The following is a 72,089-nucleotide window of genomic DNA, read 5'->3' on the forward strand; positions in this document are numbered from 1 at the left end:
AGAAGCACGTAAAACAAATTACCAGGGACACTCGATCGAGTACCTGACGTACTCGATCGAGTACCCCCCTACTCGATCGAGTACCAAGGCTACTCGATCGAGTACCTACGCATTTCTCAGCACTGTCCAGTTTTCGTAAAACAGCCATAACTCACTCATTTCTTGGTCGCTTTGGGCGTGTGACCTATCGTTAGAATCGTAAAAGAACAAGCTATCACCTCCAATTGGAATCACATTAAAATCATTTACGCATCTCAAGTTATAACAGTTTAAAGACAACTTTGCTGTAATCAGACGACATAACTATTCGATTTTCTCTTTCAAACAACTTAAACATCAACAAAGCGAATAAAAGCGACTCAATACTTGTAAAACCACTATCCCTAACCACATGTTACGACCTACAAAAAGCCAAACAATAACATTTATCATGCACATAATTCATTTAACTTGCCAATCATGGCTTCCCACATGCTTTTATTCTATCACTTTTCGTAAACAAAATCACAAATACATGACATCAAGTCCCCTATTCACATGTTACTAGCATAATAACATTATAAAATAACTTTCATTATATAACATGCTTAATCATAAATCATATTATCATACAACGATTATTCATCTTTTTCCACTAATTCATCCATCATGCCACATATTTATCCACCACATTCGTTCAACATATTCACCCAACACATGTTCAATTCACACTCCCAACCTTCCGTACTTTTACTCAACACGACAACAACAACATGTATACTTACACATCGCTTTATATATATATATATATATATATATATATATATATATATATATATATATATATATATATATATATATATATATATATATATATATATATATATAGACAAAACACTTTTCCCTTACATAACTATAATATGCCAAATTACATGTATCAATCATTATACTTTCATGCTTTACAATCAACCAACATACAATTCACGTCATCATCATCAATTCATGCAACATACTACTACATAGATACACACAAAGACACAATATGCACATAACGATCCCGACACATATCCCATGGTGACCGGTTCAAAATTGTGGGGCGAGTTCGCGACTTTAGGACGTCTCCCAAGTCTTTGCATTAGCTCCTACAACCTTTACCCCGGGTTCATTTTAATTGACTCCCTATATTCATTGGATTTATTGGTTACGAGTTTCGGATCGTCGCTCGATACCATTTGTAACACCCCCATACTCCAAGTGCCTTACCAGGACCACTCAGGTATAAGGATGCTACCATCTCGGTTACCCGAGGCATGATAATCATAAGACAATGAAGAAACATACTTTATTAAATAAGTTTTAGCGATTACATAACAAAACCAACTGTAAGCAAAATACAACTGTTCTCAAACTATAAACCAACTTAAAGGAACTGTCCTAACAAACACAGCGGAAGACTAAAGACTCTGATATGTGATGACTCCATCCCCAGCTAGATCCCACGCGTATCCAAGATATACATGCCAAGTAACTGCTCACCACCCCCGAATGGATCACCACCGTTTTTAAAACATTTAAACGGGGTCAGTACTAATCACACAATTCACTATAAATAACAACAATAAGACAAACAGACAGCTGAACTGTCACACACACACACACCACCAATTTCCATCATCTCAATCCTGACTGTCCACTGGACCAGCCCTGCCAGTGGGGGACCGCAGCCGTTCCCACCTAAGCCCCGCTCATCATACCGAGCGATAACCCTGTCCATTAATGTGCACATCCCCTTTCGTGGCGGGTTCCACGAAGGGCGAAACTAGGGCGTGAGATCACTCCCGCAAGTGACCCCACTCAGCCGAGAACGCATCTCGAGAACCATCAACAAACACAACCACAATCACAAACACAATCACAATCATCATATCAAACAACTAACTACAGCACATCACCAATATCCCATTATGGGACTAATACTGAGTAGAAAATCCTACCTGGAAAGCAACACAATCATCAGACGATCTAGCAGCTGTCTCAAAACCTCTCCTTTACAAATCCTTCTCCTATCACATAATCACATAATCACAATCTAACCTTAACAAATCATAAAAACCCCCAATCCCAAAATTAGGGTTTAAACAAAGTCAACCAAACGCTATAAAATTGGTATGTAGGACTTACCCTTGACGCAAGGAACACTATGATGCAAAGAACAATGAAATCCGACACCTCTAGCTCCGGGATTTGTCAACAATGCGATTAGGATGATGAATGAACTTGCTTTCTCTCTTTAACAGTAAATTAGGTTTTTGTAAAAGTGTTTAGAATGATGACGGAAAGATTATATATCTTAATCGCATAATTAACAAAACCCGAGAAAAACTCCCCGTAAACCGGCTACTCGATCGAGTACCCAAGGCTACTCGATCGAGTACCCCCCTACTCGATCGAGTATCCTAGTTACTCGATCGAGTACCCAACAGGTCAGAAACTTTTCTAAAACGCAACTTACCCTTACTCGACAGAGTAAGGCCTACTCGATAGAGTACCCGGAGACTTATAAATACGGAGTATTACAAAATATGGCTCGCTATAGTTCTAATTCCTTGTAAAGTAAGGTTAAATACTTGGCTTCCATTATTAGGGAGATGATGATGGGGAACAAGCAACACGTGAAAGCTTGTAATATTTGGTCATCATCAAGTGAGCATGTTACCAAGAGATGATCTCTTATGCAAGAGGAGACCACCGAGGAAGTGAACGCGGCAGGTGTTTTTGGTCAACCACATAAGAGGACTGAATCTGAATATAATCCTATGCGCAGAAATCATCCAAGTTTCCAATATGGAATCCACAAAGAGGTTTGCAACATCAAGGCCAACAGTTTCAAGGTCCATCATTTACTTAACAAGTTTCATCTTCACCATTTGGACAACTATTTGCTCAATTTAGACCACGCTTTGTGTAACACTTTTATTTATACAAGAGTCTTAACTAGACCTTTCCAGATAAATAAGGGTGTTAGCATCTCGGTAAATCGAGACAGTGAACATCATAACTAATAGTAAAAAAACATTCAAGTACTTTATTAAATAAGTGTTAAGGTAACTTATAACCTTACCAAAGTACTCAACTACTAAATAAAACAACGAAAGTCTAAATACACTTGATAAAATGTAGAGTATATATGAATGTAAGGCTATTGAGCCGTGTCTTTCATTGATAGTTAGCAGGGTACAAACTATGCTATATATAACTAATTACATAGGTAACAAACCCTAGTCAAACTACCTTAACATAAGCCTACAAATAAGATAGTCAAAGATACATCTAACCACCTAAATATTTACACAATATATGAATATAGGAAAAGTAGGAAATATATCATACGGATATATATTTCCATACTCCCCCTTAAGTTGGAGCAGTCGGAACTCGAATGCCCAACTTACGTTGAAGATAATTGAAGGCCTCATTACCACGGGCTTTAGTAAAGAGGTCCGCAATTTGTTCCTTGCTTCGAACATGACTGGTTGCAATGTTGTTGGTGACTAAATGTTGTCGCACAAAGTGGCAATCTATCTCAATATGTTTTGTGCGATCATGGAAAACCGGATTCTTTGCAATATGTAAAGCCGCTTGATTATCGCATAGAACTCGCATAGGTTGATCATGATTAATGCCGAGTGAATTGAGTAATGACTTAAGCTAAAGCAGCTCCCGTGTCACAGCTGCGAGTGCCCTATACTCCGCTTCTGCAGACGATGATGCGACTGTATGTTGCTTCTTAACTTTCCACGAGATGAGAGTTGGACCCAAGGAAACAAAGTACCCCGTTAAAGATCTCCTTGTCAGCGGGCACCGAGCATGATCGGAATCGGAATAACCATACAACTGAAGTGGCGCATTTCGACTCATTACTATGCCTTTCCCGGGACTCCCTTTTAGGTAGCGAATGACTCGAAGGGCCGCGTCCCAATGCTCCTTGCGGGGTTCATGAACAAATTGTGACAACGTGTGAACAACGTATGTCAAGTCTGGACGGGTTATAGTTAAGTACACCAATCGTCCGACAAGTCGTCGATAGGTCATCGGGTCTCGCAAGACATACCCACTGGCAAGAGCTAATTGGTGATTTTGCACAATAGGAGTGCCAACTGGCTTGGCCCCTTCCATTTTCGCTTCTTTGATAATTTCCATGGCATAGTTTCGTTGGCTTAAAAACAATCCCGGTGTTCCGTGAGCAACCTCGATTCCCAAGAAATACTTGAGTTTCCCGAGGTCTTTGATTCCAAACTTCTTATGAAGAAAACATTTCAATTTGTCACAAGCTGCTTGGTTATCACTTACGACAATCATGTCGTCGACGTAAACTAAAACACCAAGAAATACGCCATTGGAGTGCATCGTAAACAAAGAGTAATCGGCCATGGATTGAACAAAACCGTATCCTTTCAATGCCTCCGTCAATTTGGCAAACCATTGCCTCGATGCTTGTTTTAAACCGTACAAGGATTTTAAAAGGCGACATACCTTATTGGATCCGCTTGCTTCGAAACGTTGGGGTAATTTCATGTATACTTCTTCACTCAAATCACCGTGAAGAAAAGCATTATTTACGTCTAATTGAGCAATGTTCCAATTTTTCGAAACAGCTACTGCTAGCAAGGCTCGAACACTTGTCATTTTTGCGACGGGTGCAAATGTTTCGTGATAATCCACACCTTCAACTTGGGTAAACCCTTGAGCGACTAGTCGTGCTTTATATCGTTCAATTGTCCCGTCTGCTTTGAATTTAATTTTGTAAATCCATTTGCAGCCAATTGGCCTTTTTCCTTGAGGTAATTCGACAATGTTCCAGGTACGGTTGTTTTCAAGAGCTTGTATTTCGTTTTTCATGGCAATTCTCCACTCCTCGTGTTTAACTGCCTCATGATAATATTTTGGCTCCTTAATAGCAGCAATGGCTGCAATAAAATTCCTGTGACAAAGCGAGAAACAATTGTTTGTGACATAATTAACTATTGGATAACGAGTACCTTTCGAAGAGGACGGAGTTTGTGACGGTTGAGCCGTGTTGGTGGAGATGACACGAGTGGACTTGCATATGTAATCCTTTCGCCATGCCGGTTCGAACTTTTGTCGCTCTCCTCTGCCAAGTCTAGGCTCCTCATTAACATCACTATTTTCCCCTTCAACATTATTCACATCGTTATTCTCCCCCTCAACTTCTGGCTCGGCTGTTTCGACACCATTCCCTTCGACATCCTCTTCATTTTCTTCCTCGGTTGGGTTTATGGCTGCTGGTTCAGGTAACGTCGAACAGGGGAAGGAAAAGCTACGGGGTCATGTTTGAAAATGGGTATTTGTTCATCGTTCTCGCTAAACTCTTGACCATCGATTTGTTTCACAATTCGGTTTGTGTCATCATACGGAAAAATATGTTCATAGAAAACAACATCTCGCGAGACAATGATTTTTCGTGTTTTTAAATCGAACAACCTCCATCCCTTTTGGCTCTTTGGATAACCCACGAATATGCGCCGGGTGCCCCTTTCTTTGAATTTGTCTTTCGGTCTTTGTTTGTTGTGGGCATAAGCTAAACAACCTAAAACACGTAGGTTGTCGAGGTTTGGTGGTTGACCGTGTATAAGCTCATAAGGTGTCCGTCCTTGTAAGAGTTGAGTTGGGGTTCGATTAATTAGATACGCTGCGGTTAATATGCATTCTCCCCAAAATTCAATGGGTAAGTTGGCTTGGAACCGTAATGCCCTCGCCTTTTCCAAAATATGTCGGTGTTTACGCTCAACCCTCCCGTTTTGTTGTGGGGTGTCAATAGCACTGGTTTGAAAAATCATACCATTTTCATTATAGAATTGCTTTAATGGTCCCGAAAGAAATTCGGTCCCATTATCGCTTTGAACAATTTTTACTTGTTTTCCAAACTGAACTTGTACCATTTTGACAAAATTTTTAATTAAGTCTGACACTTCTCCCTTATCTTTCATGAGGTGAACCCAAACACTACGACTGTGGTCATCGACAACAGTAAGAAAATAATGCGCACCCGATAAAATCTTAGCTTGATACGGGCCCCATATATCACAGTGAATTAGACCGAAAAGAATAGCATGACGTTTATGATTAATCTTAAAACTTGACCGAGTATGTTTGGCTAGTAAGACAAGTGCTACATTTATTAACTCGTTATTTTGCCCATCTCATTCACACATCCACACAGCAACTAGCATCAACACAATTTACCTGCAACATACATTGCTCCCCATTTGATTGTAAGGACCATCACATCTATGGCCTGCTTATCTCACCCCTCGCTCAAAACAGGAAAAAAATCTCTTTATTATATACTAAGAGCATAGCATTTGATCGGAGCTTAGTCGACATGCTTAATCAAACACATTTATATATCCAACTAACAGCTAGCAAGTGGTGAGTCAGAGTCGATCTATGGGACGGTGTACTCTGGGACCTAAGTTTATATATCTCAATATGTGTCAATATTACGATTATTTGGAGTTTTAAGGATTATAATGCTAAAGTAATGAAATGTAAATTAATGCAAATATTGAAAGTAAAAGATATACACAATTGATTAAAAGCACTAGGGTGTCATGGGTTCATAGAGGTAATCAAAGGAGTTTACACATGTGAGTCTAAATTAGGTCAAGGTTGTAATCGGATTAGAACCGAGCCTCTCGATCTTATGGACCCAGCTAGGTTGAGTCGGGTTAGCTCTCACGTACACCCGCTCTCCCTACCAACATCATGCAAGGTCTAAATACTCCTAAGGCTCTCGATCTTATAGGAGAAGTTGAATAGATACAGATTCATGTAAGGTTGTCAATCAAGCATTTTATCAAACATAACATGTGCACTAGTTGAAACCACAACAATCAATCCATTTTGATAGACTCAACAAGAATAGATTCAGCCTTTAATAATTCCCCTAATCTCCCACTAACCCTAGCAAGATCATACTCACTAATCATAGCAAGTAGGATGTAAAAAATAACAAACAAATAATTTAAACTAAGCATGATGAGAAAACAAGTAATGAACAACTTAATGAAAGATGAACAATAAATGTCCGTCTACCCATCTTGGCATTATCCCTTCGCTCTTTTTGATAATTTGACTCTCTCATCTTGGAATCTTTGCTAAGAGGTAGGAGGAGCGGTATCTCTTGGAGTTCCTTTGTTGGGCGCACCTCCTCATTGTTCCTATTGAGCGACTTTATTCTTCCTTGACTACCAATGATGATAGAATCTTGCTCTATCAACCCTTCATGGGGAGGAAGATAGACCACACTTCCTTGATGAGGGAATGGTTAAAGTATAAGAGGTGGAGGGGTCAACTTCTCACCATTGAGGTCTTTCATGCTTCCATTTTCGCCACTTTCTTCTTGAACCCCCTTAGAACTCAAACCATTTCCAAAGAAGAGAGCTTCAATTTCTTCCAAACCATGATCAAAGGTATCGACATTATAGTTTTCCTCTTGGCCTCTCAATTCTTTGAAGATATCAAGCTCAATTTCATTAACCTCCACTTTCCAATGGTTCCCAACAGTCCCACAAGTGTCAAAGGCACACACTTTCTCTACATGGATCATAGAAGAAAAGTGTGGTGGGAGGTCTTCCTTATCATCATCATCATCATCATCATCATCATCATCATCATCATCATCATCATCATAGGTATCCCAAATAGGAGGAGCAAGGCTAGTGAGTGAGCTAGATACATGAGGCAATTTAGACATTGTGGTTGTTTCACAATTGGCCTCCAACTCTTATTCTTCATTGCTCTCCTCCCAAACTACATCATATATATATATATATATATATATATATATATATATATATATATATATATATATATATATATATATATATATATATATATATATCCAGTTCATCATCAACTTTTGGTCTACAACTAATCAAACACTCCCTATCTTCAAAAGTCACTCCTTCATATTCACATTCATCGAGAATATTGGTAAAGTTGGGTACACGTTGGAATATGGGGTGTTCACTGCATAGAATTCGGCGAGGTGGTGAGATAGTTGTATAGGTTGCTTCATAGTGGCCTCCAAACTCTTCCTCACCCTTTCTATCTTCTTCAATTACACCGTGTTCTTCTTCTTCATTGAGCTTTTGGGTGACTTCCATTTGGGCAATTTGATTTGCCAACTCCTCACCATGGGTAACAATGTTCTTGAGAACATTGTCCCTAGCTTGTCTCTCTTCTAACATTTGTGTGGGAAAATTTTGTTAGTCTCTTAGCATTTGGAGAACCATATTTTGCATGTCAAAGTTATGCTCATCTTTCTATTGTGGGTGGATGAGATATTGTTTATGTTATGGTTGTTGATTGTAGGATGACATTTGGCCTTGGTTGTAAGACGTGTTTTAGGAGGGTGGTTCTTGTGGATTTTGGATGTGGGGGCATTTATAAGAGAAGTTTGTCGGATAATTTAGGGTTTTATTGTAGAAATTATGGATAGGGGTGTGTCTTCTTACTCAACGAACCCTTTCCATTCATACAAGTCATACCCATTTGTTTCACTTTGCCCACATACTCCTTGTTAAAAGCCTTGTGCCATCATCATTGCTAAAACAAGAAAACAACTACAAACAAGGAAATTACAAGAAAATGGTAAGAACGACCTTGAGGAACAAGTTTCCCAAGCTACGAGCACAATTAAAATAGACAAACAAACAAGAACTTAATCACATAACACCGTCCCCATCAACGACGGCATTTTGATCGAAGCTTAGTCGTCACGCTTAATTAAACACATTTATATATCCAACTAACAACCAAAAAGTGCTAAGTCGGAGTCGATCCATGAGACGGTGTGTTTTGGATCCTAAGTCTATCTATCTAAAAATTCTCAATATGTGCCAATGTCATGATTATTTGGGGTTTTTGGGTTTATAATGCTAAACTAATGAAATGTAAATTAATGCAAATATTGAAATTAGGAGATGTAAACAATTGATTAAAAGCACTAGAGTGTCATGGGTTCAAAGAGGTAATCAAAGGAATTTACACATCTGAGTCTAAGTTGGGTCAAGGTTGTAGTCGGATTAAGACCGAGGCTCTCGATCTTACGGACCTACTTAGGTTGAGTCGGGTTAGCTCTCGCGTACACCCCCTCTCTTTACCAACATCATGCAAGGTCTAACTACTCTTAAGGGTCTCGATCTTATAGGAGAAGTTGAATAGATAGAGATTCATGTAAGTTTGTCAATCAAGCATTTAATCAAACATAACATGTGCACTAGTTGAAACCACAACAATCAATCCATTTTGATAGACTCAGCAAGTATAGATTCACCCTTTAACAATCCCCCTAATCCCCTCACTAACCCTAGCAAGATTATACTCACTAATCATACCAAGTAGGATGTAAACAACAACAAACAAATAATCTAAACTAAGCATGATGAGAAAACAAGTAATGAACAACTGAATGAAAGATTAAGAAGAAATTAAAGGGAGATTGAGAAGCAATACCAACTAATTGAACAATAAAAAGGAAGGAAATCTTGAATAGAGATGAAGACTTGTCACTAATGTTCAATACAAAACCCAAAGAAATTCAAGACAAGTGTTAGATCACTACGCCAAATCTGACCATCAATAAGGAGCGTATCACAACGGTTTAAATCATATAATAACGACACTTAGATTACTGTTTTCAAAATATTGGCGGAAACCTAGACGCGCTAACAAGAATAACGATTTACCTCGAAAATCGTTGTTATTATAATGTGACAACGGTTGTTTAACAAACCGTTATCAAAAACTTTTAACGGTTTCCAAAAACTCGTTATAGTATCACCCTTATCAACGGTTGTTAGACAACCATTACCAGTTTAAGAAAACGGCATTTCGAAAACCGTTATTAAACTAACACCAGCAACGGTTTGTGGTACTCGTTGTTATGTTATAGATACGAGTTTCTTGTAATTGTTATCATTTTCTATTATGAAAAAACGGTCCTCTGTACCCGTTGTTATTTATCATTTACGGGTTAAAAATAACCGTTATAAAAGTTTTTTCAATGTTTGATATTCAACCAATGCATGTATGATAAATAATGAACCGTTGCATGCATTGTTTTGTTTGATCATTATTTCTATCCGTCCATTATTATATTCACACATGCATACATATTTTCCTATAAATATCACTTATAATGTGATCAATTAATCATATTCACCAGTTCAAAGTTCAATTAATCATAGCCTATAATTTAATTAAAAATATTACACTTCGATCACCATGTCGTCGTCTTCTACACCCGCCGAATCACAATTAAATACCCGCTATGTCCATCCTATTACATGTATTATACACAACCTTCTAATCAAATATGATGACAATGGTAAGGCTTTTTCGAGAAGTTTTACTTGGATGAGAGATATGCTTCGTCAATGTGGTTATACGAAGGTTAAAAAGGTCCACCCAGCTTGGACTAAAGTTCGTGGTTTTCTTGGTTACGCAATGATCGAGTTTGAAGATTTTCGGAAGAAGCTAAAATCTTTTCGTCAAGCGAGAAAACTCTAGGCAAGATACGAGGATCATGATGCTTGGAAGAAAAATTATTATACGGATGATGTGTTACAAGCGCAATATTTATGGATTGCAACCGATTGTGACATTAATCTATTAAGAACATATCGGCACTATATTGACACTGTGCCTCGTTCATGGGAGGCGGAACAAGTGCCTCTTAATAATCCACATATTGAATTCCCAATATTTATCTCAATCGCAGGGGAATTACAAGATGGTTATGTTGATTAATTATTATTATTCTAATTGATGTTTTTGAAACCGTGCGTCTTTTAATTTATTGTTATGACAGTGTTTTTCTTCAATATATGCATGGTAGAGTATTTTCTTTTCTAATTAATTATTGCAAGTTACATAGTTTTAAAATATTTGTTAATAAGTCAACTTTTACATTAATTAGGTAATTAATGTTTAGGAATTAATTACCAACGATTTTGAAAAAAATTATAAAAAATATGACTATAAATGTTAAAGCATCCTTTACTAACATCCATTAATCAAATCACAATATTTCATCCCCATTACACAAATTTAAAACAACATGGCAATGAACCCTAATTTTATCAACAACGAAGAATGACTTACACAAACGATTGCAGATGATGGGAAGGTTCTCACCAGGCTTCCCGCCAAGCAACACCCATTAATCAAAGCATACCTTGCACATCAACGGAATTATTGGATTAAAAGGCATGAAGCAGTCCTGCTTGTCAACCAAGCCTCATCATCATCATCATCATCATCATCTTCATACCCTCGTCGGCCTATTACTCGCAACTTGGCTGCAGCAAGAAATATGTTGAGTTCTACTCTTCCAACCTTATCTCCACATGGAAGTCGTATCCTTGCATATATTCAATCTGTTATTGCAAAAATATGAAGCCAATGACCCGGAAGTTAGCGGTATACCAAAGTGGCGTAGTTGGCGGCAGGTTGAGAAGCAGTTTTTACTCTTAACCGGAGTTATTCCGGCTTATTATACATCTTTTGATTTCTGATAAATGTTGAAATGTATTTGGTTTAAAATTAAATGAAATGATCATTTTAAAAGTGTTGAGTTATGTTTGTTTGATTTGCTTCCATTTTTTGAACTCCATAGATCAATCAGTAATCAAGGTTGCTGCTATATAATACTCATTAACAACGGTTCACTTACAATCGTTGTAAATTCGTTCATTAACAACGGTTCACCTACAACCGTTGTAAATTTGTTCATTAAAAACGGTTCACCTACAACCGTTCAATCCTGACGTTCTAACTTCAATGTGGACCGTTTATTAATTGTTTGACCATACGACTCAATATATTAAAAAAATAAATACATGTAAGATATGACCATACGACTCAATATATTAAAAAAGATAAGTACATGACATGACAACGGGATTTTTTAAGCCGCGGTGAATATTTCTCATTATTCTTGATTTGACCAATGCACGGACTGTTCAGTTATTTTTTATTGAATCAACGTTGCATTATTGGTGGGTTTGAATCAACGGTGCATTATTGGTGGGCGATTCTATAATTTTAATTTTGTTCCAAAATTATGGCCATTAACCAAGGTACAAATTAATTTGTAGAAAAAACCCCTATCGTGTGACACCCTTAAATAATCCGATAATTAAACGCGTAAATTCTACAGAAAAACTGACAGGATATGTTTGTAATTGGTTCAACTAGACAAAACCTGTAATTTTTAAAACTTTCCTAAACCAACCACAAACATTTCCAACATTCCCAAGAGGAGGGTGCCAAAACCTGCAATGCTAACGAACTAATTTACATGCCACAGCTAACGATAAGATGATATAATGATACAAACCAAAATAGAAAAGGGAGACATATGTCCCTTCAAATTATATACAAAACCAAAAGTTAAAAGGTTTACTATAAGAATAGCCAAACTAGGTCCAAGGTTCCTTATGCTCACTAGCTCGCCTCCTCGTGACCCCAACAAAGCATCAACAACTCACAATCGCATTTTATACAAACACGAAAGCCACAATTCAGTGGGGAGTAACTTCGAGTCCTCCCAGCCACGAATCGTCAAAATTAATGTAACATGTAGTAAAACATGTAAACAATATGACAATTAATCTAATTTCCAAGTATTATAACATATGAATACTAATTTGACCAATTTAAACTATCATGTGAAACATATAACAAATTGTAATCCAAACTTTATCAATTGTAACCGGCTTACATCTCACCTATTACAATTCATAAAATCACAATACAAGAAAGGGCAATATATCAAAGACAGGCATAAGTTCTTAGTACCGTCAATAGTCACTCTGTAACTCGAGTCTATACCACGAGGTAGGGAAGGTAATCGAACCGGTATCTTGGCTCAGCGGTTAATATTAATAAAACATGGCCAAGACACAACACAACCCTAGCCTAAAACCTGCGCAGACCTAGACATGCGGATACACACCACCGCACCCAAGACCCACAATTTTTCTAAAACAAAGTGAGTACCCTAAGGAGTCCACCAAAGGGTTGGCTAGTACTTACGCTGACCACTTACTATCAAAATAAGTAACGAGGTCATGCCCCAACTTGGATATAAATCCACTAGTCAGGAACACAAAGGCTATTAAGCAGTGAACATATACTCGTCAGAGACTATAAAGACCTATCTATGACAAACACAACAACCTGCAAGAGATATTCAATACCCATTTCAATTCTAGCAAATTTTAACAATATTAAAGGCTTTAGGGGAAACTAGGGCCATTTTTTACAATATAAGTAGCTACTCAAATCAACTAACTACACATGTGAAACATAAATATAATAAATGGCCTAAAACAAGAAAAAGGCTGATTATCCAATTCATATAAAACTTCATCCAACCGAATTTTTACCCGCAACCCCAGCCCTGCGACAGGTACGGGTTAAATTGTGGCTGACCAATCACTCAATTAATCGACATCGAATCGATCAAAGGGACTAAGGCTCGGTTTTCTAAGACAATCATCAAAACATTACAATTATAGCTATATAATTCATTTTGAGCCTATTAATTACAATTTCACTTTGTAAACTATCCTAACATGTGATAACTATCAATATAACATAATTTTTTTTACCATTAACATAATTTTTAACTACTATTATGATTCATTTCCTAAGTTTAACCATATGTTACTTAGTCTAATTATATCATTAATGAACCTAAAATGACGAACAAGCATGGAAAACCGCGAAACAAGTAACGGGCCGACCCGGGCCAGCCGTGGGCCTGCCGGCCTGCTGCCGGGCCTGCTGCCGCCACCCCCACACCTCCATTTTTCCATTTTTGTTCAGTATAAGACCGTCTGAAACATAATTAATCGTTCCCAATACTAACATGTTAACTAAAACTAACAAAAATACATGGATTAAACATGCATGCAATCATTTTAACATGTGAATTTAACTACTTAATTAAAAATAACAAAAACATACAAAAAAATCAAAGCATGTGACGATTTTTCGTCGAGTAACTCGAAATATGTTACCTTAAGCTAGAAAATGAGCAATTAGCACCTTAAAACCCAAACCCTAACAACAACTAGCCACTATCCTCGACAATATACGAGTCCCCAAACTCGTCTTCCAAATCTTCACCTAAATAAACAATAAAAACACAATAAATAAGTATAAATACCGAATTTACCGAAATTCGTCTTAAAACAACTTCAAGAAAACTGAAATTAAAACATACTAGGTTATAGATCTCGACGAGGGGATTCCGGAAATGTAAATTTCGTGAAAATCCGATAAGAAACGAGAAAGATGTGATGATTTTTAGCTTGAAATGTATAAAAATGGTGTTTGATGATGGAATATTAGAGAAGGTAGAGGAAGATGAAGAAAAGAACAAAAAAAAACAGAAAAAGAAAGGAAGGGGGAGGGGTGTCCGCGGGAAAGGGAGAAAGGAAAGGAAGAGAGCGGGTTTGAGTCGGGATTTTACGAGTCGGTTCCGGCTCGTTTCGATAATAATTAGAACCGCTTGTCAAACGCAAATTCCGACAAGACCAAAGTTCTTAAACACGAGATTACAAGAAAATTGAATACTCATACGACCCATTTCCAAATTCGTTTACCCAATGTTCAAAAGAATTGTCATTTTCCCCCCGATATGTCCTTATTTCGAAATAAAAAGTTTTTACACGGTTTAAACTATTTTTAAACATTTCAAAACTATCAAAATAAACACTTTACTACAAAATATAATAAAATTATATTTCTTTGAATTATTATTACTTGAAATACATTAATATCAAATTTTACTTGTTTAATTAATTATTTCCGAAATATATTAACGGTCCGAAATTACGGGGCGTTACAATCACCCCTCCTTTTAAAAAGTTTCGTCCTCGAAACTTAGAAGGAGAAATTATAGTTATAAGAAAATATAGGTATCTTTTCAATGAAACGGTGATACTCTCGTTGATCAGACAAGAACATCCACATTCATATTAAGACATAAAAATATTTCTACACCAATAAATGAGAAAACCCATTATTGGGACGTCTCCAATAACAAGATTTAACATTCACTAATGTTAAAACCATTGAAAATCATAAAAGCATTTTCAAACTTTTAGTTTAAAGTTCTATAATAAGAATACTATCTTTACTAATTATGATTTAAACACGGCTTAGTAACTCGGAAAAAGAGTAAGAAAAGGAATACCTTACGAGAATAATTCAGGATATTTAGCTAACATAGAAGCTTCAGTCTCCCAAGTCTCTTCTTCGACATTTCCACAACGCCAAAGAATACGGACTAGAGGTACAACTTTGCTCCTAAGTTGCTTGTTGGCTTTTTCAAGAATCCGAATTGGCCTTTCTTCAACCACCAAATTAGGCTCCAATTCAAGAATCTCTTCTTGGATGATATGGCTAGGGTCACTAACGTACTTCCTCAATTGAGAAACATGAAAGACATTATGAACCTTGCTCAGATTTGGGGGCAATTCTAAACGATAAGCAGCTGGACCAATCTTTTCAATCACCTGAAAAGGTCCAATATATTTAGGGCTCAGCTTCCCTTTAACGCCAAACCGTTTCACCCCTTTCATAGGTGACACTTTAAGGAATACTTGATCATCAACCTCAAAGGAAAGTGGTCGACGACGGACATCAACATATGATTTTTGACGGTCCTAAGCGGCCTTCATCCGCTCCCGAATGATCTTAACTTGTTCAATGGACTCGGTCACCAAATCAGGTCCTAACATTGGAATATTTTGGGTTTGATCCCAACAGACTGGAGTACGGCATTATCTACCATAAAGAGCCTCATATGGTGCCATTTTAATGGAGGCTTGATAGCTGTTGTTATAAGAGAATTCAACCAAAGGTAAACATTTCTCCCAAGAAGTTTGGAAATCTAAGGCACAGGCACGAAGAAGATCCTCTAAAGTTTGAATTGTTCTCTCAGTTTGACCATCAGTGGCGGCGTGAAAAGCAGTGCTCATCAATAGTTTACTACCCAAGGCCTCTTGTAATGCAGTCCAGAAACGAGAACAAAATCGAGGGTCTCGATCTGAAACTATATCTTTAGGAACCTCATGATAGCGTACTACTTCATTCACATAGGCACCAGCTAGAACTTCTAAACTCCAGGTCTCTTTGATGGGAATAAACCGAGCACACTTAGTCAATCGGTCCACAACCACCCAAATAGCATTCTTCCCAGTGGAAGTCCTGGGTAAAGCCATCACAAAATCCATGGATATAGACTCCCATTTCCAAAGAGGAACATCCAAGGGTTGAAGTAAACCCCCGGGCTTTTGATGCTCTATCTTTACTTTTTGGCAGGTGAGGCATTTACTGACATACTCCATAACTTCAATCTTCATCCTAGGCCACCAGAATTGTAATCTCAAATCTTTGTACATTTTGGTACCTCCCGGATGAATGGAGTAAGGAGAGAGGTGTGCTTCATCAAGAATTCTTTTTCTCAAATCAGCTACACTCGGAACATAGATTCTATTATGATAACGAAGATACCCATCATCATCAATCTTACAATCCTTAGCTTGCCCAAGTTGAATTTTAGCTCGAATGGATTTGAAAGTAGGATCATTGGAAAGGCAAGCACGGATCTCACGGTAGAAGTCAGGTTCAGCTGACATGGCATCAAGATGATGAGAGCCCCTTTTTACAAGGCTTACACCTAGTTTTTGAAGTTCTAAAGCAAGTTCAGGAGGTAAGTCCCGAAAAGAATTCAAAGAATGACAGGATTTTCTGCTAAGAGCATCAGCCACCACATTAGCTTTTCCTTCATGATAAATTAGATCGGCATCATAGTCATTCACCAATTCCAACCATCTTCTTTGTCTCATGTTCAGCTCTTTTTGGGTAAAGAGATATTTCAGGCTTTTGTGGTCGGTGTAGATGTTGCAATGGAATCCAATGAGATAGTGTCTCCAAATCTTTAAAGCATGCACCACCGCAGCTAATTCAAGATCATGAGTCGGGTAGTTAACTTCATGAACTCTAAGCTGTCGAGAGGCATACGCAATAACTTTCCCTTTTTGCATCAAGACACAACCTATACCATGCTTAGAAGCATCACAGTAAACATCAAAGTCCACTCCTTCTTCAGGTAAGGTCAACACCGGAGTGGTAGTCAACCTCTTTTTCAATTCCTGGAAGGCACTTTCACACTCCTCAGACCACACAAACTTAGACTCTTTCTTCAGCAACTGAGTCATCGGCCTAGCAATCTTTGAAAAATCCTTCACAAATCGCCGATAGTAACCCGCCAAGCCAAGGAAACTACGGATTTCAGAAACATTGGTCGGATTTTTCCAATCAACAACGGCTTCAATTTTGGCAGGATCTACCATAACACCCTCTTTTGAAATGACGTGTCCAAGGAAAGTCACTTTAGATAACCAGAACTCACATTTAGAGAATTTAGCATACCATTTTTCACGGCGCAAAATCTCTAAAATAACACGAAGGTGTTGGACATGTTCTTCTTCAGATTTAGAATAGAACAAGATGTCATCAATGAACACCACAACGCATTTGTCGAGGTGTTCTCTGAAAGTACGGTTCATCTGATCCATGAATACTGCTGGAGCATTGGTCAAACCGAATGGCATCACCGTAAACTCGAAATGACCATATCTCGTACTGAAAGCAGTTTTAGGAATGTCAGCTTCTCGGACTGGAATTTGATGATAGCCCGAACGAAGATCAATTTTAGAAAAAGTAGAAGCACCTCGGAGTTGGTCGAAAAGATCATCAATTCTAGGAAGAGGATATTTATTCTTGATAGTAACTCGGTTAAGTTCACGATAATCTATGCATAATCGCATAGATCCATCCTTCTTTCTTACAAAGAGAACAGGAGCACCCCAAGGTGAAGAGCTAGGTTGAATAAAACCTTTGGCAATCAAATCATCCAGCTAAGTCTTCAGCTCTTTCATTTCAGACGGTGCGAGCCTATAAGGAGCTTTAGCAATAGGGCCGGTACCAGGAATAAGATCAATAGCAAATTCAACTTCCCTTTCAGGAGGAATTCCCGGTAGCTCATCAGGAAAAACATCGGGAAATTCACATACCACAGGAATGTTCTCTTTAAGAGGCAGGGAGGAAGAATCTGAAGTAGTCACCATACACAAGAAGGCTTGATGACCCTTTCTCATAGCATTGACAAACTTCATAGCAGAAATTAACTTAGTACCGGTTTGTCTTTTAACCATTTGATAAGACACACGGTGACCTGAAGGGCTTGTAAGAATTATTTCTGGTCTCGACATTCAAATCGAGCATGATAAGTATGTAACCAATCCATGCCCAAAATGACATCAAATTCTTCAAGCGGAAATTGGAAAAGATTTGCTGGAAATATAGATCCCGCAATAGAAATAGGGACTTCCGGATAGATTTTAGAACAGGAAAAGACATCACCAGAGGGTAAGGATATAGATGTGCTTTCTTCTTGTGAGGATTCAAGTGATAATTTATTGGAGAGTTTTATTGAAATAAAAGATAAAGAGGCACCCGTATCAAATAGTACCAAACAAGAAACATCAAAAATAGAAAATGTACCAGTAATGATATCAGGATGTGCCTCAGCTTCAGCTCGGCTCATGACAAAGATACGGCCCTTCGGCCTCACTGGCTTCACTGGGGCGACAGGAGTAGTAGGAGCCGTCACCTTCCTCTCCGGGCAAACATTGGCCTTGTGGCCCGGTTTGTTACAAGAAAAGCATATAATAGGATCAACAAAGCACTTACCAGGGTGTGCTGGTTTCTTGTAGTTATAGCACACTCGGTCTTTAGTACCTTTATTGTCATTAAGAGCTGAAGATTGACCACCCCGGTTAGCTTGCACATTAGAAACAAATCTCCTCTTGTTTGAGTCAGAGGGAGAAGAGATGAACCTAGGTGAAGGAGTAAAGGGCCTAGAAGATGGATATAAAGGGCTCTTGCCAAGACTAGAACTAGTTGCACGAGCTTCATTTTCAATCTCTTTCAATGAATTCTCGGCCCACAAAGCATCTTTGTAAATTGAAACAAAGCTAGTGGAGTCTCGGCGGACCATACTTTTGATCTTAGGAGAGAGCTTTTCAAGATAAAAGAAGGCTTTTTCATTGTCATCCTTCACCAATCTAGTGGCATAATGAGCCAACTCGTTGAATTTATCGGTGAAGGTCTGAACTGGAAGGCTTCCTTGTTTTAACTCCATGAATCCCTTCAACTTCTGTTGTTTAAGTTCTTGCGGATAGAATCGGCCCTCCACTAATCCCTTGAAACTTTCCCAGCCAAATCCCGGTTCAGATGAAACGGTAGGCCCAGTCATGGACCACCATCGATCTGCTTCTCGTACTAGGAAATGAGAGGCTAGCTTCACTTTATGTTCCTCCTTGACATCATACAATATAAAGCTTTTCTCCAACTCCCGAAACCACCCTGTAAGAGCAGCTGGATCAATCTCTCCACCATAAGTGGGAGTGTTGATTCGGGTTAATTGATTAGCCACCCAAGTATAGGTGCAGGTACCCTCGGCGAAAGTGAGGAGGAGGAGCTTGTTGATTCTGCTGATTTTGTTGGTTTTGGAGAATTTGAGTAAGAACTAATAAAATAGCATCATCAATGTCTCTTCTTGGCGGAGCCATCTTAAAAAAAAAAGAAAATTAATTAGTACCTAACAATTAGCAATCACAAACAGACTACCACATAAAATGCTAATTCTACCCATCCTACCCTTCTCTCAAGTTTATTTTTTTAAAGGTCAAGTGATTCTAAGTGGGGTACACAACCGTGCGTCGGGAGCAACAGGCTCTGATACCAACTGTGACACCCTTAAATAATCCGATAATTAAACGCGTAAATTCTACAGAAAAACTGATAGGATATGTTTGTAATTGGTTCAACTAGACAAAACCTGTAATTTTTAAAACTTTCCTAAACCAACCACAAACATTTCCAACATTCCCAAGAGGAGGGTGCCAAAACCTGCAATGCTAACGAACTAATTTACATGCCACAGCTAACGATAAGATGATATAATGATACAAACCAAAATAGAAAAGGGAGACATATGTCCCTTCAAATTATATACAAAACCAAAAGTTAAAAGGTTTACTATAAGAATAGCCAAACTACGTCCAAGGTTCCTTATGCTCACTAGCTCGTCTGTGACCCCAACAAAGCATCAACAACCTGTCAATCGCATTTTAGACAAACACGAAAGCCACAATTCAGTGGGGAGTAACTTCGAGTCCTCCCAGCCACGAATCGTCAAAATTAATGTAACATGTAGTAAAACATGTAAACAATATGACAATTAATCTAATTTCCAAGTATTATAACATATGAATACTAATTTGACCAATTTAAACTATCATGTGAAACATATAACAAATTGTAATCCAAACTTTATCAATTGTTGTAACCGGCTTACATCTCACCTATTACAATTCATAAAATCACCATACAAGAAAAGGCAATATATCAAAGACAGGCATAAGTTCTTAGTACCGTCAATAGTCACTCTGTAACTCGAGTCTATACCACGAGGTAGGGAAGGTAATCGAACCGGTATCTTGGCTCAGTGGTTAATATTAATAAGACATGGCCAAGACACAACACAACCCTAGCCTATAATCTGCGTAGACCTAGACATGCGGATACACACCACCGCACCCAAGACTCACAATTTTTCTAAAACAAAGTGAGTACCCTAGGAGTCCACCAAAGGGTTGGCTAGTACTTAAGCTGACCACTTACTATCAAAATAAGTAACGAGGTCATGCCCCAACTTGGATATAAATCCACTAGTCAGGAACACAAAGGCTATTAAGCAGTGAACATATACTCGTCAGAGACTATAAAGACCTATCTATGACAAACACAACAACCTGCAAGAGATATTCAATACCCATTTCAATTCTAGCAAATTTTAACAATATTAAAGGCTTTAGGGGAAACTAGGGCCATTTTTTACAATATAAGTAGCTACTCAAATCAACTAACTACACATGTGAAACATAAATATAATAAATGGCCTAAAACAAGAAAAAGGCCGATTATCCAATTCATATAAAACTTCATCCAACCGAATTTTTACCCGCAACCCCAGCCCCGTGATGTGTACGGGTTAAATTGCGGTGACGACAATCACTCAATTAATCGACATCGAATCACCAAAGGGACTAAGGCTCAGTTTTCGGCACAATCATCAAAACATTACAATTATAGCTATATAATTCATTTTGAGCCTATTAATTACAATTTCACTTTGTAAACTATCCTAACATGTGATAACTATCAATATAACATAATTTTTTTTACCATTAACATAATTTTTAACTACTATTATGATTCATTTCCTAAGTTTAACCATATGTTACTTAGTCTAATTATATCATTAATGAACCTAAAATGACGAACAAGCATGGAAAACCGCAAACAAGTAACGGGCCGACCGGGCCAGCCGTGCCACCAGCCGTCGCCGCTCGCCGCCACCCACACACCTCCATTTTTCCATTTTTGTTCAGTATAAGACCGTCTGAAACATAATTAATCGTTCCCAATACTAACATGTTAACTAAAACTAACAAAAATACATGGATTAAACATGCATGCAATCATTTTAACATGTGAATTTAACTACTTAATTAAAAATAACAAAAACATACAAAAAAATCAAAGCATGTGACGATTTTTCGTCGAGTAACTCGAAATATGTTACCTTAAGCTAGAAAATGAGCAATTAGCACCTTAAAACCCAAACCCTAACAACAACTAGCCGCTATCCTCGACAATATACGAGTCCCCAAACTCGTCTTCCAATTCTTCACCTAAATAAACAATAAAAACACAATAAATAAGTATAAATACCGAATTTACCGAAATTCGTCTTAAAACAACTTCAAGAAAACTGAAATTAAAACATACTAGGTTATAGATCTCGACGAGGGGATTCCGGAAATGTAAATTTCGTGAAAATCCGATAAGAAACGAGAAAGATGTGATGATTTTTAGCTTGAAATGTATAAAAATGGTGTTTGATGATGGAATATTAGAGAAGGTAGAGGAAGATGAAGAAAAGAACAAAAAAAAAACAGAAAAAGAAAGGAAGGGGGAGGGGTGTCCGCGGGAAAGGGAGAAAGGAAAGGAAGAGAGCGGGTTTGAGTCGGGATTTTACGAGTCGGTTCCGGCTCGTTTCGATAATAATTAGAACCGCTTGTCAAACGCAAATTCCGACAAGACCAAAGTTCTTAAACACGAGATTACAAGAAAATTGAATACTCATACGACCCATTTCCAAATTCGTTTACCCAATGTTCAAAAGAATTGTCATTTTCCTCCCGATATGTCCTTATTTCGAAATAAAAAGTTTTTACACGGTTTAAACTATTTTTAAACATTTCAAAACTATCAAAATAAATACTTTACTACAAAATATAATAAAATTATATTTCTTTGAATTATTATTACTTGAAATACATTAATATCAAATTTTACTTGTTTAATTAATTATTTCCGAAATATATTAACGGTCCGAAATTACGGGGCGTTACATATCGTGTCGCCACTATCGTGGCGGTTCTAATAAATTGGCGGGAGCAAATACAAGAGGTCTATCATGACGGTTTTAATAAAGAACCGTCACAATAGAATAAATTATTTGTGGCGGTTCGAAGTAAAAACCGCCACCATAGATCATTTGTGACGGTTATATGCACAACTGACATTAAAAATGCCACTAAAAATAATGATAAATAGCAACGGTTGTTCACTAAAAACCACCACCATAACGATTTATGACAGTTTTAATTACAATCGACATATTTCGGTCGACATAAGAAAATAGAATTTTGTATCACGTAAACCATAAACTTCTAAAATTACTTCAATTCCCCGTCTCGTCACATACATCTCATAGCCTTAGCGTTCTCCTTCGTCACTGCCAACGCTTTCCCATGGCACTCAATGCTCTCCCTCGATTCAGCGCCTCTAGGTACAACTTACGATCTAGGGTTTTGATTTTTGTAAATAATTAGCATAAAATTGATTTTAATTCTATTAACAGTTTGCCCAGACTGCGCATGCCCAGACACTGGTAAAAATATGGCCATTAACCAAGTTTGCTTGAGTAAAAATAATTGTATTCTCGCCGGTGTTATATTTTAGCTTCAGTTTCTCTTTGAACTGCTTCTATTAGGGGCACCTCAAACTTAAGTGACATCTCTTCATTTACGATCTGCATCAATGTGAAGCTTTAAACTTTTGTATTAACACTCTCGGGAAATTGATAATTTATTGATATAATACTAAGGAGGATTGGAGAAGAATCACATGTGGCTATTGTGACCAGTGTAATTGTGTGTTACATTGTTATCCCATGCTATTTCCCATAAATTTTTACTTCTATCACATGGGATAATACAAAGGTGGTATAATGAGTCGAAGCATTGTGTTTGCTGTCATTATTGTTATTATTGGTAGACTTTTCTCTCTTGAATAAGATGGGAATTGCATCCTTTTATATGCCTTAGTAGTTGAATAATACTATCTGAAATGAACTTGATGCTATTAGATACTCTTCTTGACATATTACTCCAAGAGATATATTACAGCTCTATTTGTTCTCATTATGTTTCTCTATTACTTTTTATTTGTTTGCAGTCCCAGATGAAGCTAAGCTATGACGTATCTCAAGTCATAATGTCATATTCACAAAAAGAGATCGCTAGATTACTGACTTATGGGAGAACAATGTTTTGAATGTTTAGTCATGCAATGTACTCCGTATACGATTCTGTGAAGGATGGTTAAGCTGTAATTAAAAATGTTTGCGGCAGAGCTACATTGTCAAATATATGTACGATACTTTTGTTGGCTATTGATTTTGAATGCGATTCTGCTAAGAGGGAACAATATATGGTTTCGTCATCTACCATTATGAAGGATAATCTTGATTAGCTACTGAAGTTGATCCTTTTGGGGACCTTAACACTAAAACTGAGAAAAACCTTGGTGATTGGTTTGCGGAAGGTTGGTTTTCCCGTTTTTGTATCTGTCTCGTGCTGTAAAATCTTGTCAGCGTTTTTCCTTTATTTACAGGTACGCCTCGGTCGGTCAGCTCATCTTTAATTTCTTTGTGCTCTCGACGCCTCGGTCGTAACTACAACATCAAATTAATGGTACGCCCTAATTTTATTGCAATCGTTATCATTTAGCAAGTTATTGATTGTTTAAACTATCAATTGTTTCGCAATTGACTTAGCATGTTGTAAGATCTTTGCTCTTTTCATTGTTTGCGAATCATATTTCACAATCTGCCATGCCTACTTCTAATTTTACTGAGATAGGATAGATTAATTTCATATTATGTTCCGAATTCGGTATTAAATTGAGATACAGTCACGCCAATTCAGGTTATGTTCTTCTATTTAAGTTAGAGGTGGTTGGAATAACCATGACGAGCTTCAATTCACTATCTTTAATATCGTCCGTAGAGTGTAAACTCATAGGGCTGGTAGTCATTTGTTAGTAGTAAATGAATAGTTTTCTTACACAAAACATACTCCATAGTAATTCACTAATTCATCAAAAGATGACTTCATACATTGAATATTATTATTGTTTCTCAAAGAAAAAATGCTTTCTTGATCATAGTTTAATACTAATGACTTACATGAAATATTATTATTATGCCATTACATTGGTTGTTAGGCCCTCTAGCCGTCACTACACTACATGTATTGTTAAACAAAACTGATCATGTTTTAAGCATCACCGACTTAGATGCTTGTTTAAGATTTACTTCTTAGAACTAAATGTTGAATAGTCCTCAACTTGGTTCTGTCTTGATATATATTCTTATAATAGTTTATTTATTTTCTTTTCAACAATATTTTTCTTATAACTTATTTTGGTAAATGTAGATTATTACACATTCAACCATGTCACTTAAGACATGAACGAAGCTAAAGAGGCGTGGGATACGAAATCTATCGAGGACATGGAGCTTAGATTAGATTACTGTATCTTAATTGTTGCTTGTCTAGCTTGAGGTTGTTGACGAGGATATACACTATGAGTGTTGCTGGTAAACATTGATACTATTGTTGTGTTAGTTGAGATGTAAGGTTGTTTCTATGACATTGTATGAGACATTTTGTTTGGGTAATTGATTGTAATATTATGCCGGTACTGTTGCGTTAATATTTACGTTTGGATATTGTCAAATTTATGAGGTGCTTTCAAAATTCTGCTAGCTAATTTTTAATTTTTTTTTTTTAAAAAAAAAATGTATAGTGGCGGTTCTTTTTTTGGAACTGACACCTTAGGTAACCCTATAGTGGCGGTTCTGCAATTAAAACCAACGCTATAGGTAAACCTATAGTGGCGGTTCTGGAATTACAACCGCCACCGTAGCTTATCTATGGTGGCGGTTTTACAACCGACACGAAAAAAATATGACCCCAGCAATCACGTCGCTAGGGAACCGCCACTGTAGCGTTATTACAACTGCCACCGTAGGGCATAATTCTACTAGTGAATATTGCGAGTCCATGGGGTAGAAGGATCGTAAGTTGTCAGAAGAAGTAGAAAATAAAAGATTAAGGGAATTGCGTCATCAACCGAGCTATATTGAAAACGAGAAGAAAATGGATGCGTTACGAGAAAGGTTAAAGGAACAAAGTCCTTTCCATTTCATTAAAGTTCCCCCCTAAACATATAATTCTTGAAGGTACAGATGAGAATTCATCGGCTTTCGAAATTGGTTCTTTTGAGGATTTGATGGTGGGGTATATATTACCCAGATACGATTGGTATGTATCTACCGTATAAAAGCTTGGCGTCAATGGTGGTTTAGGTCATTGAAAGTGATGTCGGATTTGGAGGAAAAAACCAGACTTGAAATAGACTCCTACACCATTATTAATGGGAAGAGATGTCCATGACGTAGTGTATTTTGGGTCATTTGATTATGTGGACATGGGGCCACGGGGGTGCTTGGAAAACAAGCGTTTGCATTTGTGGAGTCGCCACCAATTTTTATGGGAAATTGGAACCGTTCGAATACCTCGTGTCATGTCAAGACACAAAGTAGTGACATGAACACCAAGAACTCGTTACCCTTAGCATTCTATGTCTAGAATGACTCTCGTGGATGCCAATGAACACGGGTGTTCACAGAGATCTGGAGTTAGGGGTGAGGGTACGTATTAGGAAGCTCTTTTGATCGAACACCTAATCCCGCCCGCCTCGATAGCGGCCTCTACTAATGATTAGGGAAATTGTCTATACTCGATATATTGTCGATTTATATGCATGCAATGCAACATCCAACGTTTTAATCCTAACATGTGAGAATTAACTAAGTCGGTGAACAATTAATTAGCAAACAATTTAGTCAAAGTAGGAATTTATGTTCAATTTCATGTGAAAACATACAAATGATACAAAGAAATATGATAAATACAATAAAGAAAATTACAATAAAAAATTACAATAATTACATTGGGTTGAGCGATTTATGTCGAAAATACCTTTAAAACGGATAATTTAAGAAAAGGAAGAATAAAGGAATGAATTAACGAACAGATTATTAGGCGATAATACGGTTAATAGTAGATTATACGCAAGCTAATAAACTAGGTCAAGGTAGAACGGAAGTTCAGAGACAGAAATCATCCTGGAACAGGCGCAGCAGGACTGCACCCTTTGGAAGAGGCGCAGCAGTTGCTGCGTCTGTTCCAAGGGTGAGTTCTGGCTGTGAAGCCGGAACCGCAAATCGTTAATATTAATTGGTGAATTTAATGGTCGATTAATATATTTAACTCGGATAGAAGTGATTTAGCATATTATTTACATGTGATTAAGGTCATAAAAAGGATAAAACATGAACGAAACTGATTAGAACGAATTATATACAAGATTAATAAGGTTATTAACGGATTAACAAACTAAACAAATTAATTAGGCTAAACAAGTTATTAACAATGAATTAACAATGGTGACGGATGAATAACAGATACAAGTATATCAAAGATAAATTCCAGAGATTCAATACGAGTAAATCGAACCTCTAAAACCCGAATTGATTTTAATGACGAAAACCCGCAAATATGAATTATAAGGGATTTAAGTCGGGATTTTAATGATGAATTATATACTAATGATGATAAATAATATACATGTGAAATTAATATGCTATTGTACCAAAGAATTGACGAAAAGAAATAAGGAAGACGAATTACAGAGGACGAAGGAAGAAGAAAGGAAGCAGGAACTGCGGCTGCCTCACGAAGAGGCGCAGCAGGCACTGTGCTCCTTCGAAGAGGCGCAGCAGTTGCTGCGTCCTTTCTCGACGGTTATCTTCTGGTAATCCGTAAAAAGGTTTTAAAACGAGGTTTTGGAAATCGGTTTTAATAAGTATTTTCGACATAAACCTTACATTAGTGATACAAAAAGTAAAGAACAATAAATAAAGAGAGATTTACACCCTCAGACTTACATGTTTGACGAAACGAGATGAACTAAGTTAACGATTAGTGATGCTCGACTCGAATGTAACGAAAGTGCCCTCATAAGAGGAAAACGATTAGATTAATTAAGTTGATTAGTTGTGGAGTTGGTCAAATTGGTCGGTCATGCAAATGAGGCTGGTACTCAGAAGGATTCGAGCTTACGTGGTCGAAAGTTCAAGCACGTAGACGCCAAAAAGTAAGAACGTGGTCTAGAATGCAAAGGGAGAAGAGAAGGGCGGACACTCGCGTGATAAATATGAGGAGCGAAGGCTCCTATTTATACTAATCACGTGAAGGCATAGGGTTTTCGGAGAGACTTTGGAAGTGAATCTCGAAAAGATATGAAAAAGATACGAAAAATACGCAGAAAAGGACCTGGGAAGAGGCGCAGCAGTCACTGCGTCTCTTGGAAGAGGCGCAACACCTGCTGCGTCTGTTCCCAGGTGGTTTCCTCCTGCGGAAGAAAGATTTCCGTGTTTGGTTTATGGAATAATGGGATAATTCTCTTTTCCTTAATATTTTGTATGAATATTACGGGAAATTGTTTACCAAAGATTAAAAGATTGTGAAATATTTATAAAATATGGAATAGAAATATTCGGAACATTCCAGATCATTCTGACTCGGGATTTAACGGTTATCGAAAAATGAAGACGGTTTTAGGCCCGACTCCAAATGTACTCTAATTATCAAAACGACCGTATCGGCGCGTAGATGACAACTAAGAGGTAGACATTAGTGTTTGAGCAATCACTTGACGATAAACTTACGAACTGTCACAAATCGTTCTGCGTACCAAACATGCGGCCCAATCATCACTGGGTGGTTGGTGGGAGGTGCAGAAATGAGGTGTCTACAGAGCCCCCACTTTGACTGAGGCTTGGATAAGGCGAAAGTCAAAGTATAGCCATCAGGTCAATCGAAGATTACAACCTGACGACTATGGCGACGCGAGGCGGTTCAAGGGGTCTGAACCAAGGACCTGTCGTCGGGAACATTTTAGAGTCTGTCGACTATCAGGGAGGGTCGTTTAAAGTCCATTAGACTACGTAAGGAGGCTCGCCAGCCATAAGAAGAGACCATACCTGAGATACCCCTGGGTGAAACGGGACTGAAGGCGCTTCGGCAAAACTCTTTGGTCTGAAGATAACTTGGTGTCTGAAGGCATTAGGGGTCACAGGGATTCTGAAGAAACCTCTTAACACTTACGAAGGCTAACTCTGAAGGCTATCTCTCACTAAAGGAAAGGCTGAAGGACAACTCTCTCTAAAGGACTGAAAGGGGACTTAACTGAAAAGGGGTTATCTGAAGGTTACTGAAAGGATTATCCTGAAGTGTCTGAAGAAATAAAGGATTATCTGGAGGGAGGCTGAAAGATAGATTATCTTGAAGTGTCTGAAGAAATAAAGGATTATCTGAAGGGAGGAAGGCCGAAGAAAGGATTATCCTGAAGGTTATCCAAAGGGTTGTCTAAAATATTAAGGTAAGTTTTTGAAAGATATGAAGGGTTTATCCTGAAAAAGGGTTGCCTAAAAGATATGAAGGTTTATCCTGAAAAGGGTTACCTAAAGGGATATGAAGGTTTATCCTGAAAAGGGTTACCTAAAGGGATGAAGGATCGCCTGGGGGAATCTGCCTGTCTCTGTCTTCAAGCAAACTCTCGTTGGGTGAATAAATCAGGGGAACTGATCTCCATGTCTCGAGAGGGAATGTCTTTCCGTGTACTCTCGCTGGGGGAACATAATCGGGAACTGATCTCCATGTCTCGAGAGGGAATGTCTATCCGTGTACTCTTGTTGGGGGAATAGAATAGAGAACTGATCTCCATGTCTTGAGAGGGGCGATTGGCTGTCCGTGTACTCTCGCTGGGGGAACAGAATAGAGGTGTGTCGAAACACCTGTCAAAGAATATTCGCTCGTTGTGGCAAGCGAGGTCTTGATAAAGTACTGCTTCTGATACTTACCTGCATGGTTAGTAGCCACACAAGAATGCAATCTAATATATGCACGTAAGCGATTATCACATGGACCTCGAATGAGGAAACACATAGGTGTTGCAAAAGTTGTTTCTTTATAAAATTTGTTTAAAACTTGTTCAAAGAAGTTTGTCGTTTGTAATGCGTTATGCATATTCAATAGGCTTTAGACATAGTTCTTGACATGACACATATCTACTAGGACGCGACGCGAAATATAGACTTCGGTTTGACTGACGCGACACTAACTTAGATTTGACGCGACACAGGGATGACTTTGACAGACTTTGTTTAAGTATGCGCAACCCCTAGCCAAGTGTGGGTGACAATGCGTATCAGTTCCAAAGGTAGAAGAATTGCAAGAATGATGAAGGCATATAAAGGCAAGGCATGAGCCATGGATCATCTGTCTACTAGGACTTCTTTCGCCACCGTTTGCTGTAAAAGAGACCCCTCTTGAGGCACGATGACTTGGAGAATTGATCTAAGATCTTTGTCATTGTCCGGACCGAGTACTAGCTAGACTTAGAGGAATAAAGGAAGGGTAGCATCTTGGAATAGAAGCCCCCAGGATGAGAAGATGACTCCGGACTTTGGTAAAAAGAGGCTGGGCGACAATAAGGAGCCCCAATATAGAGGTGTTGGTTGTGGAAGGGATGTTAATTGAGGCTGAAAGGTTGAAAACTAGGATGGTTGGTAATTGAGGTGATTGATAATTGAGATGGTTGATAATTGAGGTGGTTGAAAGTTGGAAGTGGGGATGGTTGATAATTGAGGTGGTTGAAAGTTGGAAGTGGGGATGGTTGTGTCCTTGAGGATTGCCTACGTATTCACGTGAAGTGAAATCAAACCAGATCGTAGTTCTAAGGTTTGGTTAATTTTGTTTGGGTGTTGTGGTTGTATCCTTCTTGTGTAAGAAAGGACTGCCTACGTATTCACGTGAAGTGAAATCAAACCAGATCGTAGTTCAAGTGTGTGCCTAAGCTATGTTGTTAGGACCTTAAAGTGCAGGGGTCGCAAGGGAGAGTATTTTCCTTTGGTGACTCGAAAAATCAATTTGAGACAACTCACTGATACCCGTCGTAAGGTGTCAAAAATAAATTTATAGTTCCAACTACAACTATAGCTAGCGGCAGTCGGGTCGAACCACAGAGAGGCGAATGTAATTAGTAGCTGTCTTAATTTTAGTCTTGAAGTAACAATGGTGTGGGGGGTTTGTTCTGAGTTGGTCTATAACTAATGAGCAATAAACTAAAGAAATGGATAAAAACATATACTAAAAGGGTGCTAAGATGTTCGGTTCACTGTAGTTTCGGCGACGGCATACTAAGTAAGTCTAAATCAAACACGTGAGACGGGAAAATAAGAAGTCCTCTCGGTCCATTCCTAACAGGTAGCATCTTTCGATCTCGCTACAGGTCCCTAATATCACTAATGCTAACTTTCGTCCTGAAAAGTGACTTAAATGCCTAAATTAACTTATCTTTCGATCTCATTAATTTAGTCGTCTTAATTAGGTAGTCTATTTCCCTCCCCTATCTTTCGATCTTCATTGGGTCGGTCAATTCCTAAGCATTCAACTAGTCGCGTGCACTCGATTCGTCAAACGTAGCAATTTAATTAATTAAAACGAAGGAAATCCTCACGTGGCCAGTCGATCGACTAGGGTGTGCGGTCGATCGACAGTGGCGCGATTCAGGTCATACTATTCTAATGCCGCCTACTTCTACAGATTCCCTACATCCTAGCACAAGGTATTTAGCTACTCATGACTATGACAAAAACAACAATAAGATTAAGGAATAAAACTACTGAATTCATGATTGAAATAATTAAACAAACAAATAACATAAAACGATAATTTCGGTTTCGGGAAACTAATCTAGCAATTTCTAAGCTATGAAAAGAAACGAAATCGAATAAATAAGCAGAGAAATACCGAATGGAAGCAGGAAGGAAAGATCAAACCGAATGCAAAAGTAACTTTATTGATTACGAAATATCACAAGAACCCTAATAAATTTAATGATAAAAGACTTGAATGAAAACTCCCTTAAAGCTTGATATCAGGTTACGTTATATAGGAATATAACGTAATGCTTATTCCTAAACCTAATATATAATGGGCTTTGAAATTCTCGCTCTATTTCTTTAAGTTGCGCGTCAGAATAACGGCATGGTCGATCGACCACTGTGACCGGTCGATCGACTGGACTGCAATGAACAGGAGCTACTGGAACTCGTGCTCTGGTCGATCGACCATATGAGGCAGTCGATTGACCACTATAGCTGGTACTTGACTTCTAAATTCTCGTGGATTTGTATTTCGGGCCTCGAAATGCGCACCAAGTTCGTTTCTTGAGTAAATACTTCACGTCAAATGCAATGCAAGGTACTCGGGGACGGATTTGGCTTGATTTCTACTCATTTCCGCATAAATCTGCAATATTACATAAAAATACGAAAGTAGACGAAATGGGGCAAATAGTAGCATAAACTACATAAATGAGCTCTGAAATGCGTGTAAAATAGGGCGTAAAACAACATATTTAGGACACGCATCAAACTTCCCCAAACCAAACCCTTGCTTGTCCCCAAGCAAGAACTATACTCGATCCTAAAACCTAATGGAACGAGTTCAATCTCAGAGCGAAATGCAAACCGATTAGCCTAAACCAATTTAATGCAATAACTAACAATCAATTAGCATTGTGAATCATGCAAACGAGTTATGAAGTCGCTAAAAACTGCTGAACCGTCAACTGTAGAGACTTATCAAATTGGACTCTCACGGGTCGCTCATATCACTCATAAGCACGGGTGAATAATGTATAAGATAGAAAGAATTCATTTTGTAAAGATTCTCGCCTAACTACGACCTATAAGAACATGCCTGCAATCTAATATGAAAATAATCTTTACAACCGTACATATGCATTCCAACCAAACAAAAGACCATGACACATGCCGAGGTAAATATGGATATGTGAGGCAATGGGTAAGAAGAGGCAAAACAATTATGGGAATGTGGAGGTATAGGTGATCAAGCTAGTACCTAAACAAAACCATATGACAACATCCAACTTCTTGCTCAAAATTTCAATCCAGTGCAAATGATTAGCACTAAACTCACAATCTCCGATATAATTGTAATTCCCCAATTGATGATAATAAACCATGGGAATAAAATCACCGACTAATCAAAACTCAAGACATGTGATCTTTTTTCGAACTTTTTTCTCGGGCTGCAGTCGATCGACCAATATGGCCAGTCGATCGACCACCCTCTGCAGTACAGCACACGTTTTTTTTTTGTTTTTTCGAATCATTTTTCTTCTCTTTTTTTTTTCTTTTCAATTCTATTTTTTCTTTCCTTTTTTCATCTTCCCAACATTATCTCAAAATGAACATATGCAACCAAAAATAATAAGAACATTCCCAAAGACTAATACTACTAGCTTGACAAAGGCAGGCTAAATATAGGATGTAGTAAAAGGGACAAAAGGCTATTTTTGGCAGTGTGGAGCTTATGGGCAAAAAGAATAAAGGAAACCTCTTCCACATGTGTCAACAAACCACAAACCGAATGCACACAGGTATTAAGTGATACCCGTCGTGAGGTGTCAAAAATAAATTTATAATCTCCAACTACAACTATAGCTAGCGGCAGTCGGGTCGAACCACAGAGAGGCAGACGTAATTTCTAGTTGTTTAATTTCGGTCTAAGGTAACAATAATGTGGGGGTTTGATTGGATTTGGTCTAAAGCTAATAGCAGTAAAAGAAATGTAAACTAATGAAAAATATGAAATCAAATATAAAAAGAGGTACTAGGATGGTCGGTTCGTTATAGTTTCTAAGGACAAACTAAGTCGGTTTAAATCAAACACATGAGGCGGGAAATAAAGAGGTCCTCTCGGTCAACTCTTAACAAGTAACATCTCTCGATCTCGCTACAAGTCCCTAATATCACTAATACTGACTCTCGTCCTGAAAAGTGACTAAAAATCTAAACGATACCTATCTTTCGATCTCAGCAAAGTTTAGTCGTTTTAATTGGTGATCTAACAACCGTCCCTATCTCTCGATCTAATGGGTCAGTCAAATATTAAGCATTCAACTAGTCGCATGCATTCGATTCGTCAAATACAACATTTAAATCAATTAAAACGAGGGTAAACCTCACGTGGTCAGTCGATCGACCGGGTATGGCAGTCGATCGACTGACACGCGATTCAGGCCGTGTTCATTCTATTGCCGCCTACACTATAATTCCCCTACATCCTAGCACGAACAAATTAGCTACTCATACTAAGAACGATAACGACAATAAAATTTATGAAATTAACTACTGAATTCATGCTTAAATTAATGAAACAAAAGACTAGCATAAAGCGATAAATATGGCTTCGGGAAACTAACTAACAAATTCTAAACTATCAACGCAATAAAGATGAACTGGAATAAGAGTAAGTGAATACCGAAATTGCAGAAGGATTGTAACGGAATGATTGAAAAACAAAACGAAAATCCAATGCGAAATAGTTTCCCAAACCCTAATTATTTGATAAAACTAAACTGAATGTAAAACGAGGTAAAAACTCGATGCCTAATCTGATGTTCTAGGTTACGTTATATAGAAAATATACGTAACACTTATTCCAAAACCTAATGTATCATGGGCTTGCTATTCCTTGATCTTTTAATTCTCGTCTAAGTAGCGGTGTGGTCGATCGACTAAGCACGGCGGTCGATCGACTGAGTAGCAGTGTACAGTACCTTCTGGAACCCGCTATTTGGTCGATCGATTAAGGGTACTGGTCGATCGACTGCTTTAGCTGATACTTGCCTTCTATAATCTCGTGGATTTGTCTTTTGGGCCTTGAATTGCGCACCAAGCTCGTTCCTTAAGTAAATTCTTCATGTCAAATGCAATGCAAGGTACTCGGGGACGGATTTGGTTCAATTTCCGCTGAATTCTTCACATTTCTGCAATAATGTACAAAAATATAAAAGTAGACGGAAGTAGGGAGAATAGCGGCATAAACTACTAAAATGAGCTCTGAAATGCGTGGAAAATAAGATGTAAAACATCATATAAAAGACACGCATCAAACTTCCCCAAACCAAACCCTTGCTTGTCCCCAAGCAAGAACTAGACTCGATCTAATGACCTAATGGAACGAGTTCAATCTCAGAGCGAATTACAACATGTAAAGCTTAAACCAATTTAATGCAATAACTAACAATCAATTAGCAATTCGAATCATGCAAACGAGTTATAAGGTCGTTAAAAACTGCTGAACCGTCAACTATAGAGACTTATCAAATCGGACTCTCACGGGTCGCTCAAATCACTCATAAGCACAGGTGAATATATAAGAGGATAGAAAGAATTCATTTTGTAGAGACTCTCATCTAACTACGACCTATGAGAACATGCTTGCAGTATAATATGAAAGTAATCTCTATGACCGTACATATGCATACCAACCAACAAATGACCATGACACATGCCGAGGTATATATGGATAATGTGAGGTATGGGTAAGAAGAGGCAAAACATTTATGGAAAAGTGGAGGTATAGGTGATCAAGCTAGTACCCAAACGGAACCATTTGGCAACATCCAACTTCTTGCTCATAATCAATCGAAATGGTGCTATAGCAAGCACAAAACTCACAATCTCCAGAATAAAAGTAATCAACCAACTCCCCATAAGATATGAATAATACATGGGAGCAAAAATCGCCATAAGATAAAGGCTTGAATTATGCGAATTGATTCTTTCTTTTTTTCTTTCGAACTCCAGTTGATCGACCCGAATTGGCAGTCGATCGACTGCTATGAACAGTACAAAACTCTTTTTTTCTTTCTTTTTGTTTCTTTTTCTTTCCTTTCAACTTCTTTCCTCCTTCATTTCATCTTCCCAACAAAATCTCAAATAAGAGCAAATGCTACCAAAAACTAAGTAACAATCCCAAGAACATAGACTACTAGCTTGACAAAGGACAAGCTAAATGTAGGATGTAGTAAATAGGACAAAAAGGATATTTTTGGCAGTGTGGAGTTCATGGGTAAAATGAATAAAGGGAAACCTCTACCACATGTGTCAACAAACCACAAACCGAATGCATACAGGTATTAAGCAGATTAAGTTCATATTTATGCACATTTATGTAACATGTCTCATAAGGAGTACTACTCACATTCCTAGATGAACTGGTCATGGATGACACCATTTATAGGCTCTAATTCTCAGAAATATGATGTAGTTTGCCAAAAATCTAAGTCAAATCTCAAGTTCAGCAAGTAAATTAACGAAAACTCGTAGACTAGGCATATGATTCTACTAATAACATGTCAATTTAGCAAGGCTCAGGCAAAAACAGATGCAAATGCAGTGTCATCATTGAAATACTACCGTTCCGACTCGACCTATATGCTAGAATAAACGTGCATTTTTTGAAATTTTTGAAATTTTTCAATTTTTTTTTGAATTTTTTGGTATACATATATAAAATGAAATAAACAATGTAAAACAGAATGTAAACGTGAATGCAAGCAAATGATATGCGACGCAAAACCCTTCCCCAAACCAAATCGCACAATGTCCCCATTGTGCAAAATCATGTAAAGAGAAATGGGAATTTGCGAGAAAATAAACAAATAAATATGACATGAAGTGGAAATCGGGAACTCACAAGACTTTAAGCGCAGCAAATGAAACCTCCCCAAACCAGCGTAAGCTCGGAGGTTTCAGTAGCCAACAGTGCTACTAATAAGTACCTGAAAAGACAAACAAAGTACCACGCATAAAATCGAGAAAGACAATAATGAAGCGGTATTATGTGCATAATTGAGAAAAATTGAAGAAATAAATAAAATGACGGAAGATAAAGTGGAGTAGAAAACTCCCTCAATTCCACAAATCGACCAAACACGGCAGGGGAGAGGTCGTGAACAAGTACAGCAGTGCAGGGTGGTCGATCGACCACATCACTCAGTCGATCGACCGAGGTGAAAGGAACAGTAGCTCCTGGAAACTGCAGACCAGTCGATCGACTGAAAATACTACTGTAACTTCAGATTTCTTCGTATTTGCTCAATTACTTGAGCTAATGAGGTCTAAAAACCTGCAAATACACTATAATACGCGCCCAAAATTGTGCAAAACCAAAAGTAAAGTCTAAAGTACTTAAAAATCCTAAGAAACGAAATAAATGCGAAGTCTCGCGCACACAAAATACGGTAAATAGTCTTAAAAGCAATAAAATAAATGTTTGATAAAGCGTTTGATCAACTAATAGTTGATCAAGAATGGCCATGGTATGGCCCACTTCGTCGGCTTCGGCCTACTAGAGGTAGCCTCAACGATGCTCATCTTCTTAGCCGCACCCTTCTTAGCTTCAACATCCGCCGAACTCAATGGATCGACATCTTCTATATCTCCCCAGTCAATGATCTCTTCGGACTCGTCAAAATTCAAATCGGACTCCCTCACTTTAACCGGCTCGTCATCAACTTCCTCATCAGTGCCATAGCTAAGGCAACCAAGACCTCCTCGTGATATGATTGGCTCCTTCACAGCTGGAGCAACTTGCAGCTCTTCCTTCCCCAACCAGCTCCTGCAATATCAGAAATAGACAAATCTTTCTCTAATTTGCTCCCAACCCGGGGCGGAGGTGTTACAACAGGAATGGGACTAGAGATAGGCATATCAGGAAGTATAAAATAAGATTTCTTTTCAGAAACCGTATTGCAAGTTACAGGCCACATGGGGTCTTTCTTCTTAGCAGGTTGGGCAAAAACAATGGAATGCTTCCCTACTTTAAAGGTCAGGGTTCCCGAACCTACATCGATGACTGCACCAGCAGTGTGCAGAAATGGCCTACCCAAAATAATGGGAATATGGGCATCCTCAGGCATGTCAAGTACGACGAAGTCAACAGGGAAGAAGAACTTCCCTATTTGCACGGGGATGTCCTCTAAGACTCCTATTGGCTGGACCGCAGATCGGTCAACCATCCGGATCATCATGTCATCACATCGCGAACCTAGTCAATTTGAGCTTCCTAGCAAGACTCAAGGGCATTACACTTATACTAGCTCCTAAGTCACATAATGCCTTCTCAATAGAGAAGGTACCTATATTGCAAGGAACAGAAAAACTACTCGGGTCTTCTAGTTTGTGAGGTGCAGTGTGAGACAAATAAGAGCATGACTCTTTGGTTAATGCGACAAAGATGCACATTTCAAGTGACTTTTTCTTAGACAAGAGTTGTTTCATGAATTTAGTGTAAGCATGCACTTGATTAACTAACTCAAGGAAAGGCACTTGTACATTCAAGCTACGAATAACTTTTTCAAATTTATTGAAAGATACCTGTTCATTCGTCTTCAAGACTAGTATTTCCTGGATATCCGGATATGGGGCAGTAAGAAGTAGCTTAGCCCTCTCCTCTAAATCGCGATGCCGTATCCGTGGACTTAGGCCGGAAGTCCACTACTTTCTCCTTGTTGAAGCTTGAACCCTCTTCAGACCGTCTCAAATGTGAACCATTGATCGACATCGGGTCGTACTTGAGCCGGATCGACCCATCAGCACTCGGGTCTTGCCCCAATATTTTCGGACTCGTCGTGCCCAAAACAAATGATCCCTCAAGTTGTCGGGCATCGGAGGACGAAAAGGCTCACTATCGCAGCGATCTCGCGATCGACCAGTGATGTCGGTCGATCGACCGAGTTGAACAGACCAGAAGCTTCAGAACTCGCACTTCGATCGATCGACCGGTATGTCGATCGATCGATCGATATACCCGGTAGACGCCTTTTTCTTTCCTTTGCTCATTCCACTTTGTTTTGACTCGGTTTCGCCTCATCTTTTGCAAAGATCGTCCTCGACCATAGCAGGCCCCTCCAGGGTGGACCCACTCCTCAACGTGATGGCATTAAGGGTCTCCTTTTGGTCGGTTTGAGTCGGTAAGTGTCCCGGAGCTCGAGTGGTATTCTTGCTAGCCAATTGAGCAATTTGGCTCTCTAGCATCTTCATCCCTACCTCTCTAGCTTGGGACTCCTTCAAAGAATAAGTTCTTCAACTCGGTGAACTCGAAATTTTGGGATTGTTGTTTGTTCTTTGAGGAACATACGGAGGCTTTTGATATGGCTGCTTATGTGGAGGCACATAAGGCTGCTGCTGCTGCTGTGGAGGTTGAGTCGGATTTAGTACATTCTGGCTATTCCACCTCAAGTTAGGATGGACATTTGGCTCATAGTACGTGTTTGTCTGCCTATAATGTTGAAAGGCAGCACAAGACTCGAAGGGACTAGGACAATTTTCTGAAACATGTCCCTCAGCTCCACATCTCCTACAGACGAAAGGATCGTCTGAAACAGAATTAACATGGTACATCCCTCCTTTTGAAGCTCCTCCCAATTCGTATTTGTCAAACCTTGCAGTGAGAGCTTCTAGTGCGGCTCTGAGAGGAAGATTCTCAGCTCTTCTTTGATTTCCTCGAATTTCCATACTCGGCTTTGTGGGTGGCTAAGTCATCAATGATCTTCCACCCCTTAGTCTCTCCCATATTTTCAAAGAATCGGCCATTGGTCGAAAGATCCAAAATAGCCCTCTCGATCGTCATGCAGCCCACTATAGAACTGATTGCAAAGACTCCATTTTTCGAACCCATGGTGCGGTATGGTTCGCACCAGTTTCTTGAAACGGACCCATGCTTCATGAAAGTTCTCATCAGGCCCCTATTTAAAACTCGTGATCTGAGCTCTAATGGCATTTGTCTTCGAGGCAGAGAAGTATTTCTTGTAGAATGCCAAGGCCAATGAATTCCAGTCGGTGATCCCATGAGCGGCTCGATCCAGATCTCTATACCACTCCCTTGCAGCATCACGAAGAGAGAAAATGAACATGGTCTCCTTGATCTGGTCTTGGGTCACACCGGTCGGCGGGGGTATAGAGCAGCAATAATCAATAAAAATCTCCATATGCTTGGCTGCATCTTCATTTGCAGCTCCCCCGAACTGGTTTCTCTCAACCAGGTTAATATAGGAAGGCTTCGACTCGAATTTTCTCGCCTCCCCAGGTAGTTCGAATCCGTTGTAGAGATTCGCAGCTGTCGGCTCTGAGTGACTAGCAATAGTTGCTTCTTCAGCCATGACTGGAATTTCGGAGAACCGACTGTCTCACCAAGAAGTAGAGGCAGGAGATGTAGGTGGATCTTCTTCGAACAGAGCGTTCTCGTAGTAACTTGACAGAGTACTCAGCTCTTCCTCTGTCGGTAATACCCTTTGTGATCGTCTCAACTCGCGCAAGGATTTCTCAATCTCAGGATTGAATGGTACTAGTTCACCACCCTGTGACCTGCGCATAAGAAGAAACTACAAAAAGAATATAAGAAAAGTTTAAGGAACGGATGTCCCTTAAACTAAGAAAGACTAAATAAAAACAACTAAAAATTAGAACAATTGCCTCCCCAATCAACGGCGCCAAAATTTGATACCCGTCGTGAGGTGTCAAAAATAAATTTATAATCTCCAACTACAACTATAGCTAGCGGCAGCCGGGTCGAACCACAGAGAGGCAGACGTAACTTCTAGTTGTTTAATTTCGGTCTAAGGTAACAATAATGTGGGGGTTTGATTGGATTTGGTCTAAAGCTAATAGCAGTAAAAGAAATGTAAACTAATGAAAAATATGAAATCAAATATAAAAAGAGGTACTAGGATGGTCAGTTCGTTATAGTTTCGGGCAAAGAAAAAACTAAGTCGGTTTAAATCAAACACATGAGGCGGGAAATAAAGAGGTCCTCTCGGTCCACTCTTAACAAGTAACATCTCTCGATCTCGCTACAAGTCCCTAATATCACTAAAACTGACTCTCGTCCTGAAAAGTGACTAAAAATCTAAACGATACCTATCTTTCGATCTCAGCAAAGTTTAGTCGTTTTAATTGGTGATCTAACAACCGTCCCTATCTCTCGATCTAATGGGTCATTCAAATATTAAGCATTCAACTAGTCGCATGCATTCGATTCGTCAAATACAACATTTAAACAATTAAAACGAGGGTAAACCTCACGTGGTCAGTCGATCGACCGGGTATGGCAGTCGATCGACTGACACGCGATTCAGGCCGTGTTCATTCTATTGCCGCCTACACTATAATTCCCCTACATCCTAGCACGAACAAATTAGCTACTCATACTAAGAACGATAACGACAATAAAATTTATGAAATTAACTACTGAATTCATGCTTAAATTAATGAAACAAAAGACTAGCATAAAGCGATAAATATGGCTTCGGGAAACTAACTAACAAATTCTAAACTATCAACGCAATAAAGATGAACTGGAATAAGAGTAAGTGAATACCGAAATTGCAGAAGGATTGTAACGGAATGATTGAAAAACACAACGAAAATCCAATGCAAAATAGTTTCCCAAACCCTAATTATTTGATAAAACTAAACTGAATGTAAAACGAGGTAAAAACTCGATGCCTAATCTGATGTTCTAGGTTACGTAATATAGAAAATATACGTAACACTTATTCCAAAACCTAATGTATCATGGGCTTGCTATTCCTCGATCTTTTAATTCTCGTCTGAGTAGCGGTGTGTTCGATCGACTAAGCATGGCGGTCGATCGACTGAGTAGCAGTGTACAGTAGCTTCTGGAACCCGCTATTTGGTCGATCGACTAAGGGTATTGGTCGATCGACTGCTTTAGCTGATACTTGCCTTCTATAATCTCGTGGATTTGTCTTTTGGGCCTTGAATTGCGCACCAAGCTCGTTCCTTAAGTAAATTCTTCACGTCAAATGCAATGCAAGGTACTCGGGGACGGATTTGGTTCAATTTCCGCTGAATTCTTCACATTTCTGCAATAATGTACAAAAATACGAAAGTAGACGGAAGTAGGGAGAATAGCAGCATAAACTACTAAAATGAGCTCTGAAATGCGTGGAAAATAGGATGTAAAACATCATATAAAAGACACGCATCATTAAGCAGATTAAGTTTATATTTATGCATATTTATGTAACATGTCTCATAAGGAGCACTACTCACAATCCTAGATAAACTGGTCATGAATGTCACCAGTTATAGGCTCTAAAACTCAGAAAATGATGTAGTTTGCCAAAAATCAAAGTCAAGTCTCAAGATTCAGCGAGATATTAAGGAAAACTCGTAGACTATGCATATATGATTCTACTAATAACATGTCAATTAAGCACGGCTGAGGCATAAACAGCTGAAAATGCAATGTCATCATTGAAATACTACCGTTCCGACTCGACCTAAATGCTAAAATAAACGTGCATTTTTTGAATTTTTTTGGAATTTTTCAATTTTTTTTGGATGTTTGGTATATAAGGAAAAATTAAATAACAATGCAAACAGAATAATTAAACGTGAAACAGAAATGCAATAAAACATATGCAAATGCGACGCAAAACCCTTCCCCAAACCAAATCACACAATGCCCCAAGTGTGCAAAATCATATAATGAAATAAAAGAGAAATGGGAATTTGCGTTAAATTAAATAAATAAGACATGAAAAAGACTCGGAAACTCACAAGACTTTAAGCGCAGCAAAAGGAAACCTCCCCAAATCAGCGTGAGCTAGGAGGTTTCAGTAGCCAGCAGTGCTACCAATAAGTACCTGAAAAGACAGAAGAGTACCGTGCGTAATTCGAGAAAACAATTTATTAAACGCAAAATTATGTGCAAAATAAAGAAACGGAAGAAAACAGAAATGAGTCGGAGCATAAAGTGAAGAAAAGACTCCCTCAACTCCGAAACCGATCAAACACAGCAGGGGAATGATCGAAAACAGGTACAGCAGCACTGGGCGGTCAATCGACCATATTATCCAGTCGATCGACCAGGGTGAACAGGAACAGAAGCTCCTGGAACTGTAGCGCTCAGTCGATCGACCATACTGGCCAGTCGATCGACTGGAAAACCTGCTGTAAGTTTCTGAGTTCGTCTAATCAGCTCATAAATTGAACTAACATGGTCTTTAAACCTGCAAATGCACATAATAACGCACCCAAAATTGCGCTAACCCAAAGTAATAGTCTAGAGTATATAAAATCCTAAGCAAAACAAATAAGATGCGAAGTCTCGCGCACACGAAAAACAATAAAAAGTCTAACAAAACAATAAAATGAAAGTTTTTGAGAAAGTCTTAATCAACTAATAGTTTATCAAGAACGGCCACGAAATGGCCCACTTGCTCGGCTTCTGGCTACAAGAAGTAGCCTCCACAGTGCTCATCTTCTCAGCTGCACTCCTAGCAACTCCGACATCCGCAGAACTCAACGGATCAACAGCTTCAACATCTTCCCAAGCAATGACCTCGTCCGGCTCATCAGAATCCAAATCGGACTCCGTCACTTTGACTGGCTCATCGTCAAGCTCCTCATCAGTGCCATAGCTAAGACATCCAAGACCGCCTCTTGAAACGATTGGCTCCTTCACAGCTGGAGCAACATGCGGCTCTTCCTTCCCCAAACCAGCTCCTGCAATATCTAAAATAGACAAATCTTCCTCCAATTTGCTCCCAATATGGGGCGGAGGTGTTATAGCAGAAACATGCATAGAGGCAGGCATATTAGAAAGCACAAAATAGGATTTCTTTTCGGAAACCGTATTACAAGTGACTGGCCACATGGGATATTACTTCTTAGCTGTCTGGGCAAAGACAATGGAATGTTTCCCTACTTTGAAGGTCAAAGTCCCTGAACCAACATCTATAACTGCACCAGCAGTGTGCAGAAATGGTCTACCCAATATGATAGGAATGTGGGCATCCTCGGGCATATCTAGTACAACGAAGTCAACAGGGAAAAAGAACTTTCCTATTTGCACAGGAATGTCCTCTAAGACTCCTATTGGCTGGACCGCAGATCGATCAGCCATCTGTACTGTCATGTTTGTGACTGCAAACCTAGTCAATTTCAGCTTTCTAGCAAGATTCAAAGGCATTACACTAATACTGGCTCCTAGGTCACACAAGGCCTTCTCAATAGAAAAGGTGCCAATACTACATGGAACTGAAAAGCTACCTGGGTCTTCTAGCTTATGAGGTGCAGTATGGGTCAAATAAGAACATGACTCCTCAGTTAGTGCGACAGAATGCACAGTTTCAAGTGACTTATTATTAGACAAAAGTTGCTTCATAAATTTCATGTAAGCAGGCACTTGATTAACTAATTCAAGAAAAGGAACTTGTACGTTTAAGCTACGAATAACATTTTCAAATTTGTTAAACGATACCTGTTCCTTCATCGGCACCAATCTCTCTGGATAAGGGGCTGAAAGAAGCAACTTAGCCCTCTCCTCTAGGTTGCGCATGCCGGCATCGGTGGACTTAGGCTGAAAATCCACTACCTTCTCCTTGTTGTAGCTTGACCCTTCTTCAGACCATCTCAAAAATGAACCATTAATCGTCATCAGGTCATACTTTGGAACCGGGACTGACCCATCAGCATTTGTGTCTTGCCTCAATATTTTCGGAGTAGTCGTACCCCGAAACAAGTGGTCCCTCAAGTTATTTGGCATTGGAGGACGAAAAGACTCACCATCAAGCAGCGCAGTCAGTCGATCGACCATGCATGTCAGTCGATCGACTGACTTCTACAGGAACAGTAGCTGTATCTTTTCGCGGACTGGTCGATCGACTGGGTATGTCAGTCGATCGACTGACATACCTGCTGATCGTCTTTTTCTTGTTATTATCCGTTACAGCTTTCTTCTTACTTGGTTCCGCCTCATATTTTTCAGTGACATCCTCGACCATAGCGGGCCCGTCAAGGGTAGACCCACTCCTCAAAGTAATAGCATTAAGGGTCTCCTTTTGATCCGTCTGCGATGGTAAATGTCCCGGAGCTCGAGTTGCACTCTTGATAGCCAATTGAGCAATTTGGCTTTCTAACATCTTCATCCCGGCCTCTCTAGCTTGAGACTCTTTCAGCAACAAATTTTTCAATTCGGCAAATTCGGAACCTTGGGACTGCTGCTAAGGAACATACGGAGGCTTTTGATATGGCTGTTACTGCTTATGAGAGGGCACATAACTCTGCTGCTGCTGCTGCTGAGGAGGTGGAGTCGGATTTAGGACATTTTGGCTACTCCACCTCAAGTTCGGATGGACATTCGGCTCAAAGTAAGTGTTTGTCTGCCTATAATGTTGAAAAGCAGCACAAGACTCATAGGGAATGCTGCAGTTGTCTGAAACATGTCCTTCTCCTCCACATCTCTTGCAGACGAAAGGACCATCTGAAACAACATTCACATGATAGATCCCTCCTTTTGAAGCTCCTCCCAACTCGTACTTATCAAATCTCGCCGTAAGAGCCTCTAATGCAGCTACAGAAGGGTATTCAGCACTTATCCTTTGATTTCCCCTGGAATTTCCATACTCAGCTTTATGGGTGGCCAAATCATCAATAATTTTCCACCCTTTAGTCTCTCCCACATTCTCCTGGAATCTACCATTAGCCGCAGCATCCAGGATAGCCCTCTGATCGTCATAGAGCCCATTATAAAATTGATTTCATAGGCTCCATTTCTCAAACCCATGGTGCGGAATAGTTCGCACTAGCTTCTTGAAACGGACCCATGCCTCATGAAAGTTCTCATCAGGACCCTGTTTAAAGCTCGTGATCTGAGCTCTAATGGCATTTCTCTTCGAGGCAGAGAAATATTTCTTGTAAAATGCTAAGGCCAGCGACTTCCAATCAGTGATCCCGTTAGCAGCTCGATCCAGGTCTCGGTACCACTCCCTTGCAGCATCACGAAGAGAGAATATGAACATAGTCTCCTTCACCTGGTCCTGGGTCACACCGGTTGGTGGGGGTATGGAACAGTAATAATCAATGAATGTCTCCATGTGCTTAGCTGCATCTTCATTTGCAGCTCCCCCAAATTGGTTACTCTCAACCAAGTTGATATAAGACGGCTTCGGCTCGAATTTTCTATCCGTCCCTGGTAATGCGAATCCCTTATAGAGATTCTCAGCTGTCGGCTCAGAGTGACTGGCTATACTCGCTTCTTCAGCCATGTCTGGAGATGTGACAGTCTCTGTTGAGGAAGTAGAAATAGGTGACGAAGGTGGATCCTCCTCAAATAATGCGTTCTCGTAGTAACTAGACAGAGTACTCAGCTCTTCCTCTGTCGGCAATACTCTAGATGATCGTCTCAACTCACGCAAAGTCTTCTCAATCTCAGGATTGAACGGTAGTAATTCACCACCCTGTGACCTGCACATAAGAAGAAACTACAAGTAGAATATGAGAATAGTTTAAGGAACAAATGTCCTTTAAACTAAGAAAAAGACTAAAAATATAACAACTAAAAATTTAAACAATTGCCTCCCCGGCAACGGCGCCAAAATTTGATGCCTGTCGTTGTGTGCACCAAAAATAATATTTATAGTCCAAACTACTACTATAGCTAGCGGCAGTCGGGTCGAACCACAGAGAGGCGAATGTAATTAGTAGCTGTCTTAATTTTAGTCTTGAAGTAACAATGGTGTGGGGGTTTGTTCTGAGTTTGTCTATAACTAATGAGCAATAAACTAAAGAAATGGATAAAAACAAATACTAAAAGGGTGCTAAGATGGTCGGTTCACTGTAGTTTTGGCGGCAGCATACTAAGTAAGTCTAAATCAAACACGTGAGACGGGAAAATAAGAAGTCCTCTCGGTCCATTCCTAACAGGTAGCATCTTTCGATCTCGCTACAGGTCCCTAATATCACTAATGCTAACTTTCGTCCTGAAAAGTGACTTAAATGCCTAAATTAACTTATCTTTCGATCTCATTAATCTAGTCGTCTTAATTAGGTATTCTATTTCCCTCCCCTATCTTTCGATCTTCATTGGGTCGGTCAATTCCTAAGCATTCAACTAGTCGCGTGCACTCGATTCATCAAACGTAGCAATTTAATTAATTAAAACGAAGGAAATCCTCACGTGGCCAGTCGATCGACCAGGGTGTGCGGTCGATCGACCGTGGCGCGATTTAGGTCATACTATTCTAATGCCGCCTACTTCTACAGATTCCCTACATCCTAGCACAAGGTATTTAGCTACTCATGACTATGACAAAAACAACAATAAGATTAAGGAATAAAACTACTGAATTCATGATTGAAATAATTAAACAAACAAATAACATAAAACGATAATTTCGGTTTCGGAAAACTAATCTAGCAATTTCTAAGCTATGAAAAGAAACGAAACCGAATAAATAAGTAGAGAAATACCGAATGGAAGCAGGAAGGAAAGATCAAACCGAATGCAAAAGTAACTTTATTGATTACGAAATATCACAAGAACCCTAATAAATTTAATGATAAAAGACTTGAATGAAAACTCCCTTAAATCTTGATATCAGGCTACGTTATATAGGAATATAACGTAATGCTTATTCCTAAACCTAATATACAATGGGCTTTGAAATGATCGCTCTATTTCTTTAAGTTGCGCGTCAGAATAACGGCGTGGTCGATCGACCACTGTGACCGGTCGATCGACTGGACTGCAATGAACAGGAGCTACTGGAACTCGTGCTCTGGTCGATCGACCATAGGAGGCAGTCGATCGACCACTATAGCTGGTACTTGACTTCTAAATTCTCGTGGATTTGTCTTTCGGGCCTCGAAATGCACACCAAGTTCGTTTCTTGAGTAAATACTTTACGTCAAATGCAATGCAAGGTACTCGGGGACGGATTTGGCTTGATTTCTACTCATTTCCGCATAAATCTGCAATATTACATAAAAATACGAAAGTAGACGAAATGGGGCAAATAGTAGCATAAACTACATAAATGAGCTCTGAAATACGTGTAAAATAGGGCGGAAAACAACATATTTAGGACACGCATCACTCACTCTGATCATAGACCAAAGAGGTATAATTAAGTTTGTAAAAACTCCTTGTCATGTGAGCACACCTAAAACTGGACCATAAGGATGAATACGGGTATGTCCCGTCCTGGGTAGCAAAGTATTTGAAGACTCCGTGTATGGGTCAAGGTGAAACTGGATTGGATATTTGGAATGTAGAGCTTGGACATAAGAGGCTTTGATGAACAAATCTCTGGAGCTTGATTTTGTGGAGTTAAGCCTTTATGAGGTTATGTCTTGTAATGTGGCTTGGAAATGGAGTCTCTTGGCTTGATGTAGCCTGAGCACATAAAGGTAGGTTAAAATGATGTGGGTTCAAGTTTTCATGTCTGGGCCCTAAAGGATGGGTATACTTGACGAGCTTGAGAAGATTCTCAAAATTCCTAACTATCTCTCTATAACGGTCTCGAGAAGAACTTAGGGTGTGTGATGTGTGAAAGGCTAAGTGGGTTACTAGCTAACCATCTTTATTGATGTCTTGATTCTATATATACTTCAGCATTATTCCGCTCAATATTGTTCTTGATTCAGACTCAGATTCTTGGTCTAGAATATATCTCGAATTTTTGCTCAAATTCTTGATTCGGTATTTTTTAGGATGACTTTAACTTTGGATATTGACTTGCTTGATTGAGCCTTCTTCTTTTGACTCTTTTGTCTTGGATTACGGGCATAATTGTGGCCTTGGATATTGACCTCAGTTTCTCTTGATTGAGCCTTTGTCTTTGATCATGGCTCGTATCGTCTTGGATGGACTTGGGTCAGACTAGCACCTTTTGATGTCAAACGGGTTGGTCTTTTAGTAACATGGGTTGTTTATTGTAGGGAATGGGCTTGCCTTCCGTCATGGATTGTCAACAAGGGAGACGGTCCGGATTCGTCCTAGAATCTCTTGAGATACGCTCGTCCTGGACTAGGGTTATAGCAAGGTTTCTATTGCCAGACATGGAGTAGGTAAGGAAAGAACACGGAATTTCAGGTCCTCTACAACATAGAACGGAACATCATCTAAGTGTACTCACATTGACTGACATGTGTTGTTGTTGTTGTTTGTTTTTAAAATGTCTCAAATCAATTCTTGTTGTCACAGGAAATGGTAAAGGAGAAAATATGATAGAATATGTGGATGGAAAATTGTAATTTTATTGTAATGATTAACGAATGTATTTAACATAGACTCGAGAAGACACGTGACTCGTGGGACAGCCCGGCCCCCAGATTGTCACTAGGAATGAAAATGGACACGAAGAAAGATACTAGAACAATTATGGGATAGAAAGCCTAAGACTAGGACTCGGACTTGGACTTTGACTCGATTTCCGATCCAGACTCGTAATCATCGGCCCATGCTTGTACATTTACTCTTCCAGCAACTGGCTTCGGTATCTGACTTTGAGCATTCACCCATTTGAGCACCACATCCTCATCATTGGGAACATTGGAAGGATAACAGTCAAGAAGAGTTTCTTGATAATTGGTATATCCATGAGGATTGCCTAAGTTACCTTGTGGGTTAAAGGTTGAGAGGGACAATCTCCCGCTTTCGATCATATCTTGAATGTCGTTTTTTTAATTTGTAACATTTCTCTGTATCATGCCCTTTGCCTCTATGGTATTTGCAGTAGGCATTCTCATCCCAGAACTTGGATTTCTTCTCTGGGTTAGGCGTAGGACCGATAGGCTTAAACATTCGTTATTCCATGAGTCTCTGAAAGGCATCGGCGTATATAATACCAATGTTGGTAAATTTCCTAGGAGGTGTGCCCTTATTTTCGGAAGCCTTTGTAAATGACCCTGAAGGCTCCATGAGGTTACCTTTGTTGATTTTGATTTTCGGATGAGAAGAACTAAGAATAGATTGTCCATCTTTTGCTTTCTCCTTAGGACTATCGGGTTGATGGTTTGTTTGGAAACTTTTCATTTTGAGAGGTTGGGCATCAAGCTTCTTACCCATTTCGGCGAACTGGTTTTCTATGTTGGAAAGTCAAGAGCTTAGTTTATCAATGGCTCCTTCTAACTTGGAAAATTTGTTATTAAAGGCCATGGAAAGCATGAGCATTCCATTTTGGATATCGTCATCTTCGAGGACATTGATCTCTTCGTTATCATGATGATTGAGGAGATGAGAACAATCCAGGAATGATTCTTCATCATGTTTAATGATATTGGACCCAAGAGGGTCGGTCTTCTTGGATTTCTTGGCGGAAGGTGGCACAGGAAGCTTGCGATCCTCGATCATATCCTGAATAATATGCTTTAGACAAAAGCATTTCTCCGTATCGTGTCCCCTACCTCGATGGTACTGACAATATGAATTGCCCTTCCATCTAGGGAATATCTTTTCGGGGTCTGGGGTTGGACCAATTGGATGAAGTTTTCCTTGGGAAATCAGTCTTTGTAGAGCTACTTCATATGTGGTTCCGAGGTCAAGGAATTCCCTATGAGCTCGTCCCGGCCTTCTGAGTGGAGTTTGCAAGAGGTTAACTCCCTTGTCTTCACTGGCCTTTTTAGATGGGTGAGTCGTGTTGAAGCTATAACTTGGCCTTGGGGTATGAAAGGATGGTAAAGGTTTCATCATGTCTATCTTGTCTTCCATATTGGTGACACGAGTTCTCAAGTCTTCGACGGTGGCCTGAAGCTTAATGACTGTAGTACTTAGTTCTTCAATGGTGACAGATAAACGTTCTTGAACACTTTCATTGGAAATTGTAGAATTCCTACCGAGAAGAAAATGATGCGCATTACAACTTGATTTGACACGGGATCACGCATACTATGGCAAAAAACAAAGGATACATGACGAGACGAGATGACTAGACTCTTGACTTGTGAATCCAGGAAATGTCGTGAGTGACTTCTCGTGTTTGGATTCACGGTGTTCGACCTTGACCTTTAGACTCGAGTGTTGACTTTGACAGAGTGATCTTCATATGATTGACTTTATTGACGGAATTGATGACACGTGATTCTAAGACGCATGTTTTAAGACGGACTTGACTCGAGGTTCGGGTATGTGTGTCCCAAACGTGTACTAGGAGAATTCAAGAAACGGATATGGGAATGACTCGATGTGTTAGCCTCAAGTGTGTGAGTCGAGTTGTGGAAATGTTTAGCTCCTAATTGAGTTGGGGTAGGGAGTCCAAAATGACGGCGTGACGCCTTAGGACTTGACTTGAATTTGAAAAGACCCAAAATGTAAAAGAAGACGGGTTTATGACTCGACAGAGTTTCGACTAGGACATAGTCGGTTTGAACTTTGACTCTAACTTAGCCCAATTGAATTTGCACATTTACATGTTGGAAAATATTTTGTTTTTTTCCTTTTTTTTGTTTTTGCCTTTTTTTCGGACCTTTTTTTTTCGTTTTTTTTTCAATGTTTTGCAATGGGTATTAGGCCCGAAGTTTGACTCGATATTTGGACAGAGTTTAGGCTTATTTTACGCTATTTTGAAAATATTTATATTTGGAAAAGGATTTTATTTTACAAAATGGTTTTGTTTACAAAATGGTGATCACATATGATACACACATATATACAGACATTATAACGGGATGCTGAGTGCATTTAAAAGGGTTTTGGTTTAAAGGGTGGGTTGCCATACCGAACGATCAAACCCGAAGTCTGTGGAGAGGCTCGTACCAAACAAGAGTAAGGCCGATTCCTAGTCCATTTCCTTAAGTAGTGAAAGTCCTTGATACAAACAAGAGTAAGTACCATGGTATAGATGAGGTCAATCGCTATCCATCCTTAGGCCCAAATAAGAATTAGGACTGTTTAGACGGGATGATTGGTCGAACTGGTTGGGTTGGGCCTAGGAAGGCCGATTAAAACGATCTAGGAAGACCGAGTTATGAAAACCGACAATTGTCTTGTACAAACTATTCCCTAACCTTGTTCAAGTTTCACCCTTTTGGCTACACGTAAGTGTATTATCCCCAGCGGAGTCGCCAAACTGTGGACATGGGGCCACGGGGGCGCTTGGGAAACAAGCGTTTGCATTTGTGGAGTCGCCACCAATTTTTATGGGAAATTGGAACCGTTCGAATACCTCGTGTCATGTCAAGACACAAAGTATTGACATGAACACAAAGAACTCGTTACCCTTAGCATTCTATGTCTAGAATGACTCTCGTGGATGCCAATGAACACGGGTGTTCACAGAGATCTGGAGTAAGGGGTGAAGGTACGTATTAGGAAGCTCTTTTGATCGAACACCTAATCCCGCCCGCCTCGATAGCGGCCTCTACTAATGATTAGGGAAATTGTCTATACTCGATATATTGTCGATTTATATGCATGCAATGCAACATCCAACGTTTTAATCCTAACATGTGAGAATTAACTAAGTCGGTGAACAATTAATTAGCATACAATTTAGTCAAAGTAGGAATTTATGTTCAATTTCATGTGAAAACATACAAATGATACAAAGAAATATGATAAATACAATAAAGAAAATTACAATAAAAAATTACAATAATTACATTGGGTTGAGTGATTTATGTCGAAAATACCTTTAAAACGGATAATTTAAGAAAAGGAAGAATAAAGGAATGAATTAACGAATAGATTATTAGGCGATAATACGGTTAATAGTAGATTATACGCAAGCTAATAAACTAGGTCAAGGCAGAACGGAAGTTCAGAGACAGAAATCATCCTGGAACAGGCGCAGCAGGACTGCGCCCTTTGGAAGAGGCGCAACAGTTGCTGCGTCTGTTCCAAGGGTGAGTTCTGGCTGTGAAGCCGGAACCGTAAATCGTTAATATTAATTGGTGAATTTAATGATCGATTAATATATTTAACTCGGATAGAAGTGATTTAGCATATTATTTACATGTGATTAAGGTCATAAAAACGATAAAACATGAACGAAACGGATTAGAACGAATTATATACAAGATTAATAAGGTTATTAACGGATTAACAAACTAAACAAATTAATTAGGCTAAACAAGTTATTAACAATGAATTAACGACGGTGACGGATGAATAACAGATACAAGTATATCAAAGATAAATTCCAGAGATTCAATACGAGTAAATCGAACCTCTAAAACCCGAATTGATTTTAATGACGAAAACCCGCAAATATGAATTATAAGGGATTTAAGTCGGGATTTTAATGATGAATTATATACTAATGATGATAAATAATATACATGTGAAATTATTATGCTATTGTACCAAAGAATTGACGAAAATAAATAAGGAAGACGAATTACAGAGGACGAAGGAAGAAGAAAGGAAGCAGGAACTGCGGCAGCCTCACGAAGAGGCGCAGCAGTTGTTGCGTCCTTTCTCGACGGTTATCTTCTGGTAATCCGTAAAAAGGGTTTAAAACGAGGTTTTGGAAATCGATTTTAATAAGTATTTTCGACATAAACCTTACATTAGTGATACAAAAAGTAAAGAACAATAAATAAAGAGAGATTTACACCCTCAGACTTACATGTTTGACGAAACGAGATGAACTAAGTTAACGATTAGTGATGCTCGACTCGAATGTAACGAAAGTGCCCTCGTAAGAGGAAAACGATTAGATTAATTAATTTGATTAGTTGTGGAGTTGGTCAAATTTGTCGGTCATGCAAACGAGGCTGGTACTCAGAAAGATCCGAGCTTACGTGGTCGAAAGTTCAAGCAAGAAGACGCCAAAAAGTAAGAACGTGGTCTAGAATGCAAAGGGAGAAGAGAAGGGCGGACACTCGCGTGAGAAATATGAGGAGCGAAGGCTCCTATTTATACTAATCACGTGAAGGCATATGGTTTTCGGAGAGACTTTGGAAGTGAATCTCGAAAAGATATGAAAAAGATACGAAAAATACTCAGAAAAGGACCTGGGAAGAGGCGCAGGAGTCACTGCGTCTCTTGGAAGAGGCGCAGCACCTGCTGCGTCTGTTCCCAGGTGGTTTCCTCCTGCGGAAGAAAGATTTCCGTGTTTGGTTTATGGAATAACGAGATAATTCTATTTTCCTTAATATTTTGTATGAATATTACGGGAAATTGTTTACCAAAGATTAAAAGATTGTGAAATATTTATAAAATATGGAATAGAAATATCCGGAACATTCCAGATCATTCTGACTCGGGATTTAACGGTTATCAGAAAATGAAGACGGTTTTAGGCCCGGACTCTAAATGTACTCTAATTCTTGTCAAAACGATCAGATCGGCGCGTAGATGACAACTAAGAGGTAGACATTAGTGTTTGAGCAATCACTTGACGATAAACTTACGAACTGTCACAAATCGTTCCGCGTACCAAACATGCGGCCCAATCATCACTGGGTGGTTGGCGGGAGGTGCAGAAATAAGGTGTCTACAGATTAATGTATGTTTATTAATTGCTCATTGGGTTGTATTTAGGAAACTAATTAAGGAAATAAGTTTTTAATATATGCATTAATTAAATTGGGTTGTGTATAATTTAGTCTTGAATTTCTATTTTCCCCCACTTGCTATCCCACTTGCTTTATTGTTTTTTTTTTTTTGTCGATCGAAGCGCGCACTTTGTCGCATTACAATAAAGGGGAGGGGGATTCGAACCTGAGACCTATTGTCCAGGATAGCTCCGTCTTAACCACTAGACTAAGACATCTTCGGTAAATATCCGTCACAAGGTTGTGACGGATAATGTCCGTCACAAGCTTTTGACGGACCAAGACGCTTTGTATTAACTTAATACTCCCTCCATTCAACTCCACATTACAAATTTGCTTTTTCACGTTTGCCAACGCGTGTTTTACGCGGTAAATATATTTAGTTACGTATTTGCAAAAATTATCAAAGTTAGATATTCTTAATGTACTTCTAAAGACGAATCAAATAAGATCTCACATGAATATATTTTCACTTATATATCGAGATAAAATCAACACTACAACAAATAAGGTAATTGGCGACCATATAAGGCGACTGAGAACAGTCGCCATTAAGAATAAAGCGACATTGAATGTTCACTTGTGAATAGTGTACAAAAGATAAACTTGGAATGTGGAGTTGAATGGAGGGAGTACCAAATATGGAAGATGCTTTTATTTTTTGGCGAGAAAAACTGGACACAATGAAAGATAAAAGACAACGGTTACACACCAACCGTTGTATTATAATGAAAACAATTACGGGTTTTTAATCAACCGTTGTCATATTGCAAAATAAAGAAGGCGGTTTGGCTTAACTCATGTTTATTAGTTTCAATTAAATCATTCTTCAACCAATACACATGCAAACCTTCTCCTCGCTCAGTTAAAACTCTCGAACACCGAGTTTCCCTAGAACCACTAGTATTCTCCATCGTCGTCGCCGTCGCTATCCCCATTGCCTCTGTCGTCCCCTCCGTCATCGCCAGACCGGGCCCGGCTTCTCCTCTTTGAAGAAGTAATAATAAACCCTACTCCTTCGTCTCATTAACTTAATGTCTTTATTTTCTTTTTTAGTTGTGATATTATCCCCTAATTATCTTAGGTTTATTGTGTCTTAAACAACACCTATTATTTTATATATATTGTGTGTTAAACAACACCTATATTTTTAGTTATACCGTGTGATCATTTATTTGAGACGGTGCTCCTGCTATGTTGACTTAATGCTTAAAGTTAGTAGTTTATTAATTTCTGGTTTAGATATGGGTGGAAAGCGGAAAAGAAAAGATGGGAAAAAGTCAGGCGAAGAAGATTCAGGTGATGAGAATAATTTGGAATCGGATACTGGGCGAAGGCGCCATAGGGTTTCCCATTCCCACGTTCTTGAGAGCCTCCAAAAGGGCATCTTGCTGCTCAATCATACGGGCGACCTCATCCACATTCATCTCAGTGGCTTGGATGTATGCTGTTGACTTCTTTGGCGGCATTTTGAGCTGATAAAAGCAAGGAAACGTAAGCACATAGCCTAAGGCTCAAAATAAACAAGACCCTCCGCCAAAGAAGCACTCGGCCGAGTAAGGTGAAATACTCGGTCGAGTATGGACTACTAGGTCGAGTAATGCTACTACTCGGCCGAGTATTCCACTCCAGTATCCAACGTCAAAAACACAGAGAACATACTCGGTCAAGTATGGATGTTACTCGGTCGAGTATGCCTATTACTCGGCCGAGTGATCACAACCAGTATCTACTGCTACGTACACACCAACCAACACTCGGTCGAGTGCTTGGTTACTCGGCCGAGTATCCCCTACTCAGTCGAGTACCCGCCCTGCTCGGCTGAGTCATGCCAAAAAACGAGCTATAAACACACGATAACATACTTAAACATGCAATTCTATATTCAATTCTTCACTACCCTTTAAAAAGCCAAGTAATAAATCACATATCATGCTCAAGTCTATCATGTTCAACTACGAGATTTCACTTTTCATTTCATCCAACTTGACAAGATTCACAGCTACAAATATAACACACATAACTTTAAACACACAATGGTCCCCAAGACACCCCCATGTTGACCGGCTCAAAATTATAAGGGCCTCAATGCGACTTCGGGACGTCTCCCAAGTCCTTGCGGTAGCTCCAAACAACTCTCCTCGGGTTCATTTTATTTAGACTCCCTATGTTCATTAGGTTCATTGGTTTTAGGTTCCAGCATCGTCGCTCTGATACCACTTTGTAACACCCCCACATACCAAGGTCCCTTACCAAGGGCCACCCTAGCATGAGAGACTGTTACCATCTCGGTTGCCCGAGGATAGTATATAAAAAAAAACCATTCCACAACATTTATTAAAGTATATAAGGTAAAGTTTACAAAGTTCCAAAACCAAATCAAAACGAATGTTTGCTAATACTCAAATAAATTAAAGTCTTAAGCAGCTAAACTCGTAACAGAGGAAGCTAGACTCGAAGTGATAACTCCCCATCTCGTCCCCATAGCTAAAGACCATTATCACCTGTCATAATCTAGTCACCATCCCCAAATGGATCACCACAGATTTTACAAAACAACAACGGGGTAAGTTCACTGCATAATCAAAATAAGACAAAATGCAATAAAGGTAAACAGTTGTTCCACCATCAATCTCCAACTCCCAATCACAACTCATAACCGACTACACACTAAAGTGTGTAGCCCTGCCAGTGGGGGACCGCAGCTTTGCCCACCTAAGCCCTGCTCATCACACGAACGATAACCCATGTTCATTAATGTGCACATCCCCTCTTGTGTCGGGTTCCACAAAGGGCGAATCAACGGCGTGAAGCCACTCCCGCAAGTGACTCCACTAAGCCAAAGATGTACCTCGCAAACATCAACAACCATCTCAACTCCAACATCCCATACTCCAATCCACCAACAACAATCAATCAACAATATCAATCGTATCATTTAAATAATAACACGCATCTTAAAGCAATTATACAATAAACTGAGTAGGGAAACCTTATCTTAGCACAAATCTGAAGCGAGTCAAACAAGACAGCTAGAACGACTCCTCTACGAAATCTCCACCTAACAATAACCACACAATTTCAATCACAATCATGCCAAAACCCCTTTTTTCCCCCAAATCATAAAATTAGGGTAAACCCTAAAAGACAAATTGACAAAACTTGTAAAACTAGTGGCTTACTGATGGGCTGAAAGTCGTATGCCTATCAAATGTTAATTTATAATCACTTACTTACTAAACTACTAAAACAGTAATATAGCGAAAGTAAGGGTCGAACCCACAGGGAAGGACTAAATTAATTAACGTGTCTAAGAGTAGAGAGTAAAGTAACCAGTTTAGGGGGGAGGGGGGATTTGATTTGTTTGATTAAGTAGAGAACTAATGCTAAGCAAATAATAAAGATGAGCAAATTCAGAGATTTAAAGGTCTTGGGTCAAGCACAAATCCGCAACTTAATACCAATTGATCATTGTAAGACGGTTCTAATTAATTATCTTGACTACCTTATCGTGAATGATGATATTCCAATTATCCTTAAGATTAGCTAATTAAAACGTATCCCGTTCTTAACTAGCTCTAACTATTAAACAACCTTAACAATCCAGTTCAAGGTTTAATCTAACAGCAGCAATATGAATAGATAATTCGACAAGGGATAAATAGCACATACAATCCAGTTGTACTTTAAATATATGTTAATTGCTCCTAAATACTAATATCAACGAATCCCGTTCAATATTAATACCTAGTTGTTACAAGTATAGAGTAATCAATAAATCCTATTCAATTAACTCTAATAACAATAGAATGATGAATTAGATAAACTAGTTGCACATCTAGCAATCGTAAGACAACATTCATAAGAATAAGAACAAAGCAATTAACAATAGTCAAGACAAAGATTAAAACTTTCAAACTCACAACTGAATAATAAGAGCTTCAATGTCTTGAACCAAGAAAGGGAGGAATTAGTTCCTCATAATAGATCTAGAATAATAAATTAGGGTTCTTGATAATAGTCTCCCCAATAATACAATGCTTGAATGATAATATAAAATAGCTACTTAACCTAATAATAATAATAATCTAATAATAATAATAATAATAAAAACGAAACTAGGAAACACGGAGACAAGGTACAAAAACAACTCTCGAATTGTCGCCATTCGGGCGACCCGCGCGTTGAGCTGGCCAGAAAACGTTACTATTCTCTACTTCCTGAGAACTCCTTCCTTGTTGTTGGCCCAAGAGGGGACAACCCATGTGCTCATGTCCAATTCTTGTTATTTATTTGAGCCCAAAATGATGGACTTATTTGGACACTTTCTCAACACCAACCCAAACACACTCCAACACCTTATTAATCCATATTTCCATCCACAGCAACTCTCCTATAGCCTATAGGACCGTCCTATACTATAGGACGGGCCCAATAAGTAAGAATTAGCCCAATATCTAAAATCTAAAATGAAAAAAAAAAAAAGTAACACACAATGACATAAGCAGTTAATGTAATCAGTTTTATACGTTGTACAGCCCACCCATTATCTTTGCGGTTTGTACGAAGAAGAAAAAACAAGGAATAATGAGAGAGGGGAAAAGACGCAAATGGCAGTTAAAAATTGAATGTCAAATAGGAGGTGAGCACTGAGACTTCTAGACAATTGCATATTGAGCTACCAATTTTTGTTCTCAAACTAAAACCATAAGTTTATAATTTATAACTATAATTATGTTATAATTCATAACTTTATAATTTTTCAATTCTTTTAGAGTTAAACAACATTTCCTTAATTATGTGTTATCAACTTAAAAGAAGAGTTTTCAATTGAAAATATTGTGTTTCCACCTTAAAATCTTGACCATACATATTATAATCAATTTACAGTTTTGTGCTTAAAATCTTAAGTTGTTAACTTAAAACCTAAAACTATCAAAATTACATAGTTGACACCTCAACTTGAAATCTTAAAAGTTTTTTCAGATTAAGATACAAACATTTAGCTTAAATTCTAAAGTTTTTAGTCTAAAATTCAATTTAAATCTACTTAAAATTATCATGTTAGCCAATAATTTAAGACCTAAGCTTTTCTACTCTAAAAGTCTAAAACATTATAACTAAGCTTAACATACGAAGTATTTCTCTCAAGACCCCGTATTTCAATTTTAGTTACCTATTGACGATATCAACGCCGATCATTGTTCTCTTTTATTTCGCCCTTCAAATCATTCCATTTTATAAAAGTTAATATAAGAGATTTTATTAGCTAATATGGGACTCGAACCCATACCATGTGCAATGCACATGCTCTTCCATTTGAGCTAATTAGCTTCTGACAAAATATATAAAAATAGACCTTTCAATTTGTTACTTCCCCACGTAGATTAAAATCCATGTTTAATATAACAAGTTTTTTATCTATTTGAGTACTTTTTTTCTAAAACAAGTTTTGAACTTAAAACACCCAGATTTTAAGTTAAAATCCAGGTTTAGTAATTGAATACTAGAGTTTAGATTGGGATTTCAAAGTAAACTACTCCGTATTTATGTTGTTTTGAAGTTAAAACAAGGAAAAATTACAAATAACTACCACGTATTTGCGTATTTTTACAAATAACCACCACGTATTTACATTTTTACAAATAACCCCCAAACTTTTGCGTATACTCCCCAATCACCACCGTATATATGCCCCGAGACTCGTTTTTCTTATTTTCCGACTCATTAATTAGCGATTTATGTCTAATACCCAAATTACCCTTCCAAACATTACTCCTTACCCCCCGAAATCATTCGATCATTTGTAAACAATTCAACTTACTCCCAAATCACATTAATCCCTAAATCCCCAAATTCCTAGCTAAATCCCCAAACCCATCTATCAATTGATCAGCATCTTTATAGTTCACACCATTAAATTTGTACCAAAAAATAGTTCACACCATTAAAGGACTCTATTATCTACAGCCAAGCTTATACCATTATCATGTCGTCCTAGATTAATGTCCTTTGATCAACAATCCATCACAATACTCCATAAATAAATCGAAAATCACCATCAAAGCTACCCTCACTTCACACATCTGTACTACCATCACCATGGTTGCCATTACTTAGTTCGATTCCGATTCGGTGACGAGACACGACATCCACCATCAGCGGCAGCCCGAAAGCGATGGTCAGCACCACCATCTATTGGGCTCCTCACCTCCGTCACAACCCCGATGCCAATTGACCATCGCTGCTCCATGTTCACGCCGCCATGAGCCTCCCCTACACCACACGCATAATCGGAACCGAACCCGGAGTCCACCAGGCTCCACCACTCTACTCCACTAACTCGCCCCAGCCATTCTGATTACTATCCGAGCCGCCGTAGCTTGAACCATTATTAGAGCAGCACCAAGGTCGAGCTCGGAACCGAAACCGAGATGTATTAGTCCCAGTTTGTGTTTTGAAGTGCTTACAAATGTATTAAACGCGGTTTGTGTTTTTTAACTTCGTCCTCTAGGAGAAATTTGAGGTTGAAAGATTGTGAGCAATTAATCAATGGATTTGAGAGGATTTGGGTCTCAGTTAATTTTGAGCAATTGATCGGTGGATTTGGGGATTTAGGGATTCATGTGATTTGGGAGTAATTTGACAATTTCTTACAAATGATTGGTAAGAGTAATGTTGGGAAGGGTAATTTGGGTATTAGACATAAATCGTTAATTAATGAGTCGGAAAATAAGAAAAACGAGTCTCGGGGCGTATATACGGTGGTGATTGGGAGTATACGCAAAAGTTTGGGGGTTATTTGTAAAAATGTAAATACGTGGTGGTTATTTGTAAAAATATTCAAATACGTGGTGGTTATTTGTAATTTTTCCTTAAAACAATGAGTTTTCAAAGTAAAACCTAAAATCTCAAATCGTATACTTTAACTTGTATCGTATTAAAATAGGGTTATTTCACAAGAATAATCTATCCTATGACCCACCTGCTTAAATTACTCCATCTTATTAGTAATTTCAATTAAATCCATCCTATACCCCCTTCTTTCCCAGATCAAACTCACTCAATTTTTTAACCGGTTGTATCAAGTCACCACCCTTTTTTTGTTCAACATTATCATCTTCCTCTTTCTCTTCTTCTCCTGTTTCTCCATCCACCATTAAAAATTAACACAGACCTCTGGAATATCGCCTCCATTTTTTCTCCTCCCGCGTGTCACTCACATCCGCCGCCGCACTGGCCCTCCTTATCGCCCTCAACCCACGTCTCTGCCTCGCTGACGTCGTGCTATCCCGTCGAAAAACGAGCAAGGTTTCAAGGTGACCTTCAAAATGGTAAGTGGTGGTTCCTAAATCCTAAACCAGATAGTAGCATTGTAACCTTAAATGTGGGTGGTTAATTATTTCAAACAACCCATGAAAGTCTAAAACAAAGTGACACCAATCAACTATCTCAAACTCAAATTCAGATGTGCCGTTCATTGATAGAGACTCACCCTTAATTATTCTCCATCATTCTCTTTTTTTCTCATTATCAACTTTCTCCCCTTCTATTTAAAATCCCCTAATTTTCAATCCTTCTTTCCGAATTTCAATTCTACAAAATTGAGCATCTTTTGATCAGTTCTCTCTCCAACCCATCTCAATTCAATCCTCATACACTCCCACAGATCTTCCCTTAGAAGTTAGATCTTCCCTTCTTCCATTAAATGGCAGAGATAATCCTTCTGCCATCTCCGTGACGTCGTCGGAAATCGCATCGCTTGGGTCGGGAATAGGGGATGAGGGGGAAGTTGTCGAGGGTGTGGTGCGTGGCTGACATGGTTTCCGGTGATGAAAGGGGTGGTTTTTTTTGATAAAGAAAGGTAAGTGAGGAATGAAGGTAATGTGAGGCGACGGTCTTTTAGCCTAAACATAACAGGGGTGACCTGTTTTTCAGGTTGCCGGTCTTCTTAAACTGTTATGGGAAGGTAGGTTGTATAGGATGGATTTAATTGGAATTATTGATAGGATAGAGTAATTTATGCAGGCGAGCTATAGGATGGATTATTCCTATGAAATAACCCATTAAAATATTGTGTAAAAGAAGCTTTGCATCCTCCACCGTCCACTAAAACTTGGCATATACCACTAGAAAAAAATTAAAAAAACCCTTTTAACAACGAAACACATCATTCATTTGTATAAAATGATTACAATGAAATTACTGTGAACTATCAAATTGACACAGAAGTTCATCCAAACTTGACATATAATTAAGAAATAAACCTTGGTTGAAAACTTACCTAGCTTGTTTTAATGCGAGCGATGATGTGTTTCAGGTCGTCGATCTTAGATTATTCACTTAAAGATGGAGTTTTAGGTGTATAAATTAGGAGATGTGGAGGGAAACAGAGAGAAGAGATTTGAGAGAGATGAATGAATTTTGTTGGTTCATTGTAGAAGATGATGTAAACTGCCACAAATTGAGAAAGAGTGAAAATGGCTGAGATGGGAAAGTAAAATAAAACGAAAAACATAAATGGTAGATAAGAAGTTTGTAAACTAGCACAAATTTTGTTGGGCTTTTGATTAAAGGCTGGTCTTATGATATAAGACCGCCTTACTAAACAATTTGTGTTCCATCTAATTACTCCACAATAAAATCAATATCATAAAATAATAGATTATGCAATCACACATGTAAAACTTCCCTTTTTGTCAACAATAGTCATCTTAATCGATACTCATATACAGTACTAAACCCGTCTTATCAACTTCCCCACACTTAGATCTTTACTCGTCCTCGAGTAAACTCAAAGTACTCAATAACAAGTTCACACCAACACCAATCCACAGAAGTATAAGAAAATCAATAAGATTCACAATGCTTGTACCAGATGGTCTTCAACATAGCAACTAGAGAGCAAATAGCATCGGAAGAATTTTTCTTTACCTAAATCTCTCATTTTGCCTAGAGCGCCCGCCCTTGCGGGTTTTCACTCTAGCTTATTCATTTTTTTTCATCTCACTCTACTCTCAGTGGCACGCAACTCGATTATTCATTTTACACGTAGCGCCCTTTCGGGTTTTCACTTCGTCCTCGGCCACATCCCAATCTTGCCTAGGCGCCCTTCCGGGTTTTCACCTAGCCGGGATTCATTCTTTTTCTTTTTCACTTTTTTTTCATTTTCAATTGTTTTTTTTTTTGGAATAGAAATAACTGAAATAAAGCACACCACACAAGTACAATGAATTATAATCGGAACGATTCTCCTCCCCACACTTGAATTAAACATTGTCCTCAATGTTGCATAGGACACAATAAAAAGGAGAGGAGAAAACACACCTCATGGAAAATAGCATCAGACGACTTCACAAGTACATCCATCCTTCTGCAAACCACATAAGCATATCAACCACTCACCACACCTCCTCCCCACACTTGGCCATTAGTATCCACCATAAAGAATAAGAACAACATGGCCAAGAAACAAGAGTAATCAAAGAACACTAACGCCCCTTATTACTCCAAACCTAACCAAAGACCAAATAACACAAGTTAAAAAAAAAAAAAAAAAAAAAAAAAACACCATTGTATTTGGTCTAACCTATACTCCTCTACTCCAAACCACAACTCCATCCAATCGCAATTATAAGGTGCCCACAACAATACAACATCACACCGCGATTACACCTCACCTTAACCATTAACTTACGCAACCGCCCTTCTATGTTGCCTTCTTATGACGCCAACACCATAAATATACAATGAATCTTGAGGTATTGTCCGATCTTTTTTTTTTCTCCTCTCAATTTTTTTTTTGATTTTTCGCTTTTTTTTTTTGGATTTTGGTTTTTTTTCTTTTTTTCTTTTGCAAAAATAATAATCTACGGGTTGCCTCCCGGGAGAGCTTTTATTTAACGTCGTTGGCTCGACATCTCGCGGAATAGTAAACCACCCGACTTAAGCTTAGATAGAAAAGTTACCTGAACTTACCAATGGACCATTCAGAATGAGTGAAAAGCCAAGTCATGCGCGGAACAACTTAATGCCCTTAGTAACCTATCAAACATGCTAGCCCACAAAAACGAGAAGTGACAATAATAGTGTAAGAGCAGCTGAAACCATACATGTACAAAAGAGGTATAAACATGCAAATACTTTTCTTTACCTCTATGTTGTTCAAAATTAGCTCTCATGTCACGATATGGCTCCTTATAAGATGAGGTTGATATAGGGATTGTCAAGTAAGAAACGGAGATAATATAAAAATTTTGAGGGACTAACACAGATTGAGTCTCAAAAGGTGGAATGGGTGATTCCTCCTTGTGAATATAAGACTCATTAACTACCTTGTCCTCTCCTTCCTCCACCTTTTTATCAAACTCCATGTTAATGAATTCACCCATTGCAGGAAGCTCATCTTTCATATTATTAAAAACAAGTATCTCCTCTTCTTCCATCCCGCTCACTATGGTCTTATCACATGACACAAACACCCCCTCTTTCTAATGCTCAACAATCACATTTGAAAAATCATCAACGATCGAAACATTACTCAAATCACTTTGCATCAATGAATTATCAACATGTGTCATCTCAATATTAGTGCAAGATGAGTCAACAAGCATAGAAACAGGGGAAGGGGGTGAAGAATGTATCACACCATATTCATCCTCCTCATCATCCCAAAAATCATCATCATCACTGTCAACATCACACTCTTTATAAGAGTGCTTCACTTCACGTTCAAGGGGAAGGGGGTCATGAAACGTATCAACATGCTCAGTTTCCCACTTAATATAATAAGAATCAAGTTCTTCTTGTGTCACTGGCATATCAAAGTAGTTAGTCACTTGTTCAACACGGTCCTCTAAATCTTGACTAACTAGGTTAGTCTCACATGGAAAAGGTGTAACATTAGCACAAGAAGCATTCACATCAGCCATTAAAGCACGTATCATATCTTCAATAGACATAGGTGTATTATCATGATAATTCAAAGCACCAGAATAGAGGGGCTCGGGTTGTATAAGAAGTGAATTGAATCGCTCCCATTCTTCAGTGTCATGAGCCAAATATTGAAAAAGTTCCCACTTTTCCTCATAGCTCAACCCATTAATGAAATTTCCCCCACTCAAAGAATTCACATGACCAAGAGTCTCCTTATTCAAACCATTATAAATTACATGACAAAGCTCCCATGTTTGATAAGGATGACGACATGTTATAACATATTCATGGAGTCTATTGAAATATTTATAAAATAATTCATGCTCATATTGGGGAAAATATTTAGTAGCCATTTATCTATCAAGTAAACTAATACGAAACTAACTAATTAACTAAAACTCTCTACACTAATACACAAAAATTAAACTATTGCCTTCCCCGGCAACGGCGCCAAATTTGACGGGCTGAAAGTCGTATGCCTATCAAATGTAAATTTATAATCACTTACTTACTAAACTACTAAAACAGTAATATAGCGAAAGTAAGGGTCGAACCCACAAGGAAGGACTAAATTAATTAACGTGTCTAAGAGTAGAGAGTAAAGTAACCAGTTTAGGGGGGGGGGGGGGGGGGGGTTTGATTTGTTTGATTAAGTAGAGAACTAATGCTAAGCAAATAATAAAGATGAGCAAATTCAGAGATTTAAAGGTCTTGGGTCAAGCACAAATCCGCAACTTAATACAAATTGATCATTGTAAGACGGTTCTAATTAATTATCTTGACTACCTTATCGTGAATGATGATATTCCAATTATCCTTAAGATTAGCTAATTAAAACGTATCCCGTTCTTAACTAGCTCTAACTATGAAACAACCTTAACAATCCAGTTCAAGGTTTAATCTAACAGCAGCAATATGAATAGATAATTCGACAAGGGATAAATAGCACATACAATCCAGTTGTACTTTAGATATATGTTAATTGCTCCTAAATACTAATATCAACGAATCCCGTTCAATATTAATACCTAGTTATTACAAGTATAGAGTAATCAATAAATCATATTCAATTAACTCTAATAACAATAGAATGATGAATTAGATAAACTAGTTGAGCATCTAGCAATCGTAAGACAACATTCATAAGAATAGGAACAAAGCAATTAACAATAGTCAAGACAAAGATTAGAACTTTCAAACTCACAACTGAATAATAAGAGCTTCAATGTCTTGAACCAAGAAAGGGAGGAATTAGTTCCTCATAATAGATCTAGAATAATAAATTAGGGTTCTTGATAATAGTCTCCCCAATAATACAATGCTTGAATGATAATATAAAATAGCTACTTAACCTAATAATAATAACCTAATAATAATAATAATAATAAAAACGAAACTAGGAAACACGGAGACAAGGTACAAAAACAACTCTCGAATTGTCGCCATTCGGGCGACCCGCGCGTACCATTCGCGACCCGCGCGTACCATTCGCGACCCGCGCGTTGAGCTAGCCAGAAAACGTTACTATTCTCTACTTCCTGAGAACTCCTTCTTTGTTGTTGGCCCAAGAGGGGACAACCCATGTGCTCATGTCCAATTCTTGTTATTTATTTGAGCCCAAAATGATGGACTTATTTGGACACTTTCTCAACACCAACCCAAACACACTCCAACACCTTATTAATCCATATTTCCATCTAACTACTCCACAATAAAATCAATATCATAAAATAATAGATTATGCAATTACACATGTAAAACTTCCCTTTTTGTCAACAATAGTCATCTTAATTGATACTCATATACCGTACTAAACCCGTCTTATCACTTACCGACACAATCGACGCAAGAGAGTAATGAACAAGACTCATGAGCGATCCCCGAACTTGAGAGAGATTAGAGATGATTAGAGTTACGTTGAAGGTCTATGTTTTGGTAAAAAGTAATTATGAAACTGTAAATCCCGTTTTTATAACTCTAATCCTCTCTAAATTAAACAATGGCAATAATCACCGTCAGACCGGACTCGGTCGAGTATAGCATATACTCGACCAAGTATCCCCTACTTGGTCCAGTATTCCCATACTCGGCCGAGTATTCCTGCACAGCAGCCTGTCCGCGTTACTCGGCTGAGTAAGCCATATTCGGCCGAGTAATAGACTTAGAAAACCGTATATTACAAAAGGTTGCTCGGAACAACTTGTTCAACAAGAAGACGGGGGAGATGAACAAGAAACCACCAACGAAGAAGTATCGGTATGTCAGCCAGGAAGATTGGTATAACTTTATCGCTTATAGGCAGTCTGACAAGTTTAAGGTAATTTATTTGCGACTCATTGGGATCACTTTATTAGTAATCACTTAATAAGTAAAGAAATATGCTTACGTTACGCGATACAATTCATTTTATGAAGACTATGAGTAAGCAGAACCTAGAGAACATTTCAAAGAAAGAGAGTGTCTACTCCAGAGGTGGTTATAGATTGATTAAGAAGAAGCTTGTAAGTACTTAATTCTTATATTATTAGGTGTTTTATACCGATATATATATATATATATATATATATATATATATATATATATATATATATATATATATATATAGTAATTAATCATACAAAATTTTGAGAGGATATCAATGTGATGAATGAATAGAAGCCAAAGCTTGGAACTGTCAATCGTCACGACGCTTGGGTGGCCGGTCACACTCCTAGGAATGGAAAGTTAGAATCTCCATATGATAAGGCCATCAAAGAGAAAATTGTAAGTTTGAATAAATATGTCACTCCTACCACTGGTGGTCGGTTATATTGCGAGTTAAATAAAATTTAGTTGCATAATGGTTTTTTGTGTATGTAAAGCATCTGTGAGAAGGAGGTAGAGGAAGGAAAATGGAAGCCTCAAGGACATGATGACATTCTTGTTAGGGCAATTGGCAAAGCAGAGCATCCAAGTCGTGTGAGAGGGGTATCGACGCATGTTGGTATCACTAAGTATTTTGGGAAAACTACTCGAAGGACAATGAGTGGTGATGATAGGGTATATAAATATTGTATTTTATTCAACATAATTTATAAATATATATACGCTGAAATTATACTACTTATTTTAATTATATTCATTTCTACTACACAGCTACAAACAATGGCCAGTTTCATACTCAGAATGGTGGAAACGGGAGATAAGCCATCTGAAGAAGAGTTAGTTATGGTTCGGCAAGTCATAAAGGAAGCAGGGGAGAAGACGGGAAAAGCGAGCATGCGAACTAAAGATGACATGGCAAAGGAGAATGAGGTGGGAGCCGAAGACATGTCAAAGGATCCAGATCGGGTAGTTGAAGAGGAAGCCATGAAGGCCGTGAGAGAGGAGATGGAGGTAGTTGATGATGACACGTTCTTATCAACTCCAAATCCGGCTTTTGACGAGGTATTAGCTACTACGACTAGTTTATAATTGTTGTATATATACTAATTAATTAAATTTATTAATTAAAGTAGTGCATGTATATATACTAATTGATTAAAAATGTGAAGGGCGTTTGAAAGAGGCCTTGTGTTCTTTACTACAATACCCCTACAGTACCATCCGGCAAAATTGTTGTTGCTAGGGGAGTAGCGTTCTACTACGACCAGATTCAAGAAGTTGAGGTTCAAGGCATTGCCCCCATCAGAATTGGAGGGAAATGGAAGTGACTGTAACACCCCAACTATCCGGCCAAGATAATTGGAGCGTTACCATCTCGGTTTCCCAAGGCAGTGAAATCGAAATTACAATTAAGAAACTTTATTAAATAAATAACAAGTTTAGTTATTACAAATATAAACTAATGAATAAATGAAATATAACTCGTCTATGACTATGTATGTCATCTACCTAGAGACTATGTACTCGACTCCAAAGTCCATAGCGCGGCCCGAATTCCGATCAGGTCAACAAACAAACCTGTACTTAACCTGCTCCCCATATGACCAAAGAATATCATATTCATCGACACAGGCTACCCAAAGATAGGTGACAATGCACAGACACAACAAACGTCAGTAACGATAATTAAAGTGTAACACGAGTCAAGTGCGTGAGTCTACGACATGATCATGATATGAATGACACACAATTATCCAACCGTCACACCGGTACCGGGACACGCCCAGACGTACCCACAACCACTGGTGCCAGGAACACGTCCACGACACCTCACTCACACAAGGTACTCCGAACACGTTGGTGGTACCGGGCCCAAGAGCGACTCGGGTCCCCTGCCAGACGTCGTGTCTCACCCACACGCGTCCCTCCAAGACTCAAGTCATTAATGTGCACATTCTTATTGGGGTGGGAAACCCCAATGGGCGACTCAAGCGAAAGACGGTCTCCCAATCGTCTTTCGTCTCCATAGAACAAGTAACCAACCAACACCGCAATATCCTCCAATATACATGACAAACACAATAAATGCAAGATACCGTATAACATGCTAATTACCGACTCATTAAATGCAATTATTGACAAACAATATATTTAACAAATAGACACATTATTGAAACTGAGTAGGATAAACCTACCTTTTAGCAAATCTCCATGAGCAATCCGAATAATATAATCTTCCACAAAAACCGTCACCTAAATATAATTAATTAATTACTATCTAATCTAATCTAATTAATTACGAATTAATTAATTAAAGTTACTAATCTAATTATATAACTTAATATAATTAAATTCAAATCCCGGCTTGATTCCCGCTAATTACGTGGTTTGGATCCCGACTCATACTCATTATTTTAATAATTAAATCCCGTCTTAACTCTAATTAAATTAAATATATAATTACTAAATAATAAAACTCATCTTAAGCTTATTCAAATCCCGTCTTAATTAAACAACCCATAACCATCACGACATAGCCCGACGCCACCACCACCACTATGGCCTGCCACCACCGGCCATCATTGCCACCACACGACCTCCACCAACCACGACCACCACAACAACAACCGCTACAACCACCACAAACCGCAGTCCCCACCCACACACACTCACACAACCCACCACCATAACGCCACCAGCCTCCACCACTGTCAACGTCGGCCACCACCATGGCGCCCTTGACCCTCCTCGCCACCAGCAACCATCGGCTATGACGACAACAACAACAACAACAACAACAGCCACGACAACAACCAACAACAACCACAACATATACACACAACACTAACCCGCGCACCCCCCATTTTACCACTGTTTTCTGCCACCTACAGCCGCCCTAACCACCACCCACGGCCACCTACATGCTCCCCTCACAACCCCCGACAACAATCGCCCAACACCCTTTCAGGTCAGGCCACGAACGTGGGTTAAATCCCTGCCCTAGAACCGAGTCACAACACCCACAAACAACCTAGGTTTACTTCGGTCAAACCCATTTTTGGGACGGTCAACGGTGGTTACTTGGGTGGTCAACGACGGACTAGGGTGGGTCAAGGTCAAGGTGGGTTACGCTATAAATTAAATAATATAAAAAGACGGTATTACCTTACGGTCTCGAGGCGAGGTGACGAGATCTCATTTTCCTCTCTTTCTCTCTTCTCTCTTTATTTGTGTGGATTTTTTGAGATATTGAATGTAACACCCCGTAAATTTGAAGACATTTATTATATTTTAAAAGTAATATTTTAATCTATTTTAATTTAATATTAATTTATTTAAAATAAAATTTATTTGATAAAATATAATCTTATTTTATTTTGAAGAAATGTAATTATTTTTGATAGTTTAGAAATGTTTAAAAGTGATTTAAACTATATTTAAACATTTTCCTTTGATAAAATAGATTTCGGATAAAAGTCGTAAATTTGGGATTTTCCCATTTCTTACGGTCGTTGGGTACACGAGTTTGGATATTGGGCATATGAGTACTTAATCTTTTAGTAAAATCGTGTTTAAGAACTTTAATATTCTCGGAAATCGCGTTCGACGAATATTTCTAATTACCATCGAAGCAAACCCAAAACGTAAACAAATGACCACTCTCCCCATACTATTTGGCCGGCCACCTTCCCTCCATTTGCCTCCTCTTTCAATTTTCATTTCTCCATAATTCACTCTCTCTCTTCCTTTCATCAAACACCAATTTCTTCTCAAAATAACCTTCTTACAATCCCTAAAACCACCATAAATCCTTCATTTCTCCACCAATTTGCATAAAACTTATATATTTGGAATCCTCTCTTCAATCCTCATCTACTAGTAAGCTTTATTTTCATTTCCCCCAATTTTTGTTTAAGGCTCATCTTTTTAGGGTTTCAAATTTAGGACTAATTTATGTGTTTTTGTTGTTCTTATAGGTGAAGAATTTGAAGATGAGTTAGGTGATTCATATGTGGTTGAAGATGAAGAGTAATTTTGGGTTTTAGAAGCTTTCTCAAGTTATTACTTGTCTCTTTGCTAGCTTAAGGTAACTATTCCGAGTTACTCGACGATTTAATGTCACATTGATGTTGTGTTTGTTGTTTGTTAAGTGTTTAGGTGATTGATAATGTGTTAGTTTCATCTTTCACATGACTTGTGTTGTTAAAGTTTACTAATTTGTGGTTATTTCATATACTTGAGTATTGAAAAGAAATGGGTATTGTTGATTGTTGCTTGAGACGGTATTAAATTGATCAGCTTGAAACGGATTTTGGTAGGAAAAAGGGAAGAGGGGCGGAAAAACCGCCAAAACAGCCCGTAAAAGGGGCGCGGCAGACCGGCAGGCCCGGTGGGTCCGACCCGGACTTTGACCCGTCACTTTGGGTCGTGTCTTGGGTCTATTGTTTGATGTTTTGGGTATTTTGTTCGCGTATTTATGTATTTTGGTATTTTTGGCATGTGGGTAATCATTATTATGCGAGAATTTAATTGAATTGGATATTTTGTAAGTTGGAATATATTTCCTTATGTTGATAGTTTTTCACATGATAGAAATTGGAAATGGCATGAGAATGATATTGTGATGAATTTTGTGATTTGGGCCAAAGTAGGCCAAGACTCTGAGCTGGGCCAATTTGACCAAATGAGTTTGGTCAAGCTAGGTTTAAACCGGTCAGCCTCGATTTGACCGATAACCCGTCGCGGGACTAGGGTCGAGGATTTGTCTTTGAGTATGATTGTCTTTTCATATGTTGGTTGTTGGATGAATTGGTTGCCTTATACTTGAGTCTTGTTGCCTCTTTGCCATTTTAGCTTGTTCTCATGGATTATGGTACTGTTGGTTAGCTGGAATTTGGATTAT

At 38.6% G+C, this 72,089-nt stretch overlaps 2 non-coding genes across 2 annotated transcripts; both read left to right on the plus strand.

Moving 5' to 3' along the window:
• The first annotated feature begins 39,250 nt into the window (after positions 1-39,250).
• Positions 39,251-39,357, plus strand: LOC141621937 (small nucleolar RNA R71). The gene has a single exon (XR_012532795.1). It is a non-coding gene; the product is annotated as a small nucleolar RNA R71 (small nucleolar RNA).
• Positions 39,358-45,166: 5,809 nt separating this feature from the next.
• LOC141621629 (small nucleolar RNA R71) lies at positions 45,167-45,273 on the plus strand. Its single transcript, XR_012532519.1, has one exon. It is a non-coding gene; the product is annotated as a small nucleolar RNA R71 (small nucleolar RNA).
• The last annotated feature ends 26,816 nt before the right edge of the window (positions 45,274-72,089 follow it).

Source organism: Silene latifolia, chromosome 1 (genome assembly GCF_048544455.1).
Source record: "Silene latifolia isolate original U9 population chromosome 1, ASM4854445v1, whole genome shotgun sequence".
Taxonomy (NCBI): Eukaryota; Viridiplantae; Streptophyta; class Magnoliopsida; order Caryophyllales; family Caryophyllaceae; genus Silene; species Silene latifolia.